Raw genomic sequence first — 69,268 nt, 5'->3', positions numbered from 1 at the left:
GAGGTAATAAGCTACAAACATGGAAACAATCATGATTCAGAATCAATTATACAAGTGATTGCCCTTAATTAAGGGGTCACTTGCTTAATGGGCAGTGACAAGTTCGAAATAAGAAAAGCAATCAATTAATAAGCAGGCTGAAAGTTGCCATAAAAGAAGTAGCAAAATAACAAGTAAGCAATTCGAGTCAAGGTACAGAGATACTCTAATTTTGGAAAGGATTCAGTAAGGCAAAATAGGAAAGAAATCAATTAACCTTAATAGGCGAGTGGAATCAGAATCTGACAAAGGAAAAGTTTAAACTTAGTCACGAGTTTGAAAATTAGCCAGAGAAGGAGACTCAGCATATAAATAGGATGCATAAACATTATACATGCAAGGCTAGGCATGTTGGGCAAGAAGAAATAGCACACAATAGTAGCACAAAGATACAGTAGATAGCAACATTCGAAGCATGACCGTCCAGTAGGTCAAGTAGTGAAGAAAACATAGAATATCAAAAGCATGTGAAGGTCTCACAATAGTAGGTGAGGAAAACCCCTTTAGAAAAATTAGGGTTTCGAGCATATTTGAGTTTTAGAGAAGATAGAAACCCAGCAATCAGAAGAATCACACAAATGGAGCAAAAGATTTCGAAATAAAGAACTTCAAATCGAGTCATACACTTAAACGAACAGTCTCAGACCCAAAACCCTGGGATTTTCAACAATAGGAGAGTTTTAAAAGAGAATAAGCAAACAAATCGGACAAAACTCAAGCAAACAAACATTCGTTTAGTAAACAGTTAAAAGAAATTAGGGGTTTTGACATGCAAACTCAGGTAGAGGAACGATATAAGCAAACATAGCCAAACATGTCAAAGAATCAGAGACACATTTTGAAATAACTTAACAGAACCCCTAATCGAAAAGATAAGGGGTTTTGAAAGCAGAGTTTTTAAAGAAAATTTGAGAAAAAACATTTAAAAGTTTAGAGCAAATATATATATGAAATATATCTAAAAAGAAATCGAAGGAACCTTAAAGGCTAAGGTTTTAGAAGAACCCCAAGGGGTGAGAAAGGCTTTGAAAACCAGCGATCTAAGCAGGAGAGTCAAGAGTCTGACTCGAATAGCCATGGTTGGCCGGAGAAAAAGTCGGAGACGACCGGAGAACAGTCATGAATTGCAATCGAACAAGCCTGGACCAAGCTCTTTCGAGATCTAGCCTCGAGACCATAAATTTCGAGCATGTAAAAGTCATGGGAGGTGGATATAGGTCTCCGATGACTTTGGGAACCATAGATTTGGGGAGGTATTAGGGTTGTAGTTGATGATGGCGGCTAGGGTTTGAAAGGATTTGAGAGACAGAAGGGGATTCATAGGCGGCGGAATTTAGAAATGAGTCTAGGATTAGGGGTCGTTTGAATTAAAAAAGGCAAAGATGGTTGTTGGTCGTTGATCTGAATGATCAACGACCTGGATCAAAACGGGCGAGTGGACGGGTTATGAAGATGGGTTTGGGTCGGATTAAATTGGAGTTGGGTCGGGGGTTCAAATGGTTTCAGTTGAGTTCAATTGGGGTCAGAATTAGGCTATAATCGAAATGAAATTGGGCTAACATTTAAATAGCCAATTTTCCTTATTTAATTTATAAAAATAATAAATTAATTTTTGGAAATAAATTAAAGTACCGAAATGATTTATAGCACATAATTAAATATTTAAAAATACTAGACCTAATTTTTATCAATATAAATGTAATTAATCTTAAAAGAGGCTAATGTTATAATTATATACAATTTAACTTTAAAAATACTAAATGACTTTGTAAAAATATGCAAAAATTATATTACATATATTTTAGCATAAATATGAGAATTCAATAAATGAATCACCAAAATGATAATATTGGAAATAATTATTGGGTTTTTTATGGATAAAATAGGGCAATAAATCGATTTAAAATCTTTAAAAATTAAGGAAAAATAATAAAACAATTGGACATACTTATATATGCATACATATGATATTTTGAAAGTATTTTACATATTAAAATATACAAGAAAAAATTGGGTATCAACAGCTGCACCTTTTTACCCGGGAAGGATGAAAGAGTTATCGGGTAAAGATATGATGACCAACTTTGACCGAATAAAACGGTTCGAGGAGGTTTAGGCCGCACCCTAGATTCCGAGCTGCCTACATATCCCTGGTCTTACAGGAGTCAGGCCATATGTAGTTCCGCATCCGTCGGCAGAGTATGTCGATGGAGACTTTTCAAGAACGGACGCAATATCTAGAGTCGGGTGTGTGGTAGGTTTGTGGAAATGTTTAGGTTGATATGGATGCAGGAACTGGAGTGCAACCGCTTCTGCCGAGATGGTCGTTGCTTACCGGTTTACCTGCGAATAAGTAATACAAGCATATATTGTGCATAAATGATGCAATTTCCCGTCGGACCGTGAGGATTGTCTTCGAACAGTTAGAATGACGTCCTTAGACCATGATGTCCTGGGCCATGAAGCATGTAATAAAGGATTCGCGGGTCATGAAATGATGCTCTCGGGCTATGAGGATGATGCCTCCGAACCATGATGCCTTTGAGTAATGATATGCAAAAGATTAAAAGGGGTCCTCAGGCCATGACATGGCGTCCTCGGGCTATGAAAATGGTGCCTCTGAACAATGACGCCTTTGGATAATTTGGCGATCTTTCAGCCCATAAGATGCAGTAGGTGGCGATCTTTCAGGCATGCAAATGTAGAGGTGGCGATCTTTCATCCATGCAAATGTAGAGGTGGCGATCTTTCAGCCATGTGAATGTAGAGGTGGCGATCTTTCAACCATGCAAATGTAGAGGTGGTGATCTTTCAGCCATGCAAATGTAGAGGTGGCAATCTTTTATCCATGCAAATGTAGAGGTGGCAATCTTTCAGCCATGCAAATGTAAAGGTGGCGATCTTTCAGCCATGCAAATGTAGAGGTGGCGATCTTTCAGCCATGCAGAATGAAGAGGTGGCGATCTTTCAGCCATGCAAAATAAAGATAAGGAGGCGATCTTTCAGCCATGCAAATGTAGATGGAGACAGTGTTTAGTCTCGGAAGACAGAATGGTAGCCTTATGAAAGAAATAAGGTAGCAAACGGTAACAGAGATTTCTTAGCTGATAGTAGGTTGCGATATTGTGACTGCTAGGGACATTATGCCACACGGAATATTACCGGCGTGCGTGGATAGCAAATGTTGGTAAGTGCAATAATTCTGAGAATTATATTCCTGAACAGTGTTTGTCTTGTAAGTGTATAGCATGTCTGATGCTTTCGTAATCTAAGTGTCTGCATCCAAATAAAAATCGTGAGTTTTGTAAATGGGGGAGGTTAGTTCGTATCCTTGCTGGATTTGCTTGATCTGCTCGGATTTGATCTGGTGGTACTGTATGTATCATTGGGGTAGCATTGCTAAACAGGGCAATTTCAGTAATAAACATGCATGATTTTGTAAAATATGACATAAGTATATAATTAAAAAACAACTTTTAGATGAACCGACGACTGTGACGTGGTTCAAGACATTGCAACCTCTCTTGCTACGGAATTTTGAGGGTCCTCCTCAAAATTCTGCCCCAGTTTAATGGGTTGATGTTTCTGACTGTTGCTTGCGATGATTGGCTGAAATCACTTCGGAATTTTGAGGGTCCTCCTCAAAATTCTTCCCCCGTTTCCAATTGCAGGGGGAATAAAATTTTTATTGAATTGTGACCGAACTCATAAGGCTGCCTACGTATCCCCTCTTAAATGGGAATCAAGTCAGGCGTAGTTCAATTTATATCATATAAAGGAAGCATAAAGATTACACATAGTAACGCTTGACTGCATCTGAATTAATCGGCTTTGGTCAAACTTCTCCGTCCATTTCTGCAAGTATGAGGGCTCCTCCTGTCAGAACACGGTGAACCATGTATAGAACCTGCCAATTGGGAGAGAACTTCCCTTTGGCTTGGTCTTGATGGGGAAAAATTTTCTTTAACACCAGTTGCCCCGGTGTGAACTATCTCGGCTTGACTCTTTTTTTGAAGGCTTTGGATATTCTGTTCTGATAGAGTTGACCATGGCAGACTGCATTCTTTCTCTTTCTGTTGATAAGGGCTAGTTTCTCACAACAACTTTTCACCCATTCTACGTCGTCGAGCTCAGCTTCTTGTATGACCCTTAGGGAAGGAATTTCTACCTCAGTGGGAATAACAGCCTTTGTACCATAAACCAGCATATAAGGGGTTTCCCTAGTTAATGTGCGGACTATGGTGCGTACCCTAATAGAGCAAATGATAACTTCTCATGCCACTTTTATTATTCTCTACCATTTTCCTCAATATCTTCTTGATATTCTTGTTGGCGGCCTCTACAGCTCCATTCATTTGCGGCCTATAGGCTGTGGAATTCTTGTGTTTGATCTTGAAGATTTTACACATAACTTTCATCAAGTCATTGTTGAGGTTGGAGCCATTATCAGTAATGATCGACTCTAGAACCCCGAATCGACAAACAATGCAGTCGCGGACAAAGTCTACCACGACTTTCTTAGTTACTGCTCTGTAAGATGCTGATTCGACCCATTTGGTGAAATAATCGATTGCTACTAAGATAAACCTGTGCCCATTGGAAGCGGTAGGCTCAATTGGTCCGATAACATCCATTCCCCAGGCGGCGAACGGCCATGGTGAGCTTGTTACATTAAGCTCATTTGGAGGTACCTTTATCATGTCTGCATGTATCTAATAGCGGTGGCATTTTCGGACATACTAGATGCAGTCTGTTTCCATAGTCATCCAAAAGTAACCAGCTCGAAGTATCTCCTTTGCTAAGACAAAACCATTCATATGCGGACCGCAGGTCCCAGTATGAATCTCCTCTAGTAGCTTGGATGCTTCCTTTGTGTCGACACACCTTAGTAATCCCAAATCAGGAGTCCTCTTATACAAGATTCCTCTGCTGTGAAAGAAGTTGTTGGACAATCTCCGGAGTGTGCGTTTTGAGTAGGGTTTGCAAGCTCTAGGTACTCTCATTTTGCCAAATATTCCTTGATATCGTGAAACCAAGGCTTTCCATCTGCTTCTTCTTCGACATGGGCACAATAAACTGGCTGATCATGGATCTTTACTGGAATGGAATCAATGAAATTCTTGTCTGGATGTTGTATCATGGATGATGGGGTAGCCAATGCATCGGCGAACTCATTCTGGACTCTGGGAACATGTTGGAACTCCATCTTCGCGAACCTCTTTCTCAATTCATGTACATGATGCAGATACGGGAGTATCTTGGAGTTCTTGGTTGCCCATTCTTCTCGTACCTAGTGTATAAGCAAGTCTGAATCTCCAATCACTAGCAACTCTTGAATGTTCATGTCAATAGCCATCTTGAGCCCTAGGATGCAGGCTTCATACTTGGCCATGTATTGGTGCACGGGAATCTGAGTTTGGCGGACACCGGATAATGCTGACCGATTTTCGATACAAGGACTGCTCCTATGCCAACTCCCTTGAAGTTTGCTGCTCCGTCGAAAAACATTCTCCAACTGTCATAGGATTCTGCAATATCTTCTCCTATGAATGATACCTCTTAGTTAGGAAAATACATTTTCAGGGGTTCATACCATCCACGGGGTTCTCAGCAAGGTGATCTACTAGTGCTTGTCCCTTGATTGCCTTCTAAGTTACGTAGACAATGTCAAATTCACTCAACAAGATTTGCCACTTGGCTAGCTTTCTAGTGGGCATGGGCTTCTGAAAGATGTACTTCAGAGGATCCATCCATGATATGAGATATGTAGTATAGGCACAGAAGTAGTGCCTCAGCTTCTGAGCTACTCAAGTCAAAGCACAACAAGTGCGTTCTAATAGAGAATATGGGCCTCGTATGGGGTGAACTTCTTGCTGAGATAATAGATGGCCTGCTCCTTCCTTCCTATTTTGTCATGTTGTCCCATAACACAACCGAAAGCTTCATCCGACACTACAAGGTAGAGTAATAAGGGTCTACCTGGCTCAGCCGGGCCTAAGACTGGTGGTGTTGAAAGGTATTCCTTGATTCTGTTGAAAGCTTTTTGGCAGTCATCAGTCCATTTGGTAGTGGCGTCCTTCTTTAACATCTTAAAGATTGGCTCACAGATAACTGTAGACTATGCTATGAACCGGCTGATATAGTTAAGTATCCCCAAGAAACTCATTACGTCCTTCTTGTTCTTTGGAGGTGGCAACTCTTGAATAGATTTGACCTTTGATGGATCCAGTTCTATTCCCCGGCGACTCACAATAAACCCAAGTAGTTTTCCGGAAGGAACCCCAAATGCACACTTTATGGGATTCAGTTTCAGGTTGTACCTTCGCAATCTATTGAAAAACTTCCTCAAATCTTCCATGTGATCAGTAGCCTTCTTGGACTTGATGATAATATCATCTACGTACACCTCAATCTCCTTGTGTATCATATCGTGGAAAATGGTGGTCATGGCTCTCATGTAGGTGGCCCCTACATTCTTTAACCCAGACGGCATCATCTTGTAACAATACATTCCCTATGGTGTAATGAAAGTTGTTTTCTCAGCATCTTCTTCATCCATCCAGATCTAATGATACCTAGTGAAACAATCTACAAATGACTGCAACTCATGTTTGGCGCAATTGTCGATCAGGATGTGCATATTTGGCAAAGGGAAGTCATCTTTCGGACTGGCCCGGTTGAGATCTCGGTAGTCGACACAGACTCGGACCTTACTGTCCTTCTTTGGTACTGGCACGATGTTGTCTAACCATGTCGGGTATTCTACTACCCTGAGAACCTTAGCTTTGACCTGCTTGGTGACTTCTTCCTTGATTTCAGACTCATATCATGCTTGAATTTTCTGAGCTTTTGCTTTACCGGCGGACATGTCGGATCGGTTGGCAATTTTTGAGCCACAATAGATGTACTCAGGCCAGTCATGTCATCATACGACCAGGCGAATATGTCCTCATATTCTCTTAGAAATTCTGTGTATTCCTTCTTTTCTAATGGCAATAAGTGGACGCTGATTCGTGTTTCTTTGACGTTTTCTGCATCTCCCAAGTTGACAATCTCAGTCTTGTCCAGGTTGGACTTAGGTCTGTTCTCAAAATTCTCAACATCCTTAACAATCTCTTCTGGTATGTCATCTTCCTCTGAATCTATGTCCGTTTGTTGCGTTGTCTAGTTGCATGTCACAATTATTGGTTCATCAAGATAAGTAATAGTAATATTGTGTAAGTAAAGTAATGAGAGCAAAATAATAATGAGTGTTGATTCATAAAAAAGTCAAAATACTTTGATAAATTGCATAATCGTTTGAACATTGGAGATCTTATTGCAGGAATTGAAAACATGCGAGAAAAAAATCTTTTAGTAAAAAAGACAGTGCTTGTTTTAGCCTTGCTACCCCAAGGCTCGTCGGGCTCTAGTCGTCCTGATGGTCCAGTTATTGAGGCGTGCCCCTTTGCTTACAGCTTTTATGGAAGGGCCTTCCTCCCCCTCCTCCTCGAGAACAACACAACAGTCTATGTTAGTGCTTCTTCTTCATCTGTCCCATAAATAATATCGGCTGGTTGGAAAGTCTGCTCCAGATGTGGTATCAGTTGCTCCATTAGATAGTAAGGACCGCACCATGGTGGCAAACAATTGTTGAATTCTTCCCAGGTATACTCATATCCCACATAGATAGGAGTGTTATGGTGGGTGTGAAAGTGGTCATTTGTGGAGTTTTGGAGTTCTGGGATGAGCTACGGGGTGTTGTTTGAGGTATGGCAGGTGTTGCAATGGTGGTGAGGAGTGGGATGGTTTTGTTGCTTTGGGATATTTTGTGGAGGTGTAGGGTTCTAAGCATTTGGGAAATTGATATCTGGAGTGGTGAGGGAAAATGACAAATTTGCCAGATTCCGAACCTAATCAAGTTCTTCTTGGAATTTCAGCAGCTTTTGTTCGAGTTGGGATGCATTTTCTTTGGAAACCTGAGTACCGTGACCATGACTGACCTCTACCCATTTAGTTGAGTTCTCTTTTCTGGCGTTGTTCAAATCTTTCATTTTCCCTTTGTTCTTGTTCTTGACAGGACTAAGAGGAGAAGTGGGTGGAGGGACCCTGGATCTCGTGGAATAAGATGATGTTGCCAGAGTGCACGAACTAACCATTGGGGAGGGGGAATAATAAAACAAAAAATAAAAATAAAAGGTAATAAGTTAATGAGGATTATAAAAAGTGTTGCAGCAATTAAACACATAGTGCGGAATGTAAAACGTGTCCTATTTGGGAACCTCTTTGCGCCCGAGGTAGGCCTAGCGACAAATTGATTTGGAGAACTTAGGATGCTAAATACCTCATTTTATTGATAAAAATAGACGAATCCCAAATTGACACTAAATAAACAGGAAATGAAAATCACTAATGGCCATTGGCCTTATTACATTTGATAAAGCGAAAAGATAAACCCTATCTATTTGGTCCCAGAAGGACTTTCCTCAGGTTGAATGCTCTCATTGATAAAATCCTCCAGTTCGCGTAGGTTCACCAGTAAAAATGACTTTGCCAGGTGTTCTCCTTCATTTCCCTCGGCGTTCTGGCAATCGGTGACTCTTTTCCTCACTTTCCCTTCCAATTCCAGCAGACTGTACTCCAGATATTCCAACTTTTTGCTAGCTTTGGCGGCCCTCTCTTTCCGCTCATTGATTTGGTCATTTGATGGAAGACTTCTCCACCAGTCAAGCAAGAGTGAGGGTATGTTAATCATACCAAAGTTGGGGACCTCGTTCTTCATTTTCTGCAAAACAAAGGGTTAAGACCCTACCCCCACCAGACTCGACTATTTAACATCAACAATTAGCATGAAGCATTTAGTTCTCCAAACAAATGCACAGAACGTGGTGACGTCCATTTGGGTTTAGGGAAACCCAGTGGACTTTGGACAAGTCTATCTTAAAGAGTCATTATGCGGACAACATAACTGACTCGGCTAGGTTTGACCACGATGCATGTACAGTTTAAACAGAGTAAGGTTTCTATGGGGATTTAGATCGGTACCCTTGAGCGGATAACTCAAGGGGGAAAGGCATGGAACTGTCGACTACACCATTGATCGACTGGTTTTACTGCAAATACGCCTTTTCCGGATTTAGGGGTGATAATATTGGAAGAGCGCAACCACTCATTATAAGCGTTGCTATGGGATTTGTTTGGCACGAGTGAAATATGATGTTGAGCATGATTATGCAATAATTAAAAGCATGTTGACACGTATTTTCACGTTAAGAAAGCAGTAAATACAGCAGTTTCATAATTTAAAGCAGTAATGAAAGAAAGAAACGAAGAAGATAAGTCAGTTTGCAATTGAAAAGGGAATTGAATGCTTCAAGGAATTAAACAAGTAATTGCACATAAAGAGGTATGAATACACAACAATAGTCTGAAATGGTAAAAGCCTAAAAGTCCCCAGCAGAGTCACCATGCTGTCGCGTCCCCTTTTCTCGCAAAATCGGGTTTATGACATTTGGAAGGATAACTCGTTCCTTTTGGGAACTGGGTTTTTGCATTTGAAGAGTCGCCACCTAATGATTAAGGTGCATTAGGACACCAATAAAGATTCAATTCTAAGTTTGTTTGGGTAACTAAAGATTGGGTAAGGGCTTGAAATTATCCCAAGGGGGAAGGTGTTAGGCACCCCTCAGGATCCACTAGTGTGATTCCCGGTCAGACAGTTATTGTGAATTTGGGGTGCAATTAACATATAAGTAGATAAAGCTCAAATAAGAGGGGATTTCAATGCACAATAGTTTGAAAGTAAACAAAGTTTGAAGGAGCAATTAAAAGAGCTGATTTTAAATAAGGAGTTACAATGCTTAAAAAACGAAGGGGGAAATAAAGAAAGAGGGTCCTAGGTTTACAAAAATATGGATCACATCAATGCAATACCCGGTAATAATCACTCCTCAAAAGAGGGGTTACACGTGGCATTAGCGCACTGGTCATCATATCCATATCTACCCTTCCCACCCCGTTAAGGTATTACAGCACGGATTTGTCTCGATTACTATTGCATGCTATTACCCGTCTCATTCCTATCGGTCCCGGAGGCACTTAGGTCTAGTATTCCTAAACGGGGGGGGGATATTAGGCTGATTGGTTTCAAAGGATGAAAATCTAAGGTGACATACAAAAACAGATAATATGGCATATAAAGGGGAAGCATGTAAACAGACAAAAGGCTTATGTATACCTCCTCAAAACAAAAGCACATAACTAGCATGACTTGCACATACTTTTTAGGTCTGATTTAAGGCACATAAAGACGAGGGAAGTTAATTGTTGAGGCAAATTAGTTTATTACATAACTCAAATAAGAAGTCTGAATCAGGCATGTCTGCTGGTTGTAACAATTAACAAAGGCGGATTCAATTTAACAGTTATTACTCTAAACATTGCCTAAGTGTTTAGACGGGGTCCTATAGGCATAGTATCTACTTAATTCAGAAGGTGGTGAAACAGTGACGACTCAAAACGTACTGCTTGCAATCCTATAGGCATGTTTGCTAAACCTTGTTGAAAATAAGAGAATTATTAAGTAGAGGTTCAAAATAGACGAGTTTAAATTAGACTAGTTCCAAATTCTGCAGATGATGGTATCTACTATTACTGACTTTAATCCATATGCGCATGATATCTAACATTGAATGTGAATGGAACGACTCAAATTTATTTAAGAACCCCTATAGGCATGATTTCTTTGCGTTACTGATTTCAACATGCTACTGGGATATAACCAATTGGGCCCTAAAAAATATGATATCTAAACGGTGACAAATGTGCAGAATTTTAGATAATCCCTATAGGAAGGTTATCTAGATGTGATGTTGAACAAGTAAGTCCTATAGACATGGTTTCTAAATGTAATGTGAATATGCAGAATTGGAACAGTCATATAGGCATGTTTTCTAAATACGATTTGAATAATTAGAGAATGCAGTCCTATAGGCATGTTTTCTACCCTTGAGAATGCATAATTTCCTAACCCTTTTTTTCACTAGCAAGCCCCAAATGTGCATTACAAATTATTACAAACCAGGAATAATAAATTACATCAGAAAAAGTACAAAGAAAAGTTACAACGAGAGGAAGCCTGATTCTTGACTTTCTCTCTGAGTTATGAGATAAACCAACTCAAAATACCATTGATCCAAAACCTTTCTCAGCCTTGAGTGTGTCAGAGTTCCCTAAGGGCCTCAATAGGACCCCGGGCAGTGCTCACACCCAAGTTTCATAACCAGAATAGGGACAAGTGCAGTGTTAAAATACCAGCCCTCATGTGTCCAAGTTTAGAGGGAGCTCATGGGTCCCAAGGCAAGGCTCACATGAGGGGGGAAGAACTTAAGTCTAAGAAGAGAGTGAAAGGTGTAGAAAGTGAGTTCTAGGAACTAAGGGAATAAAGGAAAGGGAAAGGGTGAGGGGAGCTTTGGCTTCAAAGAATTGATAACTTCGCACAAAGGGGCAGGGGATTGGGAAACCATTGCAAGGGGGCCTATATACTTAGGCATGGGTTAATTTTGGGCATGCAAAGCAATAGGGGGTGTTGTCATGCTTGTAAATCAACCAGAACACACAATATATAATGGTAACATGGAGGTTATGATCCTAGGAGGATCAAGTTTGGGTCATGCTCAGCAATATTCAATGTTGTCATGCCCCAAACTAACCACAAGTATTAGTCATATTGGGGTAAGGATTTGGGATTCATAATACATTGATTCAGAATAGGAGAAAGGAAATTACAGCATGCTAAATAATGGTACTGAATTAAATACAAGCAGTAGGCAGACAAGAGTGCAAAATCAGTAAGTAAGTATGTTGTTGTTGGTGCTGAAAAACTTAATTAGAACATACCAGTCAAAGAAGTAAAGTGCAGTAAAGAAAAGTAGCAGGACTTTGAAATTCAGCCGGCTAAACAGGCAGTAACACAAGTAATAGTAAAGCAAGAGAGAGTGTTTGAGTGTAAGTGTGAGTTCAGAACTAAAAGTGTTCGTCCTTTTGAAAGAGAAGAAGTAACGGTATTTATAGTTTTTTGAAAACGATTAAGAAAGAGGTAATAAGCTACAAACATGGAAACAATCATGATTCAGAATCAATTATACAAGTGATTGCCCTTAATTAAGGGGTCACTTGCTTAACGGGCAGTGACATGTTCGAAATAAGGAAAGCAATCAATCAAAAAGCAGGCTGAAAGTTGCCATAAAAGAAGTAGTAAAATAACAAGTAAGCAATTCGAGTCTAGGTACAGAGATACACTAATTTTGGAAAGGATTCAGTAAGGCAAACACAGGAAAAAAATCAATTAACCTTAATAGACGAGTGAAATCAGAATCTCACAAAGGAAAAGTTTAAACTTAGTCATGAGTTTGAAAATTAGTCAGACAAGGAAACTCAACATATAAATAGGGTGCATAAACATTATACATGCGAGGCTAGGCCTGTTGGGCAAGAAGAAATAACACACAATAGTAGCACAAAGATTCAGTAGATAGCAACATTCGAAGCATGACCGTCCAGTAGGTCAAGTAGTGAAGAACACATAGAATATCAAAAGCATGTGAAGGTCACACAATAGCAGGTGAGGAAAATCCCTTTAGAAAAATTACGGTTTCGAGCATATTTGAGTTTTAGAGAAGATAGAAACCCAGCAATCAGAAGAATCACACAAAGGGAGCAAAAGATTTCGAAATAAAGAACTTCAAATCGAGTCATGCACTTAAACGAACAGTCTCAGACCCAAAACCCTGGGATTTTCAACAATAGGAGAGTTTTAAAAGAGAATAAGCAAACAAATCGAACAAAACTCAGGCAAACAAACATTCGTTTAGTAAACAGTTAAAAGAAATTAGGGGTTTTGACATGCAAACTCAGGTAGAAGAATGATATAAGCAAACATAGCCAAACATGTCAAAGAATCAGAGAAACATTTTGAAATAACTTAACAGAAACCCTAATCGAAAAGATAAGGGGTTTTGAAAGCAGAGTTTTAAAAGAAAATTTGAGAAAAACACTTAGAAATTCAGAGCAAACATAGATCTGAACAGATCTAAAAAGAAATCAAAGGAACCTTAAAGGCTAAGGTTTCAGAAGAACCCCAAGTGGTGAGAAAGGCTTTGAAAACCAACGATCTAAGTAGGAGAGTCAAGAGTCTGACTCAAATAGCCATGGCTGGCAGGAGAAAAAGTCGGAGACGACCGGAAAATAGTCATGAACTGCAATCGAACAAGCCTAGACCAAGCTTTTTTGAGATCTAGCCTCGAGACCATAATAATCGAGCACGTAGAAGCTTTGGGAGGTGGATATAGGTCTCCGATGACTTTGGGAACCATAGATTTGGGGAGGTATTAGGGTTGTAGTTGATGGCGGTGGCTAGGGTTTGAAAGGATTATAGAGCGAGTTGAGAGAGAATGGGATTCAGAGGTGGCAGAATTTGGAAATGAGGCTAGGGTTAGGATCGTTTGAATTAAAAAAGGCAAGGATGGTTGTTGGCCGTTGATTTGAATGATCAACGGCCTAGATCAAAACAGGCGAGTGGGCGGGTTATGAAGATGGGTTTGGGTCGGATTAAATCAGAATTGGGTCGGGGGTTCAAATGGTTTCAATTGAGTTCAATTGGGGTCAGAATTGGGCTATAATCAAAATGAAATTGGGCTAACATTTAAATAGCTAATTTTCCTTATTTAATTCATAAAAATGATAATTAATTTTTGGAAATACATTAAAGGTACCAAAATGATTTGTAGCACATAATTAACTATTTAAAAATATCAAACCTAATTTTTATGAATATAAACGTAATTAATCTTAAAAGAGGCTAATGTTGTAATTATATACAATTTAACTTTAAAAATACTAAATGACTTTGTAAAAATATGCAAAAATTATATTACAAATATTTTAGCATAAATATGAGAATCCAATAAATGAATCACCAAAATGATAATTTTGGGAATAATTATTGGTTTTTTATGGATAAAATAGGGCAATAAATCGATTTAAAAATCTTTAAAAAATAAGGAAAAATAATAAAATATTTGGACATACTTATATATGAATAGTATTTTGCATATTAAAATATACAGGGAAAAATTGGGTATCAACAGGCATAACTGCTCAAACTCGGCGCGCCACGCATTTCTGAGACTTTGGGGAACATACTCCCTCAAGAACATATCCGAGAACTGAGTCCAAGTAAGTGAGGCTTCCTCAGCCGGGCTATCCAACTCATAAGCACGCCATCACTGATAGGTTGTTCCTCTAAGCTGGAACGCAGTGAAAGAAACCCCACTCAACTCCGCTACACCCATCGTACGGAGGATACGGTGGCACTTTTCAAGAAAATCATGGGCATCCTCTGACGCCAGGCCACTGAAAGTAGTAGGGTGGTATTTCTTGTACCTCTCGAGCCTACGCTCATCCTCAGAAATTGTTGCCCTACCCTCGGGCTAAACTGGGGCTACCGGCTATGCTGGTACAACCTCTAGAATCTGATCGATCTGAACTCGCTGCTCTGGAGTGCGGGCGGCGGGAGTCTAAGCTCATCCCCCGACCTGAGATGTGGTAGGAGTAAGGGGAATCAACCCTGCCTGGGCTAGAGTACCGAACATGCTCAGGAACAGTGCAAGGTTCTCCTGAAGAGTTGGTGCAGTAACAGGCGTCTCAGGTGCCTACGCTCCGACTGGAATTACTGGTGGCTCCTCAGTAGTAGCTCTTGCGGGTACTCTAGCTGCACCACGTGGATGTCCTCGGCCTCTCGTGGCTCTATCAAGGTCGCGGTTGCCTGGTCATCTGATTCGGTTGTACGTGTACTCACCATCTGTGAGAGAATAGAAGACAAAAGTTTAAAATTTCGAAGTCAACAATTTCGCACGACAAAGAATCAAAAGAAGTGAAATTTTCCTAACAGTTCCATAGCCTCCCGAAGATAAGTACAGACGTCTCCGTACCGATTCGCGAGACTCTACTAAACCTGCTTGTGACTCATGACACCTATGAACCTAGAGCTTTGATACCAACTTGTCAGGACAACTCACTAAGGGAGGATTGGGTCGTGATAATCGATGTACCCTACCATTATAGGCTACCACCACTTACTACCCACCACTCATTACCACCATCCTCAACCACAACCACCACCGCTACCAAGCATGAATGTCAATTTTCACTACCTCTAGCCATCATTTACAACTATCACCGCCAACCACCATTACCATAACAATCACTAATCACCGCTATCAACTACCACTATATATCACTTGTCACTTCTTATCGGTCATCACCATTATCAAACACCACCGTTAACTACTATTCAATATTTTAAAAGGCGTTTTCATGACGAACCCTGAGGCGAGGCGCACCAAAAATGCCTCGAGGTGATGGTAGAGGGCAAAAATCACAAGAGGCATACGCCCGGGCATTGATGCACATTTTTGTAGTGAGGCGTAAGCCCAAGAGATTCAAATGAAAATAAAATTTGCTGAATAAGTCCTTAATGTAATACTCAAATTCTCAAAAGCTAGGTTGTAATTACTCAAAAGTAGGAACTGAAATATTAAATTTAAAAGTCAAGATTATTTTTATTGCTAGAAGCTTTAATTTATGGTCTTTTCCAATTTTTTATCTTGTCCTCTAGTCTGTTACTATCTCCAAAAAGCAACGAATAATCATTTTTTTTTTTTGCAAATACAAATAAAATTTCATTCTCCTAAGTTCAAAGTTCAAATTGCATGTTAGTCATCCTTTTTGTTACTCCATGTAAAAAACTTATTATTTTCGACTCAAGTTACTTGTGCTTCTAAGTATTGTATAATGGACTTGTTTGACTAATTTTTATGGGGATGTAGCCCATATATAATTTATTTATAATTTTTTCAATTTTTATGCAATTTTACTTTGTTAAAAGTATTTACTGTAATTATATTATTTTATGAAATATTAAAAATTAAATACTTGTGGGGCTTACGTCTCGTTGAGGCATATGTAAAACGTCTTGCCTTAAGCTCATACCTTTTAAAACATTACTACTACTATCATCCACGATCTTACTCACAATCATCACTAGGAACCAACACCAACTACTACCTAGTCGACACCCACAACCATCACTGTTAGCCATCATCACCACGAACCACCATTAGTACTATTTAATTTGAATTTATACTTATTAATTTTTAAATAAAGAAAACATTTACACATTCAGGCGTAGAGAAAACAAATAGTCTTAATTATTCATTTTTCACATATTTAATACAATATCATAATATTCAGATGTCTATTTAAATTAAGATGTTTTAATCTTAATAGTTAATATACATATTGATATTTAAATGTGTATTCACGTATTAATCTTAATAAAAAAAATATTTGCATTTGTTCAATTAACATCTAATAAAGGCAAAATACATAGTTTGCCCCCGGAACTTAGGACCAAATCCTTGTGACACACCTTCTGAGCACGGACAACTTTTTACACATCCAACCTTTTCAAAGTGTGCCTAATACACACCTTTTTTGTCGACATGGCTAGTGCGTGTTTTACCAATAAAATAAAGCGCGTGAACAGTAAAAAAAATTATTTTCTTTCTTTATTTTATTTTTTCCATTTTCCTAAACTAATTCACTGGCTATCCTCCGCCAAATCCAACATCCACCTTCCACCGTCGTTTTTCCATAATTTCTCCACCATCCTAACCAACACCCACCTGCCAAGAACCACCATACCTTCACCATTGAAGCCCGTCTCTTTTCTCTCTTTTTTTTCTTCTCAAAACCCAGTTGTTGGTAGCAGCCATGGAAGCCCTTACCTTCTGCATACAAAATAGAGCAGTTTGAGTTAAACCCAGAAGCTAAGATCTTCAAGCCATACCATTTCTGGATTCCATCTTTGAGTTTAAACAAATATTATGCAGTTTGATGTTCTTGAGTTATAATAAAGACTTGTAATTTCTTCATTTAAAAGTGTTTTGGTAGATCTAATTATGTCAGGTTTTATGTTATGTTCCAATCCCTCGGCTTACTTCTTTTATTTTGTGAGTTTGAGTTGAATTCTCATTCTATGTAAAAAAAAAATACTCCTAATTAAAGTTTTTAGAAGCGCAAAGACATACTTCAATGGTGTGATTTTTTTTCTATTTCTAAGTGTTTTTCTCTTTAAAATAGATTGTATTTGTTGAATTCTTGTTATTAGCTATTGCTCATGTTTTTAAAGTAAACAAGGGGAGGGATTGGAGCCTTATAGGAGTAAGCCGATGGGAAGGGAGCTCGGAGAAGAGGGTAGACGGTGGATGAGGAGGAAGCTGATGACGGAGGGGAGGCTTGGGGAAGATTTTTTATTTTTTTTTTTGGGAGGGGGAAGGGGGATAAGGTGATATAATATTTAATTTTATTGGAAAAAGTTTAATCAATTAAGGTTTATTTTAAGTATGTATTTATTTATAGTTGAGTTATGACATGTGTCGCATTTTGACTGGTACGTGGATGCAGTCTCCAAACAAAAAATTGGTCAATAAAAAAGTAATGTATCTTATACACACTTTGAAAAGGTTAGGCGTGTAAAAAATTATTCGTTCTCAGAAGGTGTGTCACAGGGATTTGGTCCTAAGTTGCGGGGGCAAAATATATTTTGCCTCTAATAAAACCAACTGGGATGCCCATTTGATAACTTCATAGTGAACCGTGTATTTTAGTACATAAATTTGTACTATCTGCAGAAAGTGTTGTACTAAGATTCTATCTTGCAGATTTTTCTTTCCTTCTTTTCAAAATACACTCTTCTTTGTTCAGTATTATCAGTGGAGGCAAGAAAATATGCAGGGGTGCGCAGCTCTTTCTTGTTCTTCAAACGCTATCTCTTCTGCTCCAGTTGGTCTCTTCTTTACTCAAACACTAACACTTCCCTTTCGAAATCAAAGCATTGGATCTTCTTTTCCTGCTCAATCAAGCTTCAAAATTTTCCATGTTCGCCAAAGCACCCTCCCTCTGCTTCACTGCACTGGTAAATTCTCCTTTTTGGTGAATATGTTGATTAGTTTGAGCTTCCACTCATATTTCTTAGATTTTTTTCTGATTTTTTTCCTAACTGGGTTTCTGCACTGAATTTGCCTGCTTTCTCTGAAGAGTTTTTCCTTAATTCAACCTGCTGTTCTAATTTGTGGTAATGCAACAACAACAATGACATACCCGGTATTATCCCACACTGTGGGGTCTGGGAGGTTAGTGTGTACGCGGACCTTACTCGTGCTCTATAGAAATTTGTGGTAATGAAACATGGTTGTTTATTACAATTGTCCTCTATTGAGGATTATTTTTCTGCAATTGAGCAAAACCTGGAATTTTGTGGTATTGTCTGAACTTTTCGCTTGGCTTATTGACACTGGTTAATCTTTAGTTGTATTGTCTGTAAGTATATTTTGTATATTCTTAAGTATGATATGTTGTTACCCTAACCTTAAGCAGGTGCAAGGCAATATTTAAATTTTGTTAATCCATTACAAGTTTCCTGCTTCAAGTCAATCGCGGTAAGGTCTGCGTACACACTACCCTCCCCAGACCCCAGTAGTGGGATTTTACTGGGTGGGTGTTGTTGTTGTTGTTGTTGTTGTTGTTGTTATTCAGTTATCTAGGAAGGATATCAGCTTATGATAGTGTATGCTGTCTAATTAAATTTTCATTTTCATCATGATAATACCAATTCATCTGAATTTGTTATCGTCTGTGGAGTCGGTGCAATGATTGTCAAGCATCTAAATTGGGCTAGAGTATCAAAGTAGTCCTCATTCATGAGAAAGTTTATGAACAGTTTTTATAAAATCACACAGTTCTCAAGTAAACACCTTTTTATGTCTGTCGCATTTCAGCTACTGAGGAGATCTTGGAGGCTAGCGAAACAGAGGGAAACTTTGTTGAAACTGGGTACATATATAGTGTTCATGGGCTTCAAGGAGAGGTTCGAGTAAAGGCTACTACTGATTTTCCTGAATTGCGATTTTCCGAGGTAAAAACTATCAGAAACTTAATAGTGGGGCTGAATTCTTGTTGTTGGCATGCATTTCTATATCCATTGTGTGAACTCACTATTAATTCAGCCAGGAAGGCGATGGTTGAGGCAGCAATTCTCAGGGAGAGAGATGGTTCAAGAAATTGAACTAGTGGAGGGAAGAGGTCATCCAGGACAGAAGAGTTGGATACTTAGATTCCATGAAATCAACACAATAGAGCAGGTGATGTCAGTGTAACGATGTAATAACATTGAGTTTTCATGACCCCCACTCTTTTGTTTTACCTCGTGCACCATGTGCCTTATCTTTTCTTTATGATGAACCAATTCTGAATCATGCATGTTCAAATCACACACTGTCATTTAAAACAAGTGGCAATGTCATGTATACTAAAGGTGAAGAACTTTATATGGCACTATCATAAAATGGACGATGTTTGGCTCATCTTTTGTCAACCAAAGACAATTGTTGCTAGCCTAGTATATGGCAGCTTACTACAATCTCATGCCAGTCTTGTGTATTTTCTGAGGCATATTTTGGAAATGGACTTACTCTTTACCCTTGGGCATAAAAGTTTGATATATCTTGTTTTTCCAATTTTCCTCAGGCTCAAAAACTTGTTGGGTCGACTGTACTGGTGAAGGACGAAGATAGACCAGTCCTGGAAGAAGGTGAATTTTACACCCGCGACCTCGTTGGGATGAGAGTTTTTCTAAAGGTTTGTCTTCCAAGGCATCAATCTGAGTTTCGCCAAAAGTAGATGTTTCTTTAGTTTAATTTCTATTGGAGGTGAGTCACACGTAGAAGGAATTTTCTAATATGTGCTCCAGGAAACTAGAGAACCAGTGGGAACTGTTATTAATGTTTTCAACAGTGGAGCTAGTGATCTCCTACATGTTGAGCTTGACTCAAATATTAGTCTGTCAGATCGAAATGGAAAGCAAAGGCTGGAAGGAGGTGCATCTGGTCCGCTTGTATGGGTTCCTTTTGTTGAAGCAATTGTTCCAACTGTTGATTTGAGTAAAAGGGAAATGTTGATTACACCTCCTAAAGGTCTTCTAGAGTTAAATATCCGTGCTGATGAGAGGTCCAAGAAAGAGAGGCGACAGCTTGTGAGTTGCTTCTTTTTCCCCATTTCACCAGAATTTATTATATTGACACTTGCTGTTACAAGGTTCTGTATTTACTTGCAATTATATCTAATCGCACATCCCATATGTCTCATCCATTTTAGTCATCCTATTTCAATTCTGTATTAAGTTTTTTGGCCATCTTGTTAGGCACCACAATTCCGTCTAATCTTACTTCACCTTTTTTCTTCTTATGTACCTAAACTTGCAGTGCATATTTCCTGTCTTATCTCTTCTTATCCTAAAAACCTTACTCAATGGAGTGCTTCTCCATACCTTCAGCTTTCGGTTGACTCATTCGCTAGTTTGATATAAATAACACTTTTTGTACAAAGAGAAGTACAGATGATTGGTGCCACTTGTTAGAAGATAGTACTTGCACCATTTGCTCACATCATGAATAGTTTTTTATGCCTCATTGGTGTGAATCAATAAGGAATTTGATTATCAAAAAATAACATGCACCATGATAGGTTCTCTAATATCTGAAGTAATTGGTTACCCACTTTTCTCGTAGATTGTGCATTTACTATCATTAATAGAATTCTTAAATCTGTTATCTGAGCTCAATGACACGACAATTCTTGATGAGAGTTCACACTTAACTGCTCCAGATTAGTGCTGCTCATTTGAAAAGTGCCTCTAAAGTTGCTTTTCTCTCGGTGCTTATCTTTGATTGTCGCAGGTACTTCTATAGCATTGATCTATCACTTTTGACACTGTTCATATTCTGCAATATTCAGGAATGGAAAGAGAGAAAAAAGTTTCAGAAACGCCTTATAGCAGCCAAGAAGAAATTACATGAAATGGAACAAGATCATATATTTCATGGTTTTAGATACGGCGAGAAAAACCAAAGGAGCTTCCTTGCAGACCAGATAGTTGATGTAAATTCAATGCTGCTTCAGCATGCATTGCAGAATATGAAGATGCCATATAAGAGGTGCAGCTTTTAGTTTATTTCCTATAATTTGGAATTAGATACTTGTTGACCTGCTAAAGTGTACGTCATGCAAGCTTTAGGTAGGCTAACTGATCTTTTACACCGACATCTCATATCCTAAATGTTAAGTACAAATGCAGTGAAGAAAGTAGGTTAGGTCCACTTACCTGATATTGATTTTCATACATAATGCATTGGTCTCATCTCGTGATCATACTCATTCTTATTCCTTTTATTTTGGGGGTTTGGGGGGGGGGGAGGGGGGAGGAGAATTACTATAATTTGCCTTGACAAATTCAACAATTGCTTTCTTGCTGCAGATGGAGCTTTCCAGACTTTGTTAATGCTTTAGAAGTTTCAAATACATTAAAAATATCAAAAGAATTCCTTTCAAAAGAAAATGTGGAACATTCCAGCATTTGTTCTAAAGTGCAAGAGCAGGGTCGCGGCCTCATATCTTGCGGCAAGGTTGCCATTGTTTTAGCTTTGGGAGAAATGCTTGGATGGTCTATTCCTGAACCTGTTGGCTCTCATAATAATGAGGACATTGCCTATCTGCATATCAAGGCATTGGTAGATGACAGCCTCAGACTGCTCAAGGTGGTCCTTCCTTCAGTAGTAGACTAGAGTCGGCATATTGTTTTGTAAATTTAATTCACCAGAATGCTCTCTCCCATATGGCCATTCAGGATTGAAGTAGTTGCCAGTGACTCACTTCATTCCCTGCAGCCCATTTGGGGCAAGTAATATTATGCCTTTTCTGCTATGTTTACTTTGTATACATGCAGGTGTAATTCACACGTTAGTTGCATGTCCCTTTTGTTTGGTTTTGGATATTCTCATGATGCAGGGAGATTACTTGTCTTGTTGGAGAGAGTTATTTTGAACACATGATTTGATTGATTTCTTTGTCAATTGCAGACGGAGGACCAGCTATCTGTACCTCTTATATTGGTGTGTCCTGCTGAATCTATTGAATATCTCAAACAATTGTTCATGGATCATGACTACTTCTCTTTCAACTCCGAGAAGGTAGATGCATGCATCTTTGCTATGTAATTAGTTACATGCCAGATAGAAGCTTGTTCAGAATTATCTTATAAGGAGCTTAAATCACGTTCATCCATCATATCTTTTTTGTGTTAGATTAAATGTTACTAATACACACTTTTATCTTGAGAAAATTGCGGTTAGCACTTTGATTGCCTCACTCAAATTCTGAATATAGAGATGACCCAGTGTATTGTTGTTTACTGAAATTTTCACTCATTCAGTCATGCTTTAAAACATATATAGCAACTCTAAACAATATTGGTGCAGCTATACTTCTTCTAAGTCGTATGTATGACCTGCAGTTGTGAAAAGATCATCGTGTTATGGCCTAATCCTGTTGCATCTCCTGATTCTAGATAATCCCTTACCCTGGGCCAAATAAAGCAAAGACCAAATCATTCTCATTTACTTCCGAGGGAAGTTCTATGACATGATTATAGCCAGTGTTTTAGACTGAGATTAGAGTATTTAACAGCTGTGTAGCTACAGTTTTATTCGCTTTGTTTTTCAATTGTTTGATGTAAACTACATTCATTTTCTCTTTTGCGGGAAGAAAATTTTATCCTCATTATTGACCTGATAACAAGTCTACCAGCATGCAGTTTCTTAGTTTTTACTCCTTTTGTGTCATTCACAGGTTTGGTTCTTGGGAGAAGAGAAACTCCCTGTTGTCACTGCATCACAGGAAGAAGAAAGCAAGCATAAAATTTTGATGAAATCACCTTGGGAGATACTCCAGCAACCAGCTGGATCAGCAGGAATTGTTACTTTGCTCTCATCACAGAACCTACTAGAGCATTTACATGTGATGGGCGTGGAGTATATTCAGGTGAGAGTTCAGATATTGGCTAGTTGTTGACTTGTGCATTTTACTTCTGGCTAAGTGCAATTGGCGTCTTGAATAGCATGTATTAGCGCCTCTTTCTTGTACTTCTAGATCTGTCTTAAATAGTATGTCAACTCTTTCTTCTCCTTGTTCTAATTGGTATTATCAGTGGTATCGTATGGGCTGTGAATCTGTGTAACTAATTGGTGCTTAATACAGGTCTGTTCTGGAAATCAAGAATGCATAAATGGGGAGTTGCTACTTGGTTTTACTAGCTCACGTGAAGCCAATGCGGGGATCCAAGTCTTCCGGGATGCTGGCTACTCGGAAGAATGCTTCAACATGGTATTTTCCATTGATTTTGCAAAGAAGTTGACTAAGAAGATCGACAAACTTCAATTTGAAGCCATTTTAAAGCCAAATCAGTACGTGGAGATGGTAGATAAAGACTGGGTTGATGTCATCCCCTCCTCACCAAACTCATATGAGTTTCATTCTTCAATTTATAGCTGCTTGAACGCTTGTCCTCCTAGTAAAGTTTGTTTTATAGACATTACTGCATGATATCGATATTTGTATACATGTATACGACTCCCAACTTACCTGCAAAAGCATAGAAGATGTTTTAGTAGCACGAGTATGTTGGTTCTTAATATTGCACGCGTGCACCATCAATCATTTGGTATTTAGCATAAGTTTTGACCCAATCCGGATAATATTTTTCATTTGATGTTCTTTGTGATGACATTAGTTTTGCTGGTGGGACTTAGAGCAGTCTTGGGAATGTGAAGAACTGGTTTTACAAATGCTAGCAGAAGAAAAGGCAAGATTATAGTAATAAAAAGGTATAAGTATATATAGGGAACGTTTTGATGGAAGACTGTTATTATTAGAACCAAAGTTGCTACGGTGAGAGGGATATCTTGCAGCATCAATCATTTAGAAGTCCAATAATAAAAAACTTTATTACTAATTTCCTTGAATATTGTACTTAAGCTTCATTTAATATAATGGAAAAATATTCAGATGTAATTCTTTCAGTTGGTTAGTAAAATCCTTTATTTACCAAAAAAAAGAAGGAAAAAAAACATAATGGAGAATTTCATCGTTTGAACCCTTGTAAAGTGGACTAAAAATACAATATCCCACTTAATATTGAATAACATTGAGCGTGAGGTATTATTAACTTGTCGATTTGGTAGTGCAATTAACCGGGTGATTGTCTGACCGACCCGACTAGCTTTTAAGACCAAATGAATTCAAAATAAAAAATAAAAAGTGCATCTAGCAAAAACTTACTCTTGCATGCGTTAAATTTCGTTGAACTTTAAGATCGTTAATCACTAAAAGTTTGAAGGTTTATGCCTTATTACAGTATAAAAGTTACGTGCAAATTACATATTAATTGACACAGAATTGAATAAATAGGAATTATACCAAACCATACTAATACAAGACATGTTTTCACAAATATAGTTATCACTAAACAATAGTTACTTAATGTATGTTTTTTCCTTAATTTATTACTTAACTATGGTAATTTAATATTGTTTGATATAAACACCTAGTGCAACTAGTTTTACCCTATAAATTGTATAATCCTTCATTTCTAAAGATTAAATAATCGGAAATGGCCAAAAATATTCTTGTACTATTTGAAATAGCTAAAAAAATATCCTCCATTTGTTTTTAGTACCAAAACTATCCATGTCGTCTATGTTTTGGACCACAAATGCCCTTAAAACGTTAGCCTTACCACTGAAGCTGACATGGCAATCCAACTGGATTAAATTTGTTAACGTGGCCGTCCATTTAGGCAGCCCAAACTTGGCAGAGATCCCCTCCCTTTATGCTTTGTTCTTCCTTGTTGAACCATAATTACAAAAAAGAAATCAGAAAACTGAAATACACTAAAAATAGATCTTTATTCTTGTTTGAGTTGCTCTGACTTTGAAACTCCAATTTCGAAATGTGTTAAAGTTTGTTTGAAGTTGTACCTTATGTGTCGAAGATCGAGCTTATTGATTGGGTTTTAGAGTCAACAGATCTGCGGCTCAAATTTTAATTCAAATGGTTGATTATGTGTAGCCATTCTTTGTGTGCCAAAATTTGAAAACAACTTATGATTTGAAACCATCTTGGTGAATTTTTTTTTAGCTGTTGTTGGGTTATTGAAAATAATTGCTCTCAAATTTTAAGAGTTTTAATTGTATGTTACTGTAAATTGCTTTGATATTGCGAGTGAAGCTGAAAATTGAACTGTAACAACTGATTTCTTGGTTTGAACATCTGAGCTAAAATCTGTTGAAATTCTAGAGAGAGAATTTCTGCAAATGTTGAAAATTGTATTCTTTAATCTGATGAATAAAATGTACTATACAAGCTATATAATATTCACATGTGTCTTCCACTAACTATCTAACCACTAACTGCTTTTGTGCACGCGTGTTAAAGAAAGAAGAGAAGAAATACATAATTAATGAAATACAGCTGGCAACCAATGTACTAACGGATGAGATGAAAGAACTTAGATGGAGAATGTTGCATTAGATTATGCCACGTGGAGACCTAAAATAAAGAGCCCAACTCTATATCTCACAACCATTTGCATTGCAACCTAGTCGCCTTCAGCCTGTATCCAAATCTGGAGATGTTACGTCTCCAACACCCCCTCAAGTTGGGAGGGGGAGAAAGAACGCCCAACTTGCCGAGTAAATCCCAATGAAGAGACCCAGATATGGGTTTAGTGAAGATATCGGTCAACTGTGAGTGAGAGGGCACAAATGACAAAGAGCTAAGGCCGACTTGGATCTGTTGCCTCACGAAATGGCAATCAAGCTCAACATGCTTGGTGCGCTCGTGAAAGATAGGGTTTTTGGCGATATGGATGGCTGCCTGACTATCAGAGTGGAGAGCAACTGGCAACTGGGGCGGAATGGAGAGATCGTTGAGTAAATGAACAAGCCAAGTAAGCTCAGCAACGACACGACACATAGAGCGATACTCAGCCTCCGTGAAAGATAAAGAAACAGAGGGTTGTTTCTTTGATTTCCATGAGACTGGGCACCCACCAAAACTGATGAAGAAATCACTAATGGAACGCCGGGAATCAAGGCAAGAACCCAGTCAGAATCACAAAAAACAATAAGCTCAAAAGAAGGAGAATCAGACATGAAAAGCCCCAAACCAGGGTCACGAAGAAGGTAGCATAGGCAATGTTTGGCAGCAGCAAGATGAGGAACACGAGGGATAATGAACTCACTCAGAAGCTAGACAGCAAAGGACAAATCTGGGCGCGTGTGAGTCAAAAAATTCAACTTGCCCAACAAGCGGCGATACAACATAGATCAGACAAAAGATCACCCTAATCAGCAAGAAGTTTGCACGAGGGATCCAAAGGAGAATTAACTGGAGAGAGACCATAGCAATCAAATTCATAAAGCAGCCTCCATGGTGAATTTGTGTTGGCTCAAAATCAGACCAGAATCAAGGCGAAGCACTTCCATTCCTAAAAAATAAGATAAGCATCCCAAATCCTTAATTTTGAATTCTGAGTCAAAAAAATGCTTAATCTCATTCAATTCTTGCATGTCATTCCTCGTTAGAAGTATGTCATCGACATAAACGGCCACCAAAGAAATAGAAGAACTAACCTTTTATAAAAAATAGAGCAGTCATTTAGAGAGTGAGTGAATCCTTTAAAATTCAAGGCATATGTCAATCTAGCATACCACTGCCTTGAGGCTTGACGAAGCCCATATAGAGACTTCTTAAGGCGAAAAATCATGTTAGGTGCATGAGGTAATAACCCAGTAGGGAACTTCATATAGACTTCCTCGTGCAAATCACCATGTAGAAAAGCGTTATTAACACCCAATTGATACAATCCCTAATTTTTCTTCACTGCCAATGTTAAGATACACTGTATGGTGGTCAGTTTGATCACAGGAGAGAAAGTCTCTGTGAAATCAATCCCTTCTCTTTGTATATCCCCTCTAATAACCAACCGAGTTTTTAACCTTTTCGGGCTACCATCAAACTTGAGTTTCACCTTGTAAACCTATTTACAAGGTAGTGCCTTCCTACCTTGTGGTAAAAGAACTACTTCTCATGTCTCATTGGTGACTAAAGCAGCAATGTCCTTGGCCATAGCTTCTTGTCAGTCTTGCATGGCTGCCTGACAATATGAGGAAGACTCTTGAATGAGGGAAAGAGAAGTGAGTGGCTTTTGGTTAGGAGAAGATAATGCACTAAAATAAAACTGCATAGGAGAAATAAGAGAGAGAGACAAGGAGTGGAAACATCAGTTGAATGAACTGCACAACAAATATAGTCACCTAGGTAAGCAGGTGTTTTGTGATCCCTTAAAGACCTGCACAAAACAATCCCAGTAGGAGGTGGTAATTGTGATGAAGAAAGAAAATAGTCAGTAATAAGAGGAGAAGGAGAAGAGGATTGTAAGGAGGAACTAGAAGGAGAAAGAGTATGAGGGGATTGAATAGAAGAAGTAGGAGATGAAGGAGTAAGAAGCATAAGAGAAATAGGAAAGGAATAATTAGAGGGAAGAGGAGAAAATGAAACATAAGAAATAGAAGAATATTCTGTAGGATCTGAATGACCAAATGGAATGAGATAAGCATAGAGTAATTCGAGGAATAGTCTGTAGGAAAGAGAGGATAATGAAACTTAGTCCGTAAATTAGAAAATGGAAAAATGGATTCATGAAAGATAACATTTCCGGAAGTAAAAATATTTTTAGTTTGGAGGTCTAACAATTTATATCCCTTCTTCCCAAAAGGGTATCCAATGAACATACAAGCAGTTGCCCTAGGATCCAATTTCCCTCTATGACGTGGTAGAGTAGAGGCAAAATATAGGCACCCAAAATATTTGAGTAAACTGTAATTAGGAGATTTCTGAAATAAAATCTCATAGGGTATTTTATAGTGAAGTAATTTAGAGGAAAACCTATTTATGAGAAAGGTGGTTGTTAGTAGACATTCTCCACAAAAGGCAATAGGGACTTTTGAATGAAAAAGAAGGCTCTACAAGTTTTCAATAAATGTTTGTGCTTTCGTTCAACAATTCCATTTTATTGAGGGGTACCAACACATGATGTTTGGTGTAAAATGCCCTTAGAAGTAAAATAAATGATGACCGCAACACTGTTCCCTAGTTCAAATGCATTGTCAGACCTTATGGTCTTAACTTTGGTATCAAATTGCCTCTCAATCATAGAAAGAAAAGATTGAAGTACTATAAAAGTATTACTCTTAGTACTGAGCAAATATGTCGTCATCAACAATTATAAGAAAATACTTAAACCCATCATGTGTAGGTGTTATATAAGGCCCACAAATGTTTATGTGAAGAAGTTCAAATATATGATTGGTAGAAGTGGTGCTATTAGGAAAAGGCAATTTGTATTATCTAGACATATGGCAGATGGTACAAGAAAAAATATCTGTGTGGAATTGGATTGTGTACAACCAAGGATATGTCTCATAGCATAAATAGGTAAATGACCAAGCCTTACATGCCATAAGCTATCACAAGAGACTACATAGCTACTCATGGAATATGAAACATTAGATGTAATAGAAATATTTACAATGGAAGATGGAATAACTTATTTAGTTTTATTTTCTATGTACAAGAATCAGAAAAGCAATGTGTGAAGTAAAGAAGATATAGTCCTGCTTTGACATCACCAAGAACCAGAGGTCTCCTCAAGGAAAGGCCTTGCAAGAAACAAAAAGAATCAGAGAAAGTAAGAATAGATTTAAATTGTGTGCATAATCTGTGAACAGACATGAGATTGAATTTAAAATCTAAAACTAGCAGAACAGTGTGTAGAGTCAATTTAAGGTGTAATGTAACTTGTCCTGAATGTGTTACTTTTACTCTTTAAGAATTAGGAAGAATGACATTCATAGGAGTAGGAAGGACTTTCATGTTTCTGAGAATACTGGAGTCAAAAGTTATGTGTTCAGAGGCTCTAGAGTCAATGATCCAAAAATGACTCTTTGTGTTCTTAGGAAAAATAATAGGAGCATGCAGAAATGTACCAACACAATTAACATGACCTTAGAATTTGTTGTTGCATGTTGCCCAGTTTTAACCTATTGAAGTAGTTCCATCTTTGTGTAAGTTGTTCTTGTTTAATACCAATTGTTGCTTCCGTATCATTGTTGTGAAACTATCATACACCTTCATATGAGAACACAACATGACTTTGAAGAGAATTTTGTGGCCTTCTTTGCCTGTTATTGTTTTTGAAGTTTTGTTGTTGAGGATAGCCATGAATTTTAAAATATTTATGAATACCGTGACCTGGCTTCTTACAATAGTTACAGAATAAACATTTCCTATATACTTGATTATTCCTATAGCCATGTACACCAAAAGAATTTTCACCTTTCATTCCCACTAGAGGAGCCCCCCGACTGACTAGCAAAATTATTAAAGTTTCCATGTGATTGGTTAAATTTCTGTGTTGTGGCAGCAAAAGAACTTGAGTCACTATGATAGTGTCATATAGATTGAATTCTCATTTGTCTCTCCTCTTAAAGAAACAAGTAATAAGCTATATCAATTGTTGGTGAATGTTGCATCATCATAATGTTACCTCTTACCCCAATGTATGTCTCATTTAGTCCCATTAGAAAATACACTAATTTCTGCCAGCCTTGATTTTGTTGAAGTAAGTAGCAATATTGTTTGAACCTTGAACTGTTTCTAAGAGTTGTTTTTGTAATTCAAAAGAGTGAGCTAAATTCGATTGTCCATACCTTTCCTCCAGTTGTGCCCACAGAATTCTAACTGATTTTGAATGAATTACACTAGGTATGATCTCGCTGGTCAAGGAATTTAGGACCCGAGCAAACACCATATCATTACATCAGATCCAATACTTCAAGTTAGGTGAATCATCATTTGGCCTGCCCAAGCTTCCATTGATGAAACAAAGTTTATTTTTGGCTGATAGTGCAATCAAAATGGATTTTCTCCAAGCATCATATCCAGATCCATCAAATGGAGGTGAAACCAAAGCTAGTCCAGACAAATCAAAGGCATGGAGATAGTAATGAAGATCATGATCAATTTTTGCTGGTACTGCCATTTTCAGTAGTAAATCAACAGAAAATGAAGGAATAAAACCTAAGTGTCTCAAGGGAAATTGTGAAGGAAACAAAATCAAAACTATGTGAGATCAAAATTTTAGTACTGATCTCACTGTTGTATTGAGATCAAAATTCAGACATAAACCAGATGAGATTGGAATCGAAATTGAGCCGGATCATTCCAAAGCTCTGATACCATATTGAAATTTTAGAAAGAGAATTTATGCAAATGTTGAAAATTGTATTCTCCAATCTGATGAATAAAATGTACTATACAGGCTATATAATATTCACATGTGTCTTCCACTAACTACCTAACCACTAACTGCTTTTTGTACACGTGTGTTAGCGAAAGAAGGAAGAAATACATAATTAATGAAGTAGAGCTGACAACCAATGTGCTAAAACTAACAGGTGAGATGAGATAACTTAGATGGAAAATGTTGCACTGGATTACGTCACATGGAGACCTAAAATGAAGAGCCTCAACTTTGTATCTCACATCCATTTACATTGTAACCTAGCTGTCTTCAACCTGTATCCAAATCTGGAGATGCTATGATGGATAAACATATAAAAGTTTAGATCAAACCAATCATAAATTCACACACAAAAAAATAATGGAGTTTTTTTTATCAAATCATAAACCCAAATTGAGAACTCTTTTGGTATTTTTTAATTTTCTAATTTCTTTTTTTTGTGATTATGATTCAACAAGGAAAACAAAGAATAAACTTTTCGCCATGTTAGATTGCTTAGGTGGATGGCCATATAAGCCCAATGGGACTAGACAAGCGAGGGTTGCTCCTGGTTCGAATCACGTTGGAAGGGAAGTGTGAAAACACTATAAATCCTCCTAAATTAGGAGGGATTAAAAAAAACAAAAAAAAAAAACACCCAGGTGGATTGCTATGTCGGCTTCAATGGCAAGACTAATGTTTTAAGGAGCATTTGTGATCCAAAACATAAACGGCAAGGATAATTATGATACCAAAAACAAACTGAGTATAAATATAAGCTATTTCGAATAGTTCAAGTACAATTTTGGCCCTTTTTCCTTAAATAATCATTGGACTTAACTGTAGTTTTATAACCAGACACGACACCATATAATCCTTGATTTCTTAAGATAAAAAGACCATATTATCCTTGATCAATCAGGTCCGTAAATTTCATAAAGGAACTTTATAACCGTAGATTGATTTTTTGTAACTTCACTCCTGTAAACCCTAGCTAATGCCCGACTGCTTCCTATATAAACCTTACATACTCCTCATCCAAAATACCCAGCGGTTCTGAAGAAACCCTAATTCACAGTGAGCCTCTTTTTTCTCAGTATGTCCATGTCAATGTATTTTTGATATGGGTTTTCAATCTAATGCTTGTTCTTTAACTGTGTATATAGCGAGGTAACAATGGCGGTTCCGCTACTGAAGAAGACGATAATCAAGAAAAGAGTGAAGCAATTTAAGAGGCATCAGAGTGATAGGAGAATCACTGTCAAGGTATTATTTTTTTCATTTTCTATGACCCCATTTATGTTTTAAGCTCTATTTGAGTTTATTTGTTCGCTAAAATTGAAATCTGATGAAAAAAGATTGTATTTTGAGGCTTAATTAAATCTCTACAATTAAATAATCCCTTTTTTAGCTCGATCTGAATCTTATTGTTCGGTAATAGTGAAAAAGACATTTTTTATGTTTATCATAAATTTGTTTAACTTTGTTATTTTGTGGTGGAAAGGGAAAGTGATGATAGTTTATTGTCGCCCCAGTCTTAAGTTGCATCCAAAAATATTGGATTTGCAAGGTGGTGATTGACTTGTTATATCTGATTCTTCCTAATGAGTAATGAATAAGATTAATTTTTTTTATTTGTTTGGGTTAGTTTCTTTTTTTGTCTGATGCTTAGCTTGTTTGGGGAAGATATGTGTATTAAGGTGTGATGATGCTTATCCACCTAACTGTAGAGCTCAATGATGAATTCAAAAACATGCACTACCATCTGATCTTATAGCACATCTCATCCTTCTTTTAAGGTTTTGGGTTTCTGTTTACTCTTTGTGCTGTTTTATGAATTGGTTCAAGTATTTAAACTAATCTTGAAATCTCAATATAGAAGATTGGTTTTTTGAGGCGTAATAAAATCTCCCTGTAGGTATTAGTTTGTTACTGTAAAGCTATTTATTTGTTATATTGTAAACAACCCCTATTTAGTTTTAGCTTGATCTGACTCTTATTGTTCAGTAATAGCAAAAAAGACTCATTTTTCTTGTGTGTTGACATTAGGATAAAGCTTGTTTACCTTGTTCCTTGTGGTTATTTTGTTGGTATCTTTTTTTTTTGGTGTCGGAAAGGGAAAATGATGATTGTTATTGTCGCCCCAGTCTTAAGTTGCATCCAAAGTATTGGATTTGCAAGGTGGTGATTGACACATCATATCTGATTCTTCCTAAACAACTATGTTAGTGTCTTACATTTGTTTGGTTTTAGCTTTTTCATTTGATTCTAAGCTTGTTTGTGGAAGATATGCATATTAAGGTGTGATGATGCATATCCACCTAATCTGTAGATTTCAATGATGAATTCTAAAACATGCACTACCATCTGATCTTATAATCATATCTCTCCTTTAATGTTTGCACTTTTTCCTTTTTCATTTTTGTATTGTTTTGTGGTTTGATTTAAGTTTTTAAAGTGTTCCTTAGATGCTGATGCAATCTATGATGAATTATTCCTAAATTTGCTGATTGACTAGTGATTAGTATAAAAATATCACCATCTTTCGGCTGAGATTGCATCTAGAACAATTCTTGCAGTATTTTTTCATTCTTTTTTCAAGTTTTCCTTCAATTTTCTTTTGAATGATTTCTTGCCTATGGTATCTAATGTCCATACTTTACTCTGTTGCTGGATGTTTCGTTTTACGGGCAGAAACTAAACTATAGGACAGGTCTTGCGACACAGTTGGCTTCCTTATCAATAAGCTTTCTGTTACTTTAAGCCTGCTTACATCTCTATAAGTATTATTTTGAGGAGTGAGAAAATCTATGTAGTTATTATTTTGTTACTGTAAAGCTATTTGATTTTCTGTATTTCTGAATAACTCTTTTAGTTTTAGTTTGATCTGACTCTTATTATTCAGTAATAATGAAAAAAACTCATTTTTTGTGTTGACATTAGTATAACCTTGTTCGTTAGGGTTATTTTGTTGGTATCTTTTTTTTTGTGTCGGAAAGGGAAAGTGATGATTGTTATTGTCGCCCCAGTCTTAAGTTGCATCCAAAATATTGGATTTGCAAGGTGGTGATTGACACATCATATCTGATTCTTCCTAAACAATGATGTTAGTATCTTATATTTGTTTGGTTTTAGCTTTATTCATTTGATTCTAAGCTTGTTTGTAGAAGATATGCATATTAAGGTGTGATGATGCTTATCCACCTAATCTGTAGAGTTCAGTGATGAATTCTAAAACATGCACTACCATCTGATCTTATAATCATATCTCTCCTTTAAGGTTTGCAGTTTTTCCTTTTTCATCTTTGTATTGTTTTGTGGTTTGGTTTAAGTTCTTAAAGTGTTCCTTAGACGCTGATGCAGTCAAGGATGAATTATTCCAAAATTGCTGATTCACCAGGATTAGTATAAAAATATCACCATCTTTCGGCTGAGATTGCATCTAGAACAATTCATGCAGTATTTTTTCATTCTTTTTTCAAGTTTTTCATCAATTTTCCTTTGAATGATTTCTTGCCTATGGTATCTAATGTCCAGACTTTACTCTGTTGCTGGATGTTTCGTTTTACGGGCAGAAACTAAACTATAGGACAGGTCTTGCGACACAGTTGGCTTCCTTATCAATAAGCTTTCTGTTACTTTAAGCCTGCTTACATCTCTATAAGTATTATTTTGAGGAGTGAGAAAATCTATGTAGTTATTATTTTGTTACTGTAAAGCTATTTGATTTTCTGTATTTCTGAATAACTCTTTTAGTTTTCGTTTGATCTGACTCTTATTATTCAGTAATAATGAAAAAAACTCATTTTTTGTGTTGACATTAGTATAACCTTGTTCGTTAGGGTTATTTTGTTGGTATCTTTTTTTTTGTGTCGGAAAGGGAAAGTGATGATTGTTATTGTCGCCCCAGTCTTAAGTTGCATCCAAAATATTGGATTTGCAAGGTGGTGATTGACACATCATATCTGATTCTTCCTAAACAATGATGTTAGTATCTTATATTTGTTTGGTTTTAGCTTTATTCATTTGATTCTAAGCTTGTTTGTAGAAGATATGCATATTAAGGTGTGATGATGCTTATCCACCTAATCTGTAGAGTTCAGTGATGAATTCTAAAACATGCACTACCATCTGATCTTATAATCATATCTCTCCTTTAAGGTTTGCAGTTTTTCCTTTTTCATCTTTGTATTGTTTTGTGGTTTGGTTTAAGTTCTTAAAGTGTTCCTTAGACGCTGATGCAGTCAAGGATGAATTATTCCAAAATTGCTGATTCACCAGGATTAGTATAAAAATATCACCATCTTTCGGCTGAGATTGCATCTAGAACAATTCATGCAGTATTTTTTCATTCTTTTTTCAAGTTTTTCATCAATTTTCCTTTGAATGATTTCTTGCCTATGGTATCTAATGTCCAGACTTTACTCTGTTGCTGGATGTTTCGTTTTACGGGCAGAAACTAAACTATAGGACAGGTCTTGCGACACAGTTGGCTTCCTTATCAATAAGCTTTCTGTTACTTTAAGCCTGCTTACATCTCTTTAAGTATTGTTTTGAGGCGTAATAAAATCTCTGTAGTTATTATTTTGTTACTGTAAAGCTATTTATTTTGCTGTATTGTGAACGACCCTTTTAGTTTTAGCTTGATCCGACTCTTTTTATTCAGTAATAGTGAAAAAGACTAATTTTCTTACGTGTTTACATTAGTATAAAGCTTGTTTACCTTGTTCGTTAGGGTTATTTTGTTGTTTTTTTGTGTCGGAAAGGGAAAATGATGATTGTTATTGTCGCCCCAGTCTTAATTTGCATCCAAAATATTGGATTTGCAAGATGGTGATTGACACATCACATATGATTCTTCCTAAACAATAGTGTTAGTCTTGTATTTTTTCGGTTTTAGCTTTTTTCATTTCATTATAAGCTTGTTTGTGGAAGATATGCATATTAAGGTGTGATGATGCTTATCCACCTTATCTGTAGAGTTCAATGATGAATTCTAAAACATGCACTACCAACTGATCTTATAATCATATCTCTCCTCTAAGGTTTGCAGTTTTTCCTTTTTCATCTTTATAGTGTTTTGTGGTTTGGTTTAAGTTCTTAAAAAAGTGTTTCTAGATGCTGATGCAGTCAATGATGAATTATTTCCAAAATTCCTGATTGACCAGTGATTAGTATAAAAATATCACCATCTTTCGGCTGAGATTGCATCTGGAACAATTTCTTGTAGTGTTTTTTGTTTTGCTTTTCATGTTTTCCTTCAATTTTCTTTTAAATAATCTCTTGCCTATGGTATCTAATGTCCAGACTTTATTCTGTTGATGGATGTTTCGTTTTACGGGCAGAAACTAAACAACAGAACAGGTCTTGCGACACAGATGGCTTCTTTATCAATAAGCTTCCTGTTACTTTAACCCTGCTTACATCTCTTTCATTAAAAAAGGCATACTCATTTAGTGCTCTATTTTATGAACCCCTTTCATCTTGAGTTATAGTTGACCCTGCAAAATGCAAATGCTAGCTGAAAAAGCTTTTAGGTATATTTAGTTGTATTCAGCACTTTGCTTGACTCAACGAATTTGTCCTAATTTGTTACTTTGCTAGACACTTGAAGTATGCACTTTGTTTCACTTGCTTTAGCTCAAGTCACTTCCGCAGGGTTTCTAATTGAAAATGATTCTTCAATGTAATTTTAACAGACAAATTGGCGCAGACCAAAGGGTATTGACTCCAGAGTCAGGAGAAAGTTCAAGGGATGTGTCTTGATGCCCAACATTGGCTATGGTTCAGACAAGAAGACTCGTCATTATCTTCCTAATGGCTTTAAGAAGTTTGTTGTACACAATGCAAGTGAACTTGATATTTTGTTGATGCACAATAGGTAATGAAAAAGGCAAAATTGTTTTCTTGCACTTAGTTTACAACGGTGGTCTCAATCTCAACTGTTTGCTCTTTCTTTACAGGACTTACTGTGCAGAGATTGCACATAATGTATCCACCAGGAAGAGGAAGGAGATTGTCGAGCGAGCAGCCCAACTAGATGTTGTAGTAACTAACAAGCTTGCTAGGTTGCGCAGCCAGGAAGATGAATGAGTTCCTGGTTTTAGTTAGTATTGTCAACAGATGTTTGTTGTGAAATCAGATGTTTTTGGAAATGTTGCCAAGTTTTGATGGACCATGTAATTTTGTTAGGCGTTTGTCATACCTTGAGATAATATACAGGGAATTATGTGTTTCCATATCCTTTTTCAAAATGATAAAGCTCCATCGATGGTTACTTGAGTAGTGGCCGGGGTTGTTGATACGTACATACTCCTCGGGGCAATGTTGATGCTGTAGTATCTAACAAGCTTACAGAGTAAAGCAATTTCGATGGTCTTGCTTGGGCTGAATTCATTTTAATGCGCAACTATACCTGTGCATTTTTCACTTGAAGTAGTTTCTGTCATTTGCAGCTTGCATGAATCATGTTCAGCTTACTAGTTAAAGTTGTATTCATTCTCCTTCACCTTTCTGTCCACACTAATGCCTTGTTTTGGTCAAACTTTTTGGCTTCCAAGTATCGGGGTTGATATTTTGAGACTTGCTTTTTCATAGGGTTTTAAGACTATAAAGGTTCGAGAGGCATTTTAGATGTGAGTGTATAAATTGAATATTTAGAATTGTGAAATGGTGATAGTATATTAGACTAGATACATGGACTATACTATCTATTTAAGAAAAGGTTTAGTATGGATGTAAATTGCGACCATGGGAACTTGGATAAACAATATAAGAACCTCTGCATAGTCAATCTACTCAAGTTGAGACAAGCGCAAGAATTATACTTCGCTTGTTTTGAGAGAAACTGAACTAGATCCTCCTCCCCAAAATTCTTACATATTTATTTTACTCTGTAAATAAACTCTTTTATGTTAACTAAAAACACTTGTTCAAAACAAGTACTTTGACTTGTAGCTATTATTCGGTTCCCCCTAAAAATACTTCTTGGTTTCCTCTGTATTCAATACAAATCACTATTTGGATAGGATCATATCTGAGACACTTCAACACCTCCACCTTGAACGCTTAACCAATGCTCTAGATGAACTGAAAGAGATCTCTTTTGAAGCTGATTGTGATATTTTTTGAAGAATTATTTACACTTGGAATTCGAAATACTACATTTTTCACTTATTGTGATCTTCTTCGGGCTCTTATTGCCCTTTTCTTTGGTCACCGGATGGAAGAGATTCATTGTTCACTGGACATTCAAGGGATAATACATAATTACCCCTTGAAAGATTGAAAAATATGACCCCCTTATATTTGTTAGAAGTGTGATAAATAGCACCTTCTGTTACTAGCACTTTCAAATCTCAACTAAAACAGTGAATGTCAAGCGCCAATTATAATTTGACACATGTATTGCCTTTTTAAAACTATATAATTTCCTTTTTATTGCTATTTATTTATTTATTTATTTATTTTATCTTTTCTTTTTCTCTTTTCTTTTTATTATTCTTCTCATCACACCTCCTTCTCCAATTGTTAATTCCTTTCCAGTTTCTTTTTTCACTTTTACATTTCTTTCTTTCTTTTTTTTTCTTCTTCTTCTTCTTCTTCTTCTTCTTTTTTCACTTTCAGTTTTCTTCCATTTCAACACTTTTGTTTCACATTCTTAAAATTTTAGCACGTAGGAGTTGGAAATAATACGTTTTGATCATTTTACGCATAAAATCGACCAGCCCAAAGTTGTCAATTTGTGGACGACTCTGTGTTCCGAATATAAAAACCCAATTTGCACGCTCGAGAAGATGAGTCACTGGAGAAAAGTTTTGCGGCCAAATTCTTTATAATTTTCGATGAAACGTATGAAAAGAATTTGACATGGTAAGATTTAAATGAAAAAAGAAGAAGCTGAAAGCGGTATTCTCCAAATTCAAAGCTTGAAAGCTTCGGCTACGCAACATGCGGAAATAGAAGATCCCAATCGATTGAAGAATGGTGTGGAGATGGTGAAATGGGTATAGAGTTATGGGGGGGGGGGGGGGGGACAAAAAAGAGAGAAAAAGAAAGAAAAGGAAAAAAAATGATATTGTGGGTTCAAATATGATGGATTACAATTAAAAGTTAATTGATGTTGAAGGTTTGGCTATGGGGAAATTGAGGTGAGGCGCTAATAGAAGAAAGAAGAACATCAAAAAAGGAGAAGAAAACAAAAAAGAAAAAGAAAAGAAGGAGAGAATAAAAGAATAAAAAAAAGAAGAAAGAGAAAAATGACAAAATGAAAAATATAATGATATTTTGGCGCTTTCACGCGCAGTCATTCCAGAAATGTGCCACATCACGGTTACAGCATTCCTTTCTATTGCGCCTAAAATCTCTATTTCCCCTATATTTCACGTGTTTCTATTTATGATTCTTACGAAGGTACATTACAATAAATCTTCTTTTCTGCAGCATTGCTTCTATGATCTTAGAAGCACTGGCCGCCGTGGCCCAGCTAAAAAGGTGGTATTAGTTATAGTTTGAACAAAGTCACGGGGCATAGGACCCTCGCAAAATATAAGGGTGCATTCGGTAAAAGGAGAATCCTAGGTGGGTAATTACGTATTATCCCGACATTCAATATGGAGAACTCGGAAGGTGCGGTCATGGATAAATACTTGAGATTGATGGGAAACTGTCACGTCCCAAACTACCCCCTAGACGTGACTGTCATCCAGCTAACACCACCTGCCAGACGAACCTCTTTCTCTAACGTTTAACCATTTACAAAACCACTGAGAGACAAAAAAAAATGCAGGCCTAATAGTATTATTAATAATAAATAGGAAATGATCATCCCAATACCTTAGTCAATTGATAGGAAAACCAACAATCACTCAAATAATAAAACTCTAGCCCAAATCCCACACTAAGACCATGGAGCATCTAACAGAGTAATATGATTTTTTTATTGACGGGTATGCAAACCCCAAAGGAAAAGGAAATAACTAACACGAACTAGGTAAGTCAGAATCGAAAGCCTCCACGAACAATGCGGTGGCTCACCTCAGCAATAGGATCCACTCGAACAAACTCGTCAGCCACTAGCTCTATCTCCCGCAACGGTATCTGCATAAAGATGCAGGTAAGGAGTGAGTTATACGTAAATATAACCTAGTAAGATCCTCGACCCGCCACTTTAAATACCTCTGGAACAAATGTTAAAAAATACAACAACACGAATGATATAGCAAATATGATAATTATACAATAACTCAATATATGTGTATCAACAGAGTTATTAAGAATTAACCAACAAGAATATCCACTAAGGACTTATCATTATTGCAGTGAAAGAAATTTACCAACAAGCCTACGAGTCCACAACGACACCACAATGCCTCAAATATGTAACAGAGCATACACAATGCTCGGGTGATGTACAAAGGCATACACAATGCCCCAACATCATGGCGCACAACCGTATCACACTCAACATCATGGCGCGCAGCCGTATCACACTCAACATCATGGCGCACAACCGTATCAAACTCAACATCATGGCGCACACAACCGTATCAAACTCAATATCATGGCGCACAGCCAAATCAAACTATAAGACTCAACCTCATGGCGCACAACCGTATCACACTATCAAACAACTTATAAAATAATATTTTTTTTTCATAAAATAATATATTTGCGGCTAGTCTAAGACCACCGACTCCGCCAAGCGCACGCTTGTCCCAACACATGGACCAGGCAGAGAAAATACTCTTTCAAAACGGGTTTTAGAAAAGCAAGTATCAAAGCTTAAAGTTTCACTTAGCTCACCAACGGGAAGTTCTCCAACCTTGCAACGCCTAGAACACCAACCAAACGGCCTCCAACGGCCTCAATCTATCCAAAACATTGAATAACACGTCCTAATTAATCTAGGTGAATAATTTCCAAAATCTTAGGACGAATCAAAATCAAAGTCAACCCTCAGTCCAATTAATTAAAAGAATTTGTATACAATTAAGTGTCTAAGAAAGCACTTTCACTGTGCACAAATTGCTGAACAGTGGCTCTCAAAAGTCATCACGTTAGCTATACCATAGATATCCTCAACCTTATCATTACAGTAAGGATATTTTATTGATAATTACTTCCTAGTTAAGAGTAATAACACCGAACTTCATATATTTTTCTGTAACAGTGTCTTCCAAATTTAATATCCTATGTTTAATTGTACTAATAACTCATAATTGCCTAGTTATTTTACCTCACAATCATTACCTGATAATTGTAACATAAATAACAATCATGACTCCAATGTCACATACTAGTCACGTCCATCCACTGGAAAGTTAAAACTATGCACTTTAAATTTTTTCCAATTTCCAAACATTTTAATCATTACCGTCTAATTGTTATATAACGATTGTCTTCTAATTAAGGAAGAAGTAACAAGTCTGCAACGTTACTAATTTTTCCTTAACAATATTTCAATTTCAATTCTTAGTTTATTATTACTTGCAATCATGATATCCTGATTGATTTTCTATCCAAATTCTTAAGCACATCATTGCTATAATGTTTGTCCCTCTATCAATCTACCACTGTATGAAAGAATTAAGAATACACATACCTGGTATCTTTTCTACAACGGTACCAACCCAGTGAGGGGAAATAACCACACCGACACCGTAAGTGCTTTACCCTAATATTCTTTATTGAATGGATCAGCTGTAAAATATATACTCCAATCCCTAAATCCTAATTTTAGTTGTATAAGGTTCAGGTCCGCATTATTATTATTACTATTCCATCTCTATTATTTTCTAAAATTATAAATATTGCTCACTGGTATACCTAATTATAAATTAGATCCACCAACTATTTATATAGTATGTTATCTTATGTATAATAAATCTTCTTTACTAGCTTAATATTTGAACCAACAGGTACCAACGAAAGTTACTTCTTAAATCTCACGATTAATTAGTACATGACTATATTTCGGGTTATTACAGAAACCGGGAGCATTTCAAGCTTCAGCAGTAGCAGCATGAAAGACATGAAGACAACATCAGCTATGCAAATAACAGCTCCAAGTCCCTTGTTTCAATGCTAAGGGAGAGTATCCATGTGTAATAGCCATGCATGTATAATTCTAGTATCTTAAGGCTGAGGCAGGAAACGAACAGCTATCTTCTCCAAAGCTTGTAATTAAACCTCTCATGAGCGTACATAAAGTATTTCCTGTTCGCAAAGCAGGGACATTATTAGCATATTCTATATTTAACAACTAACTAGTTATCTCCCAAAAAAGAAACAAGATTTTTAAGACTAAAGCTCCAATGACAAGATGTATCTCTCTACCTGATCGCTGTTGGAAGATTTGTCGGTGGCATCCTACTATGCAAATAGGGCACCAGGTACCTCAAGCTTGGCATGATAGGGCACCAGGTACCTCAAGCTATATTTGTGTGCAGCAGCTGCCTTGACTTTAGGTACAACGGGTCAATCATAGGACAGTTTTTAGACATGGCTCCCAGATCAGCATCTAGACATTTGAAGCAGTGCATGCTAATGTCTGATCTCTATATTGGTAACGTTAGCCGAAAGAATGTTACCTATTGTGCATGCTAATTCTGATCTCTACTTTGGTAACGTTACCCTAAAGATCGTTACCTATTCTTGCTCCAAGGAAGGACCCTATATTGGTGTAGAGCATTTCCCTGAATGTTGGTGAGGGCCATCGAAACTCTTGCAGTTCCCTTAAATTTAAATGTATTCCTGCTTCTGGTGAACAGATTACAAGGCTCCACTAACCTTCTCACAATGATAATCAAAAGGATAATGCTACCAGTAATCTGAACAAGAACAGAAGCCATCCCTAAAGTGATGAAAGCGGCTAGAATCTCTTACAATGATTTCACGTTCAACAATTTTTGCTATGAGCTTGATGGCAGAATGGCAGTCCCCACAGACACGCAGGTTCTTCATTACTGTTATAGTACAACCATGTACAGTCGTAATTAATGCAAAGCAAATAGCAAGCCTCTCACTGTGATACGACAGCAGAACTTCCTTCTGTTCATCCTCTACGTCATGCAATGCATATCTCTGATCAGGGACATAACCATATTCTTTCAACTTTTCCGTCAACCGTTCCAGCTTTTCATATATCTTATCATTTAGAGGATGCAAAGTATCACCAGAAAGAAATGTATGCCGGATTCCCTTTTGATTAACCCAACTGCATCCCGGTTGTTTTATATTTCCTCTTCTTTTCATATTTCCTCTAATTCTGGCAACATCATTCCATCTACCAGAAAAAGCATAAATATTAGATAATAAAACATAAGCAGCGCTACAATTTGGGTCAAGATGAAAAACGTTTTCTGCAGCTCTTTCGGCCAGTTCTAAGTTTAAATGCTTCTTGCAACCACTAAGCAAAGCTAGCCATATTGACAAATTTGGTCCCATGGGCATACTTTTCACCAAATCCTCTGCCTCTTTTAACTTCCCACTTCTGCAAAGGATATCTACCATACAACTATAATGCTCAAGTGTCACTTCAACAGGTGAGATTTGGGAGATATACTGAAATAAGCGTCTTCCTTTCTCTAGCATGCCAGAATGGCTACAAGCAGCAAGTAGCCCAGTAAATGTGATATCATCCATATCAACCCTTGAACGTACCATCTGGGCAAACAATGTGAGTGCCCAATTTCCACATCCATGTTGTGCAAATCCAACAATGATCGAGTTCCATGAAACAATGTTCTTTTCAGGAATCTCCTTGAATACAATGAGTCCATCGTTTACATTTCCACATTTTGAATACAATACAACTAGCGAATTACCAACAAAGGCATCAGTGTTTAATCCGAGTTTGACTGCTACACCATGAATCTCTCTGCCAAGATCAATAGACTCCATTTCACAGGAGGAATTTAGGGCACTAGTGAAGGAAGACTGATTGGGAAGTAGACCAATTCTAATCATATCCCCGAACACTTTCAATGCTTCTTTGTGCTTACAATTCAAGCCATACCCTGTCAAAAGAGATGTCCATACAACAACGTTATTGTGCAACCTCTCACTGAATACCTTAGAAGAATCATCCACGTGCATGCAATTAGCATATAATGTTATTAGTGAAGCAGTGACATAAGTATCATACAGATAACCAACCTTTACAACACAGGCATGAATTTCACTACCTAGACCTAAATCCCTTACACTAGCACAAGCTGTGATAACGGAAGCAAAGGTACTAGAAGTGGGCTCAACGCCAAAATCTAGCATCTTCTTAAAAATCAATAGAGCGTCATCACTCCTCCCATGCTGATCAAGCCCGCTAATAACTGACGTCCAAGAAATCACATTCTTATAGGTCATCCGCTCAAACAATTTAACAGCATCCTCCACTCTTCCATTCTCAAAATACCCATAAATCATAGCATTCCAAGCAGCCATATCCCTTTCTGGCATCTCCCTAAACAAACTCTCAGCCTCTTCAACCTTTCCAAACTTCAAAAACCCATTTATCATCGTCGTGTAAGAAATGACATTTCTTTGAGTCATTTCCTTAAAAAGCTTCAATCCCATCTCCATATCCCCACAATTTACACACCCTTTGATCATCAAGTTCCACATAACCGTATCTTTTACAGGCATTTTATCAAACAGCTTCAGTGCCTCACTCAACCTTAGATTCTCAGCATACCCAGCTATCATTTTGGTGCATAAATAGATATTTGGAGATGGAATTCTTTCGAAAAGCTCTCTAGCTTCATCAATTCGTCGGTTCTTTAAGTGCTCAGATAGAATAGAATAGCAAGTGGGGCTAGCTACTCTGAAGAATCTTGCTAAACCAATTAGAGATCTTGATGGAACTGAGATGGTGTATGATTTGGGTGATTGAGATATAGCAACACGAAGAAGGACATGGTTAGGCATGAGAAGAAGCCTGCAGCGGGAAAAGTTCACTACATGTGGGTTCAACGGTATTTTAACGACTTCAACGATCGCCTAAGGGAAGATTTAAAAAAAAAAATTAGGCTAAATTACACTAAACACATCTATACCAAAATAACCCCTAAATTATAGTCCTAGGCAGTTTTGATCCTTTAAGTAGAGATATGAGGTAAGAATAAGGCGGTTCAGTTAAATATCCTCATGGAAAAGTTATATTATGCAAATAGAGAAAAAGTAATTTATTTTAGATATATATAAACTGTTGAATTCTCTTATATAAGAAAAAATTCTAGTATAGCAATAGAGGAGTTCAAAATTTAACCAAAATTTAAATCTAAAGATAAGAGTTTGTTAAATATTTGATGCAGATACAAGTTCTAACTTTTGACAAGCTTAAAGGACCAAAATTGTTTAAAAATATATTTAATGGACTATTTTAGACTCATTCCCAAATATAAGGGACTATTTGTGTCATTTTCTCATCAAATATGCACATCTAAAGTTAAATTAACAAAACAAATGGTAAAAATTATTTCCCACTAGTCCATTCCTTTGGCATCAGCAGTTTTCCTCTAGTTTGCAATGTTACAGGCACTTCCACTTTTTCTTGCTAGCTAAAACCATCTCTGGCAAAATTTTGTGACTACAAATTTCATACCCTGTTTAAGGAAATATGTCAAGGTTTTAGAAATTTTACATAGCTCATTTTGTGGTTCAAGCATAATTATATAAGATTTTTATGTTCTTTTTTGTTGAATATATGTAAACCAGTAGTCTACACTACAACAAGAACTACTCATGCATGCTAAAATGGTACATCCATTCTATACTTCTGATACAAGTTCTATTGGGATAGGAATATCACTTTAAGTTCTTCTCTGAAAGAACTAGATAACCAAATATGAAATCCTAAATCAAAGAAGGTTCATTTTTGAAATCAAAGAATGTACCACCTCAAAAGTAATACTTAAAAAAGTTAAGGTGAGAAAGAATCTTGGTTTTTGCTTCCTTGCCTTGATTATGAAGCATTGCCTTTACAACCCGACAAACCCCTTTACAACAAACAGCCTTAGAAGAAAAGAACCAAAACCTTCTGAGATTATAGCATTTATAAGACCCCCAAGTACTTACAGAAATCACATGCATTTGTACAAAATTATCTTCTTAGCCTAAAATTCTTACAAAGCCTTTATTTCTGATATCATTAAAAAGAGGTGTCAGCTCTTTATAATACCATTTTCAAGAACCAAGAATGGCTGGTGGGCAATTGAAACCTGTTGCTTCTTTGCTTTTGGTCCTTAATTTCTGCATGTATGCTGTTGTTTTAGGGATTGCTGGCTGGGCCATGAACTTTGCCATTGATCATGGTTTCATCATTGGTAAGCACCTTGTCAAAATTCATAGGTTCACTTAATTTGTTGTTCTTTTTAATGATGATGTCCGAGACAGCGCACCCGAACCTCGACTATTTCACAGGATGCATGTTGTACATACCTCTCACCAGCATAAGTTTCGAGTAACTTTATCCACCAAGATATAGACAGATGAAAAGGAATCACTTGACGTTTTTTTTTTGTCTCTGTTGGGATTCGACCTGATCCCCATAATTTTCACTCATTTCATTGACCATTAGGACATACACTAATTATGCATCTTTTTACTAAGTCTCTGGATTAAGACTGATCATGGTGTGTGTGACTTATTACAGGTGCAGATTTTGATCTTCCAGCACATTTCTCTCCAATTTACTTCCCAATGGGGAATTCTGCCACTGGATTCTTTGTTGTATTTGCTTTGATTGCAGGTGTGGTTGGAGTTGCATCTCTTCTCTCTGGGCTCAACCATATTCGCCAGTGGAACATCGACAGCTTACCAGCTGCTACTTCTGCTGCAGCTATTGCCTGGAGTCTTACACTCCTTGCCATGGGGTAAGTGCATAGTCTTTCACATTCTTGCTCACTAGCATAGTTTTCTTCTCAATGTTTGTGTTCTTTGTATTTACTGTTCTGAATGCCACTAATGAAATTGTCACCCATGCAGCTTTGCATGGAAAGAAGTTCAACTCAACTACAGGAATGCCAAATTGGTGAGGAACTCAATTGATTTCCTAACAGAACCTATAACTCTATACAAAGTCAATCTCTGCAAGTTAAGAAAAATAGTGTAATTAACTTCTTTCATGTTTTCTTTATATCAATTTGCAGAGAACAATGGAAGCATTCTTAATAATTCTATCGTTTACTCAATTGGTATACATCATGGCCATTCATGGTGCTTCAACAAGGAGATAAATAAACTTGGAGAAAATGAGTCATATCGCGTGGAATGTGTTGAACTGTTGATTGAGATTGCTGCTGCTTCTTTTTTCTGTTTTTGTAAGGGTTCTTTGTTTGTTTTGCCAATTTCTTTGTTTCATTTATTCTTGTGTACAAAGTTGGCCAGAGCATGGCTGTTTGTATCTAAAATACCTTTAGTATTGGAATTGTAAGAAGCAAATAAGTGATGCACAAATACTACTCTCCATTGGCTTTTTCCAGAAAATTTGACATTCCCAAGAAAAAGCAATATATATATTTACATATCTCCTGAATTATGAAGGCTCGACAAGGATTTACCTACTGCTATCAAAGTAATATTAGAAAGGATATCAAATCAGCTAGGACTTGCTCATACAACAACAAACTCAATGTAATCCCATAAATGGGATCTGGTACTTGCTCATATGCTAAAGTATTATAAACTACAAAACAGATGTCCAAACTGAACTTTAAAATCTGAACTAACAGATACCTTTCAAAGCATAGTTATTAGTGGCACCTAAACTCCATGGAATAACTCAAATCTAATCAAAAGCTTAGTATTCAGGACAGCGAACAACTGGCTAAGATATCCACAATCCGAATAACCAGTCTAACAGAAAATAACTGTCATTGATGTCAAACTTAGTGAATAAAAGTAAAAGGAGCGACTACTAATAACAAATCGGAGCCTATGTCCAAAAGCCAAGGAATTATATAAGTATATGCTGGTGAAAATTTGATGAACAAAATTCCAAGTGTCCTATGCAACAGGAAAACATAAAACGGCTCTTCCAACTATCCAGGAGCAGATACATCAAACCAATAGACCATACAAGAAATAAGCTACCATTGCAAAATAACAGGACAGCAACTAAGAGACGAGGAGTTCTAAGCTGCTTTCGAACTAAACTAGGACTACTGAACATGTAAGTTTCTATAACAAGACCATAGCGAAACATTGTTCAAGAACATGAAGGCAAGTCATTAACTTCTATAAATCCAAATGCTGCTACTCCATTCCATTCAATCAGCTTCATGCTTCTGCATTGTAAAAAAAAAGCATGTAATAAAAAAAACAAGATCAGGAATATCAATGCTAAACTAAGATATATATATATATATATATCAATTGCCAGATATATTAAAGGACGTAAACTCGATGGTACGTACATTTATCAGATCTTACAATAAGAGTGGAAAAAGACATGCACGCAAATAGAAACATAAAAAAAATTAAACTTATGTTAGGAGTCTAGTATGTTACAGCACTTTGAATGTCCAGGAAGCTTCCCAGAAAATACAAACGCAGGTACTCCACTTAACTGCCAAATCATTGACAACAGCCACATACACGCAAATCATTTCAGCATGAGATGTGGAGATGAAATTTCTTCTTGTATCTAAATCATATTCATTATCTTGCTCAAACAACAAAAGACTTTCACAAAGGATATCATTAGCACATGTGTATTTCTGAATCCAATTCTCATGATCTTCTAATTCATTTTCCATACAACTCTGCAGATTAATAGCTTTCTGTCTCCCCGCGCAAAAGGGAAACTGGATATCCTACTACTTCACATTATTTCCTTGTCTCAGCTAATAGTAGCAGTTCATAACTTTCTTCCACAGAGACGGTAGTTGATGCATAAAGGCCTCAATATATGCTGCTTTTTCCACTCATACATCTCTAGCTTCCCCATGACATCTAAACCCCTATTGAATTACAACAGGAGTATATGTTTGATCTTTTGCACCATGGCTACCCTTGTTCGTGAGCTTTATAACTATCACTATTTGCTAAACCAACTTCTAGAAGGTATTCCATCTCACAAACTATATGACTTCATAAGTCACCATAGTACTCCTTCAAGCAATCTCTTTGACAACACTTCATGTCAACCGTGAATTTCACCCCATTTGTGCCCAGATTTCAAACACTTGAACTAAGCAAGATGTGCAACGTCTAAGATTTCACTGAGAGAGACATTAGTCAACTGTTCTACTGAATCACAGGGTATCTTAACCTACTCCTATTCAGCGAAGCCCATAACAAATCAAACCCTACTATGATATACAACGACAACACCTTCTCAATGCCAAACTAGCTAGAATCAGCTATATGAATCATCACTATCCATTTTGCTCTGTGTCGAACCATTTCATTCCAATACATAATAACTTGGGGTTCTTTAACACTGGATATTCTCTAAAAAATTTAGCAAGTCATGTATGTCTGGTTGATCAACCCATGAAGAGAACATGACAATCTCCCACGACATGGCCTATTCTAGAACTGACATTCTAGAAGGATACATGACAAAATATAGTAGGAGATCCCAAATACCTTATTTGTTGATCAAAACTAGTAACCAGATTTAGTGTGAATATAGAAGTCACACCATTTGCAATCTAACATATCCTATGATAAAACAAATCAAACCCAAGAGTTCAACATTTAGTTCGAGTCCTATAAAGGGTATTTGTGACAGAGGAGAAAAGATTCAAGAATATTAATAAAACTGAAATAAAGGAACAACAACCAACACTCTTGAAGAAAGACCGAAAAAGATGTGTTTGCTGCACCAGAGCTTGAAGAAAACAATCCAAAATGACAACACAGCAGATCAACTTTGCCTTTCTGTTTAGCATGATATAATTTGGACGCAAATACTAATGGAAAATAGCTTTTATTTGATGGTCACTTAAAAGACAAGATTGCATAATAGGATACCATCAATGAGGTGGAATTCAAGTTGACATAATGTGTTTGGAGCAGTTGCAGAAAAGTTAAATCTTTGAGTTTAGGAAGTACAGAGGGTTGCACTTAATTTTTTAGAAAAAGTGATTGCAAAGTAACTGTGGATCAATCGCTGATCTGCACAGTCTCTTCTTTTTAATCATGCTTTCTTCTTGTAGTCAAATTCAGAATAGTCAATCAAAGCCACAAAGCAAAGAACCAATTTTCAGACCCAAAAAGCACTTAAAAACGGTATCAATAGCATAAAGGACATCAAATAAACCAAAAAGACCAAAAGATATACCCAATTAATGAAAGTTAAAACATGTTATTCTTATTGCAAATGTATGACGGGTAAATCATTAAGTGGTTGCAAAAAATAATTTTAAAAAAGGCTGACACCTCACCTTAATTTATCTATTTGATCCTGCAAACAACTCAAACAAGCCACAGCAGCCCTTCCAGGAAGTTGTTTGCACTGGTCGTGAAGGCAACGCCACCTTTAACTGTAAACAGAAATAAATAAAGGTTTTAGAGCACTTTCCACCAAATGATTCGTGCAACTAAGAGAAGTATAGATAACCTGATGGTCATGGAATTCATTAGCTGGAGATTCTTTCACATTATCTGCACAAACACCAACATCAATTGTAGGAGCGTTGTGGGGTGGCTCTACTTTGTCTTCATTTTCTATGTTCACAGAAGCCTTTATATCTGTATTTGCTACAGCATTACCAGTCGATATTGCACTAGCTTCACATGACGCTGCACTAGCTGCTTCATCTCTTTTCTCCAATCTTGTCTCCACCAGCACTTCTGAAACAGTGGCTTTGTCAACTACAACATCCAAATTTTCCATAACAGTATCTAAAGCTGTATCTTTCTCATCCACAACATACAGTTTCTCTGCCCCTTTTTCCTTCACCACCGGTTCAACAGTAGATCCGGTCACATTATCAGCATCTGACGCACTTGTTGTCACTTGAACTACGTCTTCTGATATCGCAGCCTTATCCAAGTCAGAAGCAGAAGTTGTTCCCTCAATGCTATCAGTAACTTGTGTATCATGCAAACAATCACTTTCTTTCACCAATTCAACAGCTGGAGCATTATCAACCACAATATTATTCTTATCACCAACAGCATATTTTTCAACTGAGCTGCCACTACTACTGCTGCTGCTGCTACTAGAACTCCTTCGCAACCCTTCTCTGTTGGACTCAATCATGGGTTCAACATACTCAACATTTATCTTCTGGCCGTCAAATTCGCCCTCAATCTTCAATTCCCTTTCAACCTGCACAACACCTCCGTCCTCATTTCCAACTATCTCCACTTCCTTGCCTTCATCTTTCACTCCATTGGATTTGTTCTCGTCAATTGACTGATCATGTGAAACATCCAATTGCTTCTCCCCATTTTCTACCTCCTCTTCAGTGAACTGGTTTTGGTGATTCTGGTGATCTTGTGAAGCAGGGGAACCACCCTCACTATCACTCTCTTTATCCTCATGTTTCAAATCCTCCTCTCCTGCCATAGATCCACCCATCGGGATTCAATACCAAATGAAAAAGAATGTCACAAGTTAACAATTCCCCATCAGCTTTTATTATTCACAAATCGAAATTAACAACTAAAAGGTAAGCAATAATGAAAGTAACATGGGTTGGTGGGTCATGAATGCTCCCACCAAAACACTTTATGAAACAAACAGACACACACTATACAATCATCATCTATATACACACAACAAGAAAACACCAATAACCAACTAGAATTCCACCAAGAAACATATGGATATGGATAAAATAAAGCAGACCCACAAAGCCAAATTGAGAGACAGATCACAAGCTATAAATTTGTTGAAGATTGAAAAAAAACCACATGGGTATGTCCAAGATTACTTAACAAATCATAAAAAATATTTCTTTTTAGAAAATCAAACAAACAAGAAAAACCAAAACATAGCACAAAGCCTAGTACTCATTAGAGTGTGAAGTACCAGCAAGAACAGAGCCAGTGGTGTTGTGGGAAGTAGGGGTCTCTTTTGATTGCAATTCCTTCTTTTTCTTGGCAGCTTTTCGCTTCTTAGCACCTGATGGCATGTTGTTGGTATAAGGCTAGTAGTAGAGTTGCAAAAGAAAAATGGGATCTTTGTTTCTCTCTGAAAATCTCCAAAATTGAGGAATCTTTTTTAAGAGCTCTCTTTCTCTTTTTGTTTTGTGGTTGTATTGGGGAAATGGGGGGATTTTGAAATGGTACTTTACCACTACTGGAGAAGACTGGCAGATTGTGGGAGATGGCGATTGGGTCCCCTCTGTTTCTTGGAAATCAAACGAAGCGTCACCTTTGTGTGAGGCTGTATTATATTTCTATTTTTTTCCTAGACAGATCAGCATTTTAATTTTATGACACAAATATTCAAGTTTTTCCTTTTTTCCCCCCATATTCTGAATCTCTTTTTGTCCTTTTTCGTCTGATTATTTGAAATGTTTACAAAATTGTTTTATTTATTTGAATTTTCTTTTTGTGTGTGTTACTAGAAATTTCGAGACTATCATTCTATTATTGTCCTATTTTTGCATATTATTAAATTGGCACTCTATAAGTGGATTTTCCGAAAATCCTATGACAAATTAGGAAAGTTACAATAAAAATTAAAATTCTTACTTTTTTCGAACATGATGAGGTATATGATTCGATAGATTGATAAACCTCATATTTACTACAACTATGTAATATATGTGATGCTAAATTTTTAATAGAAGATTAACTAGATTTTACTGTGACACGGTAAGGTTTCTTCATTTGTATTAAATTATTTGCATCAAATCCTTATATTCTTTTTTATTCTCAATTTGTTTTAACAACTCATTATTCAGTCACAACCTTATTATTTTATGCGTAGGGACATGCAAAGAAAGTTCAAAACTATGAGTGTAGCTTACTTTAGAGATAATACACAATCTCATTAAAATTACACTAAAGAAGACTTCTAGTCTAAATTTTAAATCTAACCATTTCCTTTTTTTAAGGATAAATATAACCAATTCCTTATTAATTGGCTTTATAAGCAAATCACATTATTGTTGCCTTATTGGATCTATTATTCTTTTTCTTTTTCTTTTTCAACTTGTATCAATTCTTATTCTCGCCTTTTTTTTTCTTTTTTCTTTTTTCTTTTTTTTGTAAGTAATGTTACTGCTCATTCTATATACATGAGAATATCTTTTTTAATATCCATTCTTTCAAAATTGGCGCCAATTATATCCGTGATTTGTATTTAAAATCAAGTGTTTTCAATTTGTTATGTACTAAAGTATGACCTATTTTTCTAAAAATCAGTCAATTTGGATAAGTTTGCATGAGCACATGTCCTCTCACCCATCAAGACAATTTCTTAATTCCCCTTTTTTAGTTATCATCGAAAAAAGGTTTTAAAAAATATTGTCTATAATTCTATTTTCTTTGTGACGACGACTACTTATTAATAACACTGAAATTTAAGGGGCGAATTTGGTTAGACTTTAGAAAATTTTCCTTTTTCTTTTTACTGTTATACATGGTGTCGTACTTTTTATAAATGACATATATGACAAAAATTGGATCCAATCATACGCTTTTCAGTTCCAACATGCCTGCCATGTGATCTACCCAAAGTTGTTGATTTTTTTTTTTTATGGATTAATTAGTTTTATAATTCAAAAGTTTCCCGTCTTATAACCAAATTGTGATTTGTGACACCATGTGAATTTGCCTTAACTTGTCAATGTAAAAGTATTATTAACACAAATATCGATCAAAACTTACAGTTATAAAAAAAAAAACGACATGATTGTGGTATTAATATTTTTTATTCGATCCAAAGCAAAAACGAAAAGAAGACTTTTTAATAGTCTAAAAAACGAAAATATTTAATTAGAAATAGAAGGAAAACAAAGAAGAACTAAAAAAAAAGAAGGGAAGTATTCGTCATCTCTCAAGGGATAACGTGGCCCCTTCAAGAATATTAAGATGACATTTGGATGAAATAATAAAAAGGAAGACATGGTGACAATTAAGTGAAAATGATTCTTTGTGATTCCAAAAAACAAAAAGAAGAAGAGATTGCTAGAAAGAAAATCAAGAGGCAAAAATCAAGAGAATTGATGAGACTTTGGTGTTGGCAAAAAGAGATAAATGTAGAGACAAATGAATGGTGGCCAATTTGACAACTCATTTTGTGGGTTCTCATTAGGTTAACACTTATTACACTTTCGTTTTCATTTAATATACTATAGTTAACAGAGTCTATTACTCAAATGATCACTCAATTATCCAAAATTATCCACTAAAGTCATTTTTCTTTCGTTTGTAATAACAAAGTCACTTAACTAGGCTTATCTCAGAAGATCACTCAACTAGAATTCTCAAATTTTTAATTGTCAAATACTTATTTTGCCCTCTAAATTATTAATTTTTGTATTTTTTTTACTTTTAAATTATATGAATTTTTTTCTTTTTAATTTAAATTATGGACTTTCCTATAGAATAAATAAATTTTATTTATAAAATAGAAAATAAAATAGTATCTAAGCATATGTAATGTTGGAATAATAACATATCGAGCATAGTAAATAATTTAATTAGAACAAGTTGTTCGTAATAACAATTTTGATGTTAACAACAAAAATTTATTTACACAGTTGAGAATGAAAGAAATAAAAGTTTTTAAAATATACATTCTATGTATGTAATATAAAAATAATAAATTGAAAAATAAAAATATTTTTATAATATTCATTATATATTCTTGAAATTTATGCTCAATTATTTTATTATTGTGATATTATATATGCTATAATATTAATTTTTGATTGTTTAAATAAAATTTATTTTCTCTATAGCTAAGTTCATATATAAAGTAGATTAAAAAGAGAGAAAAATTATAATATTACAAAAGTTAAAAAAAGAAAAAGAAGACAAAAGTTGATAGTTTAGAGGGCATAATAGGTATTTGACAATTAAAAATTTAAGAAATCTAATTGAGTGACCATTTGAGTAATGGGTTCATAATTGTTGTATGTCAATATCTATCTGGATTCATCTACGAGCATACTAAAAAGTTTTCACGTGAAATGGAATCCTTAAGAGTTAATTTTTTTTTTTGTTAGCATAGCACAGAAACATGTCTAACTGTATATACGCCAGGGAGTTTAAATCTTTTTTACACAGTTAATATAATTAATTTTGTAATTATAGATAAATTGTTATTAACTAATACTTGTTATTATGGATTACATTTAATTGTTTTATAAGTTTAATGATTATATAAATATATTTTATACAAAAGATGCACAAAACTTAAATCTATCCTTGGTACACTATCGTATGTCTCCACTGAAACACCAAAGGTTGACTCTCTCTATCTAATACTGGAATGCAAACATGACAATTGTAATAGGTGTCTAGATCTAATTGCTATACATTTCAAACATAAAATAAGTGTCGGTAAAACACGAACCACAATCTAAATCCTTTGAATCAAATCAAATTTTGATTCAAATCAAATTTTGATTCAAACTTCAACCTAGTAAAATTCAAAACAACTTTTAGTTAGTTAGTGGCGGAGTCAGAAAATTTAATAAAAATATTCAAATTTACTAGTGGGCTATGCAAAAATATTCAAATGCTATTTTTTGATCAATAATAAATAGTAATATTTTATTTTATACACAATATAATTTTTCGACAAACAATATTCAATAAACAACCCTTAAACTACACATAACTTGTGCTCACACCCCTTATCTGTTCTTGTTTTTTAGTGCACTAGGCAAAAATCTTACTTTTCACAAAGAGCACAATGACCAAAATACAAAATTCAATACAACCTAACCCCCGTTAGTTTCCTTTTCTCTTTTTTCGATAAATTTGACAAATTTGGCTTTCCATGAAGACCATAATGAGACTAGACTAGTTACTCCAAGTTTGCTGAGTGCATGTGGTGGTTTTAGGGAGGGTGAGAATAAGGTGGACCTAGAGGCAGATTTTGAATTTAATTTTATGGGTTCTGTAACAATCTTGAATAAATTTCAATAGTAACTAATTTTATATTCAAATATTATAAATATTTAGTGAATATTTTAAATATATTTATACTGTTTAAATAAAAATTACTGGACTCACGTAAACCCGTAGATCACAAGGTGAATCAGTGCCTTGATAGAGACACTGATTAGAAATAAGGAAATTCAATAAAATAAATGTCAAACTGTTAGTTGAATGCATGACCTGGAATCCCTTCTGTTATTATGCATGAAAATTTTATAGTGCTAATCAATTCAAAATAAATACATAATAAATTACTAACTTTTTAAATTACATACATTCAGAATAATTTGAATATTCTGATCAATTGATCATCGTTGGATCAATGTGAAGTCGCTAAAAAAAGTGAGGGGTTAGGTGGGTTATGTGGTAATGGAAGAGTCCCTATCGGAGTGCGTAGGTAAATGACTAAACAGAAATGGTGAACATTTCACAAAAAGGTAGCATTAATACCAATAATTATTCTGCATGTCAATGGTACAGGTGGATAAAAGATGTGGGCAACAGAAGTTCGAATTAAATAAGCAAGTTAGGACTTCGGCATATGACATTGATTACTTTCTTTATTATATTTGACCAAAAAACAAATAGAGTGATTCAACAACCTCAATTTATCTCTCCAAAAGAAAAGACCCCATTCTCTCTCCCATATTTAAATTTGAAGTGTTTATTGTTTTTGATGGATTCGCATCCAAGAAAAAGTACCAATATAGCGTCTGACGCCAAACAAAATGAAAGTACTTGTTTAACCTTTTTTTCAAAAAAAAAAAAACTACTATAGTCAAAACTCTCTACAATAAATTTATTTGTTCTCAATATTTTTAGATGTTATAGCAAAGTGCTGTTATAGAGAATATATATTATAACATAATATAAACATTGATTCCAAGAAAGCTTGACTTTTATAGAAAGTAGTTTCATGTTTGCCATTGATGTTGAACTTATATAGGATGAATACATTTGTGCATAAAGTATTTCGTGTTCACACAGAGTTTGGGAAAAAGTCGCACCTCAAGGAATGTGATATTTACATCTTACTCTAATACAAGATAGCATTAGTAATTGTTTTCCATGACTCAAACTCATGCCCTATAGGTTAAACGAAGATAACTTTATCGTTGCTCCAAGACTCCCTTTTGAGCACCACCATTTTAGCACGGTAAATAGTGTGAAGTGTGAAACAGAACATTATAAGTGCAAGCATTGGCGGAACCACATATTGCGTCAGAAAATTACACTGTGTAGCTTGGTAATTTTTCTAAAATTATGTATATATACCAATGTATCGACATCCTTTAACTTCTTGGTGAGTTTATTTTTTTATATTTTAACCCCATTAATAAAATTTCTGGCTCCGTCACTAAATACAAGTTAGGTATTATCTTGGCAAGGCTTCCATACCAGGAGTAGTAATGATGAAGTGCAGTGTCCTTTGAGTCACGCCAATAGTATAGTAATGCCATATGACGCCTTCGGATGAGTGGAAACTGGAAAGCATGGGGAAGATAGCTGGATCTAACGTAAGTCAATGAGATAATACCGTTAGGGGTCGTTTGATATGAGATATAAGAAGATATAGGGGTGATATAAAAATTTAATATTATTTTAATACTATATTTAGTTAGTAAATCAGGTATAAGTTATCCCGGTGTTAATTTAAACATCGGGATAACTTATACTTTATAGAGGGTAGGGTAATTAGCACAGGTATAACTTATTCCTTCTTATATATTATACAATTGTCATTCTTAATACAACATACTAAACAATGAATTAATAAACAACAATCTCAGCATAAATAATCTCAGCATAATTTATCCCAACATAACTTATACCGATATAACTTATATCAGTATAGGCCCTATTCCAACCAAACGACTCAGGGCAACTACGTTTTAATAATTAATATGTTGGAATTTGAGTTCTTAATTGAATCCCACCAACTAAACAACCTACATAGCGGAAAAGGTTAAACAGGGGCGAAGCTATGTGGTCAACTGATCATCATTCGCCAAAAAATTATTATATATAAGGTAAAATATTATTTATTATTGATTAAAAATAGACTTTGAATATTCATGCATAACCCCCTGGCAAAGGATTCGAACACCCTAATTGAATTTCCTTGCTTCGCCAGTTAAACTCGTCTGAACTATTAACCACTGCACTATCACAATTCACAAATGGGGCCGAAGCTTAAAAAGTTAAAGGATTGATAAAACTTAATATGAACCCGTCGCATTCAAATTTCTCATTTTGTGTGTTGAGAGCACCACAAGACGAGAAGAAAGACTCTCCAATCTCTCCTATTCTTCTCATTGTTCTCAATAACTATGAGCAATTAAAACAATAAATTAAAGTGTTATTTTTGTTATTCATTTTATTTGAGTCCGGAGTCAAATTCAGGACGATCAAATGCAGTAGAGCTCTTTAAAGTTTAAAGAGTGGGCTTGGGCCATCAGCTCATTATGAGGAACCAAATTATAATACAAGGTTTGGGTAATTTTTGAGATATATTGACACAAAGAGCCTTCCACGTTCGTTGTTTACTTTTTTTAACCATATACATAATTTATACACAATTATATACATATAATTCATAAATTATGCATGTGTTATATCTCTACCGGCTACTTTTAGTTTAAGAGGTTGGGTGGATGATTGAGTTAATTCTTAAATTTTTTTTGATTCATCGTTGGCTTTTGGATCTGAGCACACCTACAATTATAATGGGTAAAAATTGCACGGGGTACCCTATTTGGTCGCCCTCATTTAACCTATACTCATATTTTTAAAATTATTTAACATATACCTTAATTTTAATAACTTCAGATCCTGCGATCTATGCACTCCTTTCTTCCTCCTCCTCCTCTTCTTCTTTTCTCTCTCAAACGCGTTATCCTGTAAGTTACACATGTTATCCTCTCAAACATTAATACATCCCATCACAAAGTACGTAAAAAATAAAATAAGAGTTTATATTCAAAACTCGAAGAAGCATCAATTGAAGTTTGCGACTGCAGGGCCAAACTTCAGACATTACCAGGTTAAATTTCGTCTGAAGTTTGCAACTATCATGCCAGGAAAAATTATCTGAAGTTCAAATATAACAAGCTGATTTTGTATGAAGTTTGCACTACAAATTAGTCTGAAGTTTGCTACAAATTGAAGAACTTCAGACTAATTTGTCTGAAGTTTGTACTACGAACTGAAGAACTTTAGACTAATTTGTTTGAAGTTTGCACTATGAACTGACGTTTTTTTGATTGTTTTTCCAAGTTAGGCCAAACTTCAGATGAAAGTATCTGAAGTTTACTTTGATAAGGTCACACTTCAAGCAAGAAAATCTGAAGTTTAAACTTCGGACATAAATCCATGCTACTTCAGGCCCCGTCTGTCTGAAGATACCCGAAAAGTGGGTACGTTTGCAATATTTTTTGCAAAACAGGTATAAGTTAAATTGTGACCAAAAAACTGGGTATAGATGCAAATTAGAAAAATTCATTTATAGCCCATCGAGCCAAACATATATCATCCGATAGCCACAAATTGACCTATACAATTCATAGCCTAAAAATAATAACAACTGGTAGTAGTCGCCTCCCATCCCTATCTTCCTTACTATCTTTCTTTTTCTCTCTCATGCCAGCACCCCATGGCTGTGAGGCCATGTACGCTTTTCTTTTTCTCTCTCTCTCTCTCTCTAAAAAGTTTCTTCCGTTTCTCTCGTCTCCCTTTTCTTGTATTTCGGGGTTTGGATCCTTTATTCGGTTCTAAAAAATCTGAAAGCCCATTGTAATTTTCATCTTATATTTTAATTCTTGTTTGTAATTCATGATTTTGGGCTATATCTGGGTTTTGAATGCAAATATGCTATGATCCCAATTTATTGCCATCACAAACTTATGATCCCGGATCTATTATGGATAAGAAAGCATGCATCGTATTGTGGACCACACACTTGAATTGTTGATGAGCTATGAGAATGTTGTGTTTTGCAGAATACTATAGTGTATCTGATGATCTGTGTTTGTTTTTCAATTTCAATTTTGTGCTGGTTTTTCTAAATCTCCATTAGTTTCTGTTCTGTGACATAATTAATTGATTGATTCACAATTTTACTATTTTTTATAATATTGTGGTTACCATTTTCGACGACTGTGAGGCCATGAACGCCGATGTCCTCGTAGTTGAAGAAGCAACTCCGTCAACCACGACTCTCATGACCTTGTCTTCTTTCTATGATTTTCTCTTATAGTTTATGTGAATATGAAGTTAATATTTTGAAGATCTTTGCCTGAAACTTTAAAACTCAGGTGATCTTGTTACCATTTTCGGCGACTGTGAGGCCATGAACGCTGGTGGCTGGTCTCTTAATGAGAGGAAGATGAGAGGAGATAACTCTGCATAAAGTTGAAATATATACAAAATAAACTATCACTATACAAAAATTATACAAAACAGACTATCATTATACAATTTATATATAAATTGTACACAAAAATAGACTGTCACTATACAATCTATATACAATAGATTGTTACTATACAAATTATATACAAAATAGGCTGTCACTATACACAACAACAACAACAACAACAACAAAAACAACAACCCAGTATAATCCCACTTAGTGGTGTCTGGGGAGGGTAGTGTGTACGCAGACCTTACCCCTACCCTGGGGTAGAGAGACTGTTTCCAAATAGACCCCCGACATCCTTCCCTCCAAGAACTTCCCACCTTGCTATTGGAGAGACTCGAACTCACAATTTCTTGGTTGGACGTGGAGGTTGCTTACCATCAGAGCAACCCCTCTTGTCTCTATCACTATACACAATATATACTAAATAGAATGTCACTATACAAAAAAATATATAAAATATACTGTCACTATACAAAATAGACCGTCACTGTACAAAAAATATACAAAATAGACCGTCACTATACAAAAAATATACAAAATAGACTGTTACTATACAAAAATATACAAATTTGACATTTCGTATATGACCTGCATTACATGTTTCATTCAATTCTTAGCTAATACTTATCAAATCCAGAAGTACAAAATACAATTTAAAAAGGCAAAAAAAGGTTGCTCTATCGTGTCAAGTAGGGGTCGAACCTACTACTTTTTGCTTAGGAAACAAACACTCTATCCATTGAACTACAGACGCTTGTGTTGTCATGCTCATTTCTTTCGGGCTACTAGATGCAATATGTTTGGGCTGAAAGACCATTTTCTGTGAGTGAAACAAAACATGGTAGTTTTTTCTATGCAAATCCCCCTCATAATGGCCTCTTCTACTCTTGAGCCGAGCCCTAAAGCGAATAATACTAACATATCATGAAGTTGTATGGTTATAGAGTAGAAAGAAAAATTAAAAATTTAAATACAAAAAAGATAGACATTTTTTTTCTATGAATTAAAAATAAATAGTACTATCATACAAAGTGAATCAGAAGATATACATATATTTTAGGAATTGAAATTGCATGTTGGACATTGCAATAAAGCTTTAATTTAACATGTTATAACATATTACTGTTTTAGATAACTCACTAATTCTATTATAAAAAAGTTATGTGTAATTATTTTCTTGGATGAATTTATTAAGTAAATTTTTTTACACCATTCTAATAAAACTTAAATCAGTTTTTTTTTTTCCTCTTCTGGACTTGGTTAAAAAAAAGAGAGAGTTAAATAAATGCTCTGCAATTAAGCTCCTTTCAAGAATGAAAGCTAAAAACAGCTTTCTTTCCTTGAAGCAGTAGCAGCAGTAGAAGACCTTTATCAGATCCGATATACGAACGAATCAAACCCAAAAATAGCAAAACCCTGCCGCCAAGATTACAGCCATGGATGCTTTGAGGAAGCAAGCTTTCAAGCTAAGAGAACAAGTCGCCAAACAGCAACAGGTCCCGTCATTTTTTGTTTCTTAATCTAATTTTCTTGTTTTTTGAGCTGCGAGAAAATGTTTAATATCCTTGGAATTCCGGGTACCCTTTATGTGTATCTTCTTGTAGGTAATCTTAATTTATAGCGATCATCTACTAGAACTATAAAATGGGAAAATTTCGGTTTTGGGCTGTGAGAGATATGAGCTAATTTTTACTGATTCATTTAGCGAAGTTCAATTTTGATCCAATCATCTTTCTTCTTCATTCTCCAAATTGGTCTACTTTGAGCATAAGTTCTATGCACTGATGTAGAAAATATTTACACAATCAGGTAATTTATTAGCCAATTACAAGTAAATCTCTCATTAAACGTTAATTGGTAATCTGGTAAAAATGGTAACTAACCTGGTATCAGAGGTTGAAATTCACTGTAAAAAGAAATTAAACTTTCAGTGCATATAACTTAAATCCATAATGTGTGAATGGATACTTGAATTCTGAGAATCCCCACATTTGCATTAGAACAGAAAAGGAAAAAAACAACTATAATGAAGCCCCCTACCTTTTAGAATTCAACTAAGTAATTGACTTGATGGTACAAGTTGTTTGTTTTAACAGTGAGTGTTATTTTTGTAGTGTCAATATTGATTCTTACTTGCTAGTTGTTTTGTTGCTTAAACTTCAGGCAGTCATCAAGCAGTTTAGTACAACTGGTTATGAAAGTTCAGATGTTATGGTCGTTGATGAGGTAGAGATGCGAGTACATCACCAACTGGACAAGTTGTATAAGTCAACTCGTGAAAAAAGGGTAAGGATCTAATCACTGCAATGTAAATAAAGCCCGTTTGCTGTCTACAACTTTTTTTTCCATGGCGTGTTGGAACATTTGATGTTCAGTCATTTACTAAACTGTGAAATTAGCTACAATATATTCCAGAATGCAACTTACTTATGCAGAAAAGAACTGGCAGATATACTGTTTTAGTCATATCAAAGCCTTCACTTTGCTCTTTCTGCATCTTGCTAATAGTTGACAATGCTAAACAGTGAGTGATTTAGCTCTTTTAGTTGGAGGAAGAGATTTATTTGTGCTTTAATTACACGTGACTTACAAGGGTGTGACCTAGTCGTCAATAAAGTGGGTTGAGAACTATGAGGTCTAAGGTTCAAATCCAGACAAAAATACTAGGTGATTTCTTCCCATTTGTTCAAGCCTTGGTAGGCAGAGTTACCTGGTACCTGAAGCTAGTAGGAGGTAGCGGGTACCCATGGAATTAGTCGAGGTGTGCGCAAGCTAGCCCGGACACCACAGTTATCAAAATAAAAGTTACATCTGACTTACAAAAGGAAGGTGCCAAAATTTGAAGTGAGATCAATATTTATGTACATTTGAATTGGTAATATTTGGTGATATGTAACGCTGCAATATAAATTCAAAAAAAAAAAAAACTTAGTTGTTTCTTTATTTTCTGTTATTTAATAAGTAGTTCAGGGGAGGAAGCTTCCTTTTATTTTGGATTTTGGAAGGGATGTAAAATGGGACGTGAAGATTCTTGAGTTCGATTATAGATAGTTTTAGAGATATTTTTCATGCAGTACATGCTTTTTTTTTTATGTTGAAAGTTTAGAGAAGAATTATTGTAGTCAGATTCACAACACATCGAGATTTATAAATTTACTTGGGAGGACATTGGAGAATATTCATATTGTTCTCTTGTACACGGTAAAATATTTTGTATTTAATGGTAGAAATACAGAATAACTACTTATCAAAAAAAGAAATACAGAATAACTACTTACCATGCTCTACGTGTGGTTGGGATCCATGAATTTGTTTATTTGATATCCGCGCCAATGTTCCATGGTCTAAAGACGCTGAACTAAATGGTCGCTTCTGTTGTGATTCTTAGCTTGCCTACATGTTTGCCCACGAAGGCTGATTTGACCTAGCTGAGCTTATCATAATGTGCTTGGCTCATTGACATGCATTCACTTTTCTAAATCAGCATGAGCTTGACCTCGTTCGAGATGTTTTTAGCAGGCTTGCTAGTCATTTTTGCTACTTCTTCTCCGGCTACTGTAATTTATTCTTGGCTTGTTAAGATGCATTCAATCTTCTTCTTAGACGAGTTGAGCATAATGATGGCAAGCTTAGCTTGTTGTATCAGCTCGAGCTGTTCAGCTTGGCTTGTTCACATGTACTCATTTTTCTATTTCCTCTTGGCCTTGACCATTTTAACATACTTTTATCCACACTTGGCTTGCCATTTGTGTCTTGCTTTTGTTATTATTGTCGTTGGTGAACAATGTATTATTTACCTTTCGAAGTGCTTTGTTATATGCACAAGACAATGTATATTGTTGACAGGATAAATGCCATGCTAGTGGAGAGCATTACATTCCTATTTCTTGTCTTTTGTAGTTGTGGATCTAGGACTTGGCAAATTCATTTCTTAATTCTGATCTGAATTCATTGTGTTTCCCTTTCTGTCTGAAGTTACGATATCTCTGTTTGTATAACTTTGCAGGATTTTCAGAAAGAGATTGTTAAGGCAGCTGAAGCATTTACAGCTATAGGATACAAGCATATAGAAGCAGGTAAAACTTTTGAAGTCTATTTTGTATAAATAGATCTACCTGCAAATGGAACTTTCTTGTAGTCATATTCTCTGGCCATATTTGGGACGTTGGGTAAAAATAATGACTTTGTTTTCTGCTACTTCCAAAAGATTCTGGTACTCCTCTATGCCTTCGTTAGAATAAGGCAAGATTATCCTTAACCTTGATGTTATCTTTCTTGTTTTCTGGATACTGCTGGATAGGCTAGAAATTGTGAAGTTCTTAAGCATGCCCCCACCAACCCCATCCTTCTCTCTCCCATTTTCGTTGGAGGGGACATGCATTTTTTATTTTTTATTTTGGTTGTTTTTCAACTTATTCTATGGAAGTTTATGGTAGCCAGGAACTAAATTATCAGAAGATTGCTGCAAATATGGAGTTGAAAATCCCAATGACGAGGTGTTAGCTAAGGCTGCTTCTATTTACGGTGATGCTCGTAAACATGCAGAGAAGGAGGTTGAAGATCTAAACAAACTGTTCTTTAGTCAGGTTGGTAAAATATTTTTCCTCTAATATGCATGTAATGTTGAAGTATGTCATAGAAAACTAATTACAAGCAAGATATATATGTAATGTCTCTGTTTCCCTTACCAAGCAAGGTAAGGAAAAGAATTGATGCACTAAGAAGGAACTTTATATGGCAAGGAAACAGAGAGAAGGAAACTATTCATTTGGTTAATTGGAATTCCCTTATCACAAGCAAAGACAAAGGGGGCTTGGGTGTTAGGAATCTTAAAGCCCACAATCAGAGTTTACTATTGAAGTGGCTTTGGAGGTACAATCTGGAGGTTAATGCTTTGTGGAGAAAGGTCATCCGTGCCAAGTATGGACAAAATGGACTATGGTGCTCTAACATTGTTAATAGTTCACATGGGGTTGGGGTGTGGAAGTCGATCAGACTTCACTGGAACACTCTGGCTGATAATACTTCCATAAAGGTGGGTAATGGAAGGAAAACACTTTTCTGGAATGATAACTGGTTAGGACATGGTCCTCTCAAAGAACTTTTTCCTAATTTTTTCAGCATTGCAACATCGCCTACATCAACTTTAGACAATGCCTGGGGTCAGCAAGGATGGAATGTTACTTTTAGAAGGGCATTGAATGATTGGGAATTAGAGAGGGTTGTGGATCTATTTAATATCCTGGAACGTTTCCAGGTCTTGGAGAAACTGAAGATAAACTCTGTTGGAACCTAGGCAGGAGTGGGAATTTTACGGTCAAATCCGCATACTCTATAATTGCTGGTTCAAACCAACAGTTAGAACAATGACCCTGGAGGTATATATGGAAAGTAAAGGCACCTTTCAAGGTGGTATGCTTTTCATGGTTAGTTGCAAGAAAGGCTTGTCTAACCCAAGAGAACTTGAGAAGAAGAGGTTTTCAGCTATGCTCTAGATGCCTATTATGTGGTTCAGCTATAGAAACTACTAGCCACTTGTTTCTTCATTGTCCTTTTACTGACAAACTGTGGCAGCTATTTCTTAATATTGAGGGCCTTAAATGGGGCATGCCAGCTAACACCTGTGAACTGTTGAAGTGTTGGAATTATAATGGGGATGTAGTGAAACAGAAGAAATGGTGGCGATTGGTTCCTGCGTGCATATGGTGGACAGTCTGGAAGGAGAGAAATTTAAGAACTTTTGAAGACAGAAGCAATTCTTTACAGGAAATCAAGATGAAGTGTTTACTATTGTTTCATTTCTGGTGTAAAGAAAGTTATGTTGAGGAGGCAGAATCTTTAGTAGACCTGATAGGTGCACTGTAATCCTAGGTTGTCATAGCTGGTTTTTGTTCCTTGTAAATATGGCTTGGCACTGCCCTAGTGCTGTTTATTTTTAATATACATGTTACCATTATTAAAAAAAAAATAGGGTTATTATTTTGTTAGAGTTACATGAGCTAGATAAAAGTTTTTCCTCTAGACCTAAAAGTCAATGTATTGCTGGATATCAATGCAGCAGTTTAGACTCATCCTAGCCTAAGACCATTATATCCTTACTCGAATAGGCTTATAGAAAGACTGCTATGAAACTGTGAAGACAAAGAAATCAATGATTACAGTCTTAAGTTCTGGTGCTGGTAGCAAGTGACAAATGCATAAAGAAAATTGCTGAAACAGTTCCCTTGAAAAACCAAAAGATATTCTCATTTTCCTTTCCAGTTTTCTCCATAACGTGGCCAGAAAGATGTGACTTCTGTGTGCCCTTCTTGTGCTTGGAGCTTTTCTCTTTATTACTGGTTTCTGGATGGTTTTCTGTAAGCAAATGCTTATAACCACCCCATTCCCCAACCAAAAAGAAGGATAAATAACTTATGTAAAGAATCATGGCTTGGTGCTGTGTATGCGGAGCAATCCACTATCACAGGGATGGGAAAGTTGATGCATGAAGGTGCAAATACTTACTCGTATATGAACATATTGTAAAAAGAAACTGGATAAAATGAACTCATTAGTCCCTGCCTCCTGTGATTAACAATGGTGTGATGGCCTTTGATTCTAGTGCAGTAAATGAATTCAATCTTTTCATTCTTCCAAATTGATTAATTGTGTTATGCCTTGGTTGGTTTTGCTTCAGTAAAGAAATTTTTTCTCTTCAGTTCTTACAAAGTTGCAACTATTTTGTGGAAAGATCAACCAGTGTTCTCACCAACTTCTGTAATTTGTCATTTGTGGCATCATTAATCAGGACTATGTAACAAACTGGGTCCTGATTCTACTGCAAGATTTATTTAATAGGAGGATGCTAGTGACCTTTTTGTCATATGAAACATAATTCTCGAAGATATTTCACTACCTTCTTTTTCACTTTCGTTTTTGTGGTGAATTTAGCTTTCATATGGCTTTAAATCGGGTTGTGTCCGGAACCTACGTTTAGGGTTACTGCCTTATTCCTTGTTAAGATACTGCACATTTCTTGATACATGAAACTTGATACAGTAAGCCTTGCATTCAGTACTTCATAGTTCAGCCATACGTAGCAGACTGAAATGAGCTTTTGGATTTTCAGGTACTAGAACCATTGAGAGCTATGGTAGCTGGTTCTCCCTTAGAGGACGCTCGTCATCTTGCGCAGCGTTACAGTAAAATGAGACAAGAGGCAGAGATACAGGTTATTGTAACGATTATTCCTGTTCTTTAAGGCTGTTATGATAACTGTCTGTTGATACTTGTCATATCATACTATTTGCACCGTCATCACATCCTTAGTATTGAACACAAAGTAAGCAGGCAGCCGAAGTTTCTAGAAGACAAGCTCGGGTGAGGGAAGCTCCCATCCCAGAGAATGTGGCAAAGCTGCACGCAGCAGAAACTAAAATGCAGGAACTCAAATCCAACATGGCAGTACTTGGTAAAGAAGCAGCGGCAGCATTAGCTGCTGTAGAATCACAGCAGGAGAGGCTTACATATCAGAGGCTTGTTGCAATGGTATGTGTGCTGGTGCATATTTGCTTCTCATGGAGTTGATACTTAATTTTTCCCCATAAACAACCATTTTCAAACTGTGGTTAATGTGAGCATTATCATCTGCAGGTTGAAGCAGAAAGGCTTTATCATGAGAGAGTTGCTGTTATTCTGGGTAATATTGAAGCTGAGGTGAGTGTTAATTATTTCTCCGGAGGTATGCTTTACACCTAGGTAATTTTTTCTAACACGAGAATTTGCAATTTGTACAGATAGTTTCTGAAAAACAGCGAAAAGAGGCTGCTCCTCCTGTAGCCACACTTCCTGTAAACCCTCCAGCTCACATACCTGAGAAAAATAAATACTTTTTGGCTGAGGTAACCTCTGCTTTAGCAACTGTTGTTGAAGTTGTCATAATCTTAGACTGATTTTTTTTAATTATACAATTTGAAAGAGATTTCTGAGGAAAAGCTGATTGAGAATCAGGATGTATTGCTGGTCTGAGCTCTATTAAACTGTGGTGCTCTAAAGACACTCTTATCACTGTAGTTTTTACTGTTTTATTAATGAGTTAAGTATTTAATGAAGCATGGTCATAATTTTGTGCCTCTCTCAAACAGGCGGTTCATTCTTTTGAAGCTGAATCAGAAAAGGAGCTTAGCTTGGCAGTGGGTGATTATGTTGTTGTTCGTAAGGTAGTTTATTTCATTCTAAAAATGCACAGTTTGACAACATATTCATGAATCAGAATGGACAACGTATTCATTCTGTCCATTCTTCGTTTGACCCCTCTTTCTTAAGATATAAACATATTGATTCTAAAGTTTAGACATAAACCCACTTATACATATACCTGGAGCATCACCCTTTATAGTATCTTTAAAACCCTTTTAAATTCCTAAGCTTTTCCCGTTTACCAGTAAAGATGATTGCTGTCACTAGTCTTCTGAAGTTCTGTCTTCCAATTTATCAAAACCCAACTTCCCGCTTTAACCCACTCCCTCTCTACCCCCTCCCCCCCCCCCTAAAAAAAGAAAAAAAAGAGGAAGTAGAAAGACAAAAAGCAAACAAATGTAGAATACTTTATAAATGAAATAGGGAAATCACAAGCCCTTACACTCTCCTGTGCATTTTTATTCGACTTCTCAAAACTTGTAGAGTTCAATCAATCAAACTGTTATTATTCCGAGATGTAATGAGACAATGTAGACTCCAAAAATAGAAACCATAGTTAATTCTTCTATCCCTTCACATCCATCTTGCATTGAAGAGTGTCTTACTTTTCCAGTTTCACACTATGTTCAGGTAACTCAATCAGGGTGGTCGGAAGGAGAATGCAAAGGCAAGGCAGGTTGGTTTCCATCTGAGTATGTGGAGAAACGGCAAAGAGTACCTACTTATAATGGAGCGGCTGAAGTTTACTGAGGCTTAGCGTCTTGGCTGATAGTACTTCTTGACCTGTTGCCAGTTAAAACCATTTTGTTAATGCAGAGCATAGAGTTGAGTGTGTCACATATTGCTTTCAATTCCTTCAGGCTTATACTGTGGATAGAAAAGATTACAGAAAATGCTTTTGGTTCTTTTTCATTTTTTCCCTTTGTTTTACTCGTTGGTATAGAGGTGTCATTACTGGTTGGATGAAAGTGAGATACAGCGAGTTAAGCGTCTTCCTCCTCTCCCTGGGGATGAGAAAAGGGCTTGTGCAATATTTTTTACCTTTGAAGAAGACAGTTGTGACTTGTGAAAATTGCTGAGAGAATTGTGAATTATGAACAAAATCAGTGCTTGCTTATTACTGAGGTCTGTAGAACACTAACAATGATAAAGGTTGCATATGCATTGTTTAGAAGAAATCATGTTTTCAAACATAGAACATGAAATAGGAGGGCCAGCAC

General features: G+C 36.2%; 6 protein-coding genes and 14 non-coding genes across 21 annotated transcripts; 18 read left to right on the top strand and 2 right to left on the bottom strand.

Annotated features, from left to right (window-relative positions):
- The first annotated feature begins 17,778 nt into the window (after positions 1–17,778).
- On the top strand, positions 17,779–23,717 carry LOC104236214 (uncharacterized). 2 transcript variants are annotated; one of them, XM_009790093.2, is made up of 10 exons: positions 17,779–18,055; positions 18,918–19,054; positions 19,146–19,280; positions 19,666–19,776; positions 19,889–20,170; positions 20,932–21,131; positions 21,452–21,731; positions 22,053–22,163; positions 22,822–23,013; positions 23,230–23,717. In XM_009790093.2, exons 1-10 carry the CDS (start codon positions 17,869–17,871, stop codon positions 23,572–23,574), a joined length of 1,980 nt encoding a protein of 659 aa, XP_009788395.1. In that variant the 5' UTR covers positions 17,779–17,868; the 3' UTR covers positions 23,575–23,717. The 2 variants fall into 2 exon arrangements, with proteins under 2 accessions (XP_009788395.1, XP_009788396.1); XM_009790094.2 differs by having other exon boundaries at positions 17,846–18,055; positions 19,150–19,280.
- A 7,633-nt stretch (positions 23,718–31,350) lies between these two features.
- LOC104236213 (large ribosomal subunit protein eL32z-like) lies at positions 31,351–36,612 on the top strand. The gene is made up of 4 exons (XM_009790091.2): positions 31,351–31,450; positions 31,540–31,639; positions 36,073–36,254; positions 36,337–36,612. The coding sequence occupies exons 2-4, from the start codon at positions 31,550–31,552 to the stop codon at positions 36,464–36,466; spliced, it is 402 nt and encodes a 133-aa protein (XP_009788393.1). The 5' UTR covers positions 31,351–31,450; positions 31,540–31,549; the 3' UTR covers positions 36,467–36,612.
- Positions 31,879–31,971, top strand: LOC138886650 (small nucleolar RNA U31b). The gene has a single exon (XR_011405699.1). It is a non-coding gene; the product is annotated as a small nucleolar RNA U31b (small nucleolar RNA).
- LOC138886624 (small nucleolar RNA Z195/SNORD33/SNORD32 family) lies at positions 32,069–32,148 on the top strand. Its single transcript, XR_011405674.1, has one exon. It is a non-coding gene; the product is annotated as a small nucleolar RNA Z195/SNORD33/SNORD32 family (small nucleolar RNA).
- LOC138886654 (small nucleolar RNA U31b) lies at positions 32,492–32,582 on the top strand. The gene has a single exon (XR_011405703.1). It is a non-coding gene; the product is annotated as a small nucleolar RNA U31b (small nucleolar RNA).
- On the top strand, positions 32,670–32,750 carry LOC138886625 (small nucleolar RNA Z195/SNORD33/SNORD32 family). The gene has a single exon (XR_011405675.1). It is a non-coding gene; the product is annotated as a small nucleolar RNA Z195/SNORD33/SNORD32 family (small nucleolar RNA).
- Positions 32,849–32,933, top strand: LOC138886630 (small nucleolar RNA Z196/R39/R59 family). The gene has a single exon (XR_011405680.1). It is a non-coding gene; the product is annotated as a small nucleolar RNA Z196/R39/R59 family (small nucleolar RNA).
- LOC138886652 (small nucleolar RNA U31b) lies at positions 33,374–33,464 on the top strand. Its single transcript, XR_011405701.1, has one exon. It is a non-coding gene; the product is annotated as a small nucleolar RNA U31b (small nucleolar RNA).
- LOC138886627 (small nucleolar RNA Z195/SNORD33/SNORD32 family) lies at positions 33,553–33,633 on the top strand. Its single transcript, XR_011405677.1, has one exon. It is a non-coding gene; the product is annotated as a small nucleolar RNA Z195/SNORD33/SNORD32 family (small nucleolar RNA).
- Positions 33,732–33,814, top strand: LOC138886633 (small nucleolar RNA Z196/R39/R59 family). The gene has a single exon (XR_011405682.1). It is a non-coding gene; the product is annotated as a small nucleolar RNA Z196/R39/R59 family (small nucleolar RNA).
- Positions 34,255–34,345, top strand: LOC138886651 (small nucleolar RNA U31b). The gene has a single exon (XR_011405700.1). It is a non-coding gene; the product is annotated as a small nucleolar RNA U31b (small nucleolar RNA).
- Positions 34,434–34,514, top strand: LOC138886626 (small nucleolar RNA Z195/SNORD33/SNORD32 family). Its single transcript, XR_011405676.1, has one exon. It is a non-coding gene; the product is annotated as a small nucleolar RNA Z195/SNORD33/SNORD32 family (small nucleolar RNA).
- Positions 34,613–34,695, top strand: LOC138886632 (small nucleolar RNA Z196/R39/R59 family). Its single transcript, XR_011405681.1, has one exon. It is a non-coding gene; the product is annotated as a small nucleolar RNA Z196/R39/R59 family (small nucleolar RNA).
- LOC138886655 (small nucleolar RNA U31b) lies at positions 35,141–35,231 on the top strand. Its single transcript, XR_011405704.1, has one exon. It is a non-coding gene; the product is annotated as a small nucleolar RNA U31b (small nucleolar RNA).
- LOC138886628 (small nucleolar RNA Z195/SNORD33/SNORD32 family) lies at positions 35,318–35,398 on the top strand. The gene has a single exon (XR_011405678.1). It is a non-coding gene; the product is annotated as a small nucleolar RNA Z195/SNORD33/SNORD32 family (small nucleolar RNA).
- LOC138886629 (small nucleolar RNA Z196/R39/R59 family) lies at positions 35,499–35,583 on the top strand. Its single transcript, XR_011405679.1, has one exon. It is a non-coding gene; the product is annotated as a small nucleolar RNA Z196/R39/R59 family (small nucleolar RNA).
- A 4,687-nt stretch (positions 36,613–41,299) lies between the features above and the next one.
- Positions 41,300–44,505, bottom strand: LOC104236212 (pentatricopeptide repeat-containing protein At5g46460, mitochondrial). The gene is made up of 2 exons (XM_009790090.2): positions 41,711–44,505; positions 41,300–41,590 (listed from the first exon to the last, which is right to left on the bottom strand). Exon 1 carries the CDS (start codon positions 44,297–44,299, stop codon positions 42,194–42,196), a length of 2,106 nt encoding a protein of 701 aa, XP_009788392.1. The 5' UTR covers positions 44,300–44,505; the 3' UTR covers positions 41,300–41,590; positions 41,711–42,193.
- Positions 44,506–45,449: 944 nt separating this feature from the next.
- Positions 45,450–46,828, top strand: LOC104236211 (membrane protein PM19L). The gene is made up of 4 exons (XM_009790089.2): positions 45,450–45,696; positions 46,026–46,245; positions 46,358–46,403; positions 46,522–46,828. The coding sequence occupies exons 1-4, from the start codon at positions 45,570–45,572 to the stop codon at positions 46,606–46,608; spliced, it is 480 nt and encodes a 159-aa protein (XP_009788391.1). The 5' UTR covers positions 45,450–45,569; the 3' UTR covers positions 46,609–46,828.
- A 481-nt stretch (positions 46,829–47,309) lies between these two features.
- On the bottom strand, positions 47,310–51,726 carry LOC104236209 (uncharacterized). The gene is made up of 4 exons (XM_009790088.2): positions 51,360–51,726; positions 49,941–50,887; positions 49,765–49,863; positions 47,310–47,658 (listed from the first exon to the last, which is right to left on the bottom strand). The coding sequence occupies exons 1-3, from the start codon at positions 51,460–51,462 to the stop codon at positions 49,771–49,773; spliced, it is 1,143 nt and encodes a 380-aa protein (XP_009788390.1). The 5' UTR covers positions 51,463–51,726; the 3' UTR covers positions 47,310–47,658; positions 49,765–49,770.
- Positions 51,727–61,162: 9,436 nt separating this feature from the next.
- LOC104236208 (SH3 domain-containing protein 3) lies at positions 61,163–69,168 on the top strand. The gene is made up of 10 exons (XM_009790087.2): positions 61,163–61,366; positions 62,034–62,156; positions 63,877–63,946; positions 64,311–64,456; positions 66,979–67,080; positions 67,200–67,397; positions 67,503–67,565; positions 67,646–67,750; positions 67,994–68,068; positions 68,679–69,168. The coding sequence occupies exons 1-10, from the start codon at positions 61,307–61,309 to the stop codon at positions 68,796–68,798; spliced, it is 1,062 nt and encodes a 353-aa protein (XP_009788389.1). The 5' UTR covers positions 61,163–61,306; the 3' UTR covers positions 68,799–69,168.
- The last annotated feature ends 100 nt before the right edge of the window (positions 69,169–69,268 follow it).

The sequence above is a fragment of the Nicotiana sylvestris genome, chromosome 2 (assembly GCF_000393655.2).
Source record: "Nicotiana sylvestris chromosome 2, ASM39365v2, whole genome shotgun sequence".
NCBI lineage: Eukaryota > Viridiplantae > Streptophyta > Magnoliopsida > Solanales > Solanaceae > Nicotiana > Nicotiana sylvestris.
The sequence above is the reverse complement of the archived record's forward strand: the minus strand, read 5'-3'. Positions and strand labels throughout refer to the sequence as shown.

What these genes read in the sequence shown, in the direction of transcription:
- LOC104236214 (XM_009790093.2), top strand. Translation starts at nt 17,869, where the DNA reads ATGCAGGGGTGCGCAGCTCTTTCTTGTTCTTCAAACGCTATCTCTTCT. An exon ending in CTGAATTGCGATTTTCCGAG is followed by an intron (nt 19,055 to 19,145) that starts GTAAAAACTATC and finishes CTATTAATTCAG; the next exon opens with CCAGGAAGGCGATGGTTGAG. An exon ending in GGATGAGAGTTTTTCTAAAG is followed by an intron (nt 19,777 to 19,888) that starts GTTTGTCTTCCA and finishes TATGTGCTCCAG; the next exon opens with GAAACTAGAGAACCAGTGGG.
- LOC104236213 (XM_009790091.2), top strand. Translation starts at nt 31,550, where the DNA reads ATGGCGGTTCCGCTACTGAAGAAGACGATAATCAAGAAAAGAGTGAAG. An exon ending in ATAGGAGAATCACTGTCAAG is followed by an intron (nt 31,640 to 36,072) that starts GTATTATTTTTT and finishes TAATTTTAACAG; the next exon opens with ACAAATTGGCGCAGACCAAA. An exon ending in ATTTTGTTGATGCACAATAG is followed by an intron (nt 36,255 to 36,336) that starts GTAATGAAAAAG and finishes CTTTCTTTACAG; the next exon opens with GACTTACTGTGCAGAGATTG.
- LOC104236212 (XM_009790090.2), bottom strand. Translation starts at nt 44,299, where the DNA reads ATGCCTAACCATGTCCTTCTTCGTGTTGCTATATCTCAATCACCCAAA.
- LOC104236211 (XM_009790089.2), top strand. Translation starts at nt 45,570, where the DNA reads ATGGCTGGTGGGCAATTGAAACCTGTTGCTTCTTTGCTTTTGGTCCTT. An exon ending in TGATCATGGTTTCATCATTG is followed by an intron (nt 45,697 to 46,025) that starts GTAAGCACCTTG and finishes GACTTATTACAG; the next exon opens with GTGCAGATTTTGATCTTCCA. An exon ending in CTTACACTCCTTGCCATGGG is followed by an intron (nt 46,246 to 46,357) that starts GTAAGTGCATAG and finishes TCACCCATGCAG; the next exon opens with CTTTGCATGGAAAGAAGTTC.
- LOC104236209 (XM_009790088.2), bottom strand. Translation starts at nt 51,462, where the DNA reads ATGCCATCAGGTGCTAAGAAGCGAAAAGCTGCCAAGAAAAAGAAGGAA. An exon ending in CACTGGCTCTGTTCTTGCTG is followed by an intron (nt 50,888 to 51,359) that starts GTACTTCACACT and finishes GATCTATGGCAG; the next exon opens with GAGAGGAGGATTTGAAACAT. An exon ending in ATGAATTCCATGACCATCAG is followed by an intron (nt 49,864 to 49,940) that starts GTTATCTATACT and finishes TTCTGTTTACAG; the next exon opens with TTAAAGGTGGCGTTGCCTTC.
- LOC104236208 (XM_009790087.2), top strand. Translation starts at nt 61,307, where the DNA reads ATGGATGCTTTGAGGAAGCAAGCTTTCAAGCTAAGAGAACAAGTCGCC. An exon ending in ATACAAGCATATAGAAGCAG is followed by an intron (nt 63,947 to 64,310) that starts GTAAAACTTTTG and finishes TATGGTAGCCAG; the next exon opens with GAACTAAATTATCAGAAGAT. An exon ending in ATTATGTTGTTGTTCGTAAG is followed by an intron (nt 68,069 to 68,678) that starts GTAGTTTATTTC and finishes CACTATGTTCAG; the next exon opens with GTAACTCAATCAGGGTGGTC.